Source organism: Leucopleurus acutus, assembly GCF_964270905.1.
Source record: "Leucopleurus acutus genome assembly, chromosome: 10".
Classification (NCBI taxonomy): domain Eukaryota; kingdom Metazoa; phylum Chordata; class Mammalia; order Artiodactyla; family Delphinidae; genus Leucopleurus; species Leucopleurus acutus.
In genome coordinates, this window is record NC_139153.1 from 2,532,179 (window position 1) to 2,601,546 (window position 69,368).

A 69,368-nucleotide genomic window follows, 5' to 3' on the forward strand; every position below is an offset into this window, starting at 1 on the left:
TTGTATGTGCCCTTTATTCAGCCATAAAATCTTCCATGTCAGACCTGTGCCTGAGGTGGGTGTGGAGGTGGACATAGAAAACAAAGAGAGGATTACAGTAAGGGCAGGCCTGTCGATCTTAAACATAGTGATTTAAAGGCTAAGAGAGCTTTTTTTTTTTTTTTTTTTTTTTTTTTGCAGTAAGAGGACATCTCACTGTTGGGGCCTCTCCCGTTGCGGAGCACAGGCTCCCGATGCGCAGGCTCAGCGGCCACAGCTCACGGGCCCAGCTGCTCCGCGGCATGTGGGATCTTCCCGGACCGGGGCACGAACCCGTGTCCCCTGCGTCGGCAGGCAGACTCTCAACCACTGCGCCACCAGGGAAGCCCCTAAGAGAGCTTTTACAAAGCCCTGCAAGCCCCTGAGCCTGGCCAGCTGACGGTACATGGGAGTTAGGTGACCCCACACACTAGATCTGACTGCAGTGCATGGGGCTTTTGTATTTGAAATAGTTGAGAACTTTACATAGATCTGTTTTGAGCAGTTTTTGTGTGTAGTGTCTCCTTTAAAACCACAGCTCCTTAAGGCAAATATCCCAGTTTCGTGGATGAGGTAAGATGAGAACAGGAAGGTAAATACTCAGGCCAATTTCACAGCAGAGTAAAAATTAAACAGAGAGGTTGAGTATGTCATCTGAGGCCACAGAGCTAAGAAGCGTTGGAATCAGGTTATGAATCCAGGCTGTCTGAACTGCCTTAAATGATAGGCAGGCATGAACAAGGGATTAGATGGCTGGATGGAGGAGAAGGGTTCTGCAGGCAACAGGGACAGTTGATGTGGACAAAGACAGGATCAGTGTGAGCCTAGAAAGGAAGGACACTTAGCAGACTGTGGCAAGGTAAGTGGATCAGGAAGGATACTCTCGAGTTTAAAGTACCAGAAAGTCTGACTCTTGGCTGCAACACTAAAGGGAATTTATTGGTTCATACAACTGAAGATTGAGTAGTGGGCTCCAGGCAAAGACTCAACAACTCAGTGATGTCACCAAATACTAAGGATTATCTGCCTTTGGAGTCTGAAAGTGGCTGTCAGCCTGGAAGGGAACCCCCCAATTCTCAAAATACTTCATTTCTTCCTTCACGGTGGCTGCTCCCATAGTCACCAGTCAGCAGAGAGGGGAAAAGGGAAAGGCACGTCCATACTTTTCAGGGCACCGCCTAAGTGGCACACATTCCTTTCATTCAATTACCATTGGCCATTATTTACTGGCAAACCCACACCTAGCCGTCAGGGAGGTGGGACAATGGAGTCTAGAAGAACGGCCTAAACTTTTAAGGAGAAAACTTGTCATGGTTCAGGCACGAGCTCCTGGTGTCTATCCCAAATACATGTCTGTCCTGACTGATCCTGAACCACACACGTCAGCTGCTTCTCCCGCTGGCCTGTGCTTCCCGCCCGCAGCCGGAGTTCCCGGCATCGGTTAGGCCCCGTGGCGGAGCAAGTCGCCACAGCGAAGCACCATGCTTGCAAAGGGGGAGCCGCTGGAAATGGCTGAAGTGGCCACTGGCCCCCGCCTTAATGTCACACCACAGCTCGCTCCATCGCTGACACCCTGAGGGAGGAGCCACCAGAACCTCCCTACCGGTGGCCTCTCCCCTGCCTCCCTGGTCCTGATCTGTGGCCCTTCTGATCCCCGCAATGTGCCCAGCAGACACCGACTGACTGTCCCTCTCTCATCTCCCCTGGACCTTACATTTCTTATTTTAAAAGGGTGACCTCAAGCCCTGGTCCAGCTCCGACAGACCCCTCGATTCCAGGAGAAAAAAATCTCAGAAAAAGCACAGGTCGCAAGTAAACGCCTGGGAGGCGAGTGGGGGTTGGCGAGGCCGAGCCAGCTCCTGCCCCTGGAGAGCACGCAGACGGGGGGGAGGGCCCAGTCCAGCGGCCCCGTCCACTCAGAGGGATGAGGACGAGTAACTTCCACAGGGCGTGTCTGCTCTCGCAGAACCAGACAGGGCAGGAGGGATGCGCACCTATAGTTGCACACACATCTCGGGTAGCCTCACACACAACTGCGGGACCGCGTGTGCAGTACCAACAGTTGCCGCGGGACGTCTCGCCGTTGTTATCGCGAGAGCAAAACCAGCGCCCCGCGCCCAGTTAGAGGCACGTCGGTTCCACTGCGCAAGCGCGGTTCTGCCAGCGCCCCTATTTTCCGTAAGGGCGTGTCGGTGCGAGGTCCAGACGCCGAGGGAGGGCCGCCTACGGGAGCTCGCCTGCGTTTTCTCCCTCTCCCCGGGTCAATTCTCCATTTCGCTTCCGGTCCCTCACTTCTGGTCCTTCCCAGTTATCCTTCCGACTCAGAAGCCGGTGGTGCGGTCACCTAGAACCTTCAGTTCCCGTCCGGGTCGGCTGCGCCTGGGGCGGCGAAGCTCCCTGGGCTAGGCCCGCGCGGCCTGAGGGCGGCGCCCTCCCTCGCACCATGGTGAGTGGGGCGGGGAGTGAGGGAGGCAAGTGGCGGGCCGGGTCCGGGGCGCCCAGGGGACCCCTGCGGGTTACAGGATCCGCGGCTGGGACGCGGGGGTATTCGCGCCGCGTGAGCCCAGAGGCCGGAGGAGGCTGAGCCTCGGCGCCGCCGCGCCGTCCGAGGCTGTGCTTAGTCCGGACGGCGCGCTGTAGTTCCCCACCGGGAAGCCGAGGCTCCGGGAGGCGCAGGGGCGGCGCCGCGTCCCGTGGGGGGCCCAGCAGCGGTTCCTGCGCTATTTGCCTTGTGTCTGCTCTCCGGCTCCCCAACGGGGAGCTTCCCGAGGGCAGGGTATTCCCACCTCTGCCTCCTTAACGCCTGACGCGGTGTCTGGCGCGTTGTCGGGGTCCAGGGATGGACGAGTGGCCGGCGTCGTGTGACCGCAGGAGGGTGTGATCGCTGTGGTCGGGCGCCGGTGGTCGGCTGCTTCATTTGTTCTAGAAGCGCTCACGACGGAGCACGCAGAGTGCCGGCACAAGGGAGATACTCTTACATGTTGGTTACCATGATGGTCTCATTAAGCGAAGCACACGACGCCGTAATAAATGGTAGAAGGTGTATTGGATGCCACTGTAGACTGATGAGCCCAAGATCCGGAGGACGAGAGAAACCGGTGGACAAAAAGCAGCCCTTTCTATTCTGCAGCCCTCGGAGGATATGCCCCGTATTACTGCTTCATAGTAGCCGGCTCAGCCTCTTAATTCTGCCTCTTGTTTCTGAACTCTGACAAACATAGGGAATCGTCGGTCTCCGTTCCTTAGCAGGACAGAAGGATCCCTGGGCCTGGATGTTTCTGGCAAACTGTCACCAACACACATTCGTATTTGTGGGTTTCCATCACCCCTGGTACATGCCCTTATCACAAGATTTATGGGTTTTGGGGGGAAATTCCTATGAGTTCCCTCAAAAGGAAGAACCGTGACCAAATTCCTAGTACCCAGCGTGGTGTTTCAGGCATGGAGTAAGCATTGAGAAATATTAAATTAAATACTTAAAATCTGTAGGCTTTAATGAAATAGGTAGGACACAGCCTCAGCCCTCAAGATGATGGCTTCTCCTGGGAGAACCTCTGTTTTATTCCTTAGTAGGTATTGTGTTCATTTATCTACCAAACAAACTTGACAAGTTTGTTTCTGTGTCCATTGAAAGGGAGAGTCAAAAAGATTTAAATTGAGCTCGCTTTTGCTGAACATCTGATGACTTCATGTATTTATCTCATTAAATCATCGTGACATCTTTATGAGATAAAAGGTATGATCCCTGCTGTAAAGGTGGGGGAACTGAGGCTTAGAGAGACAACTTCTCAGGGGTGGTACGTTGGAGAGCTGGGAGTGAAACTCAAGTCCTTGACTCAGCAAGTACTCTTTCTACTTACACTACAACCCAGAAAATGTGTTCGTGCCTAGCACTGTGTTTCAGGGATAATTGACTTGACATTAGTGCAACAGTATTTATATAAAACTCACTTTGTAAAAGTCAGTCTTTCCTCCCCCTCAAATTTCACTGGCAGGGAACAGACAGTTGTGATGCTGGGTGGAAATTGTGTGGTAGGTATAAACCCAGACAAAGGGGGGCAGCCTGGCTGGGATGAAGGGGCCACAGAAGAATTGTCTGGGACGGTGATAACACAGGTAAATTCTGAAGGATGAGTGGCCAGATCCACGGGGTTTGGGGGAGTGGAGAAGTAAAGAATTTAGGTAGAGAGAGCAGCATAAGTAAGGTCACAGGATGTGGGCATCTTGTGATCGATGTTGCGATTGTTACTGTGTTCATGTACTAGTGTAGGCATTCCGCTTGTGCCTGTGTCCTTGTGAAACTTTTCTCTACAAAGTAAATGAAACGTTTTTCTAGAAAGTAAAAGAAAAAGCTCTTTAAACATGGATGTTTTTCTTCCCTTCTCTCTCCTTTTAGGCCCGAAATGCGGAAAAGGCCATGTACGTATCAACTCGATTTCGTCTGTAAATTTCTGTTTGGTCTTTTGATATAGCTTTCTTTCTCTACCTGTGTTGAAATAGTATTCGTATAGTAGTTGCCGATACATTTGTTTTCCCCATAGTGTTTTCTGACAGCTCCCAGAACTTATTCTGGATGAACATTGGCTCACCTGGGGTGGTGCAGGGGCTGTTAGAGTGACAGCCCATAATATTAGTCTTTTTAACATCTGGATGTGTTGCTCACCACAGTGGCCTGATGAGTAGAGTTTCCCACGGTCCAGTCCTTACACGCCGTATGGGTGAAAGGAACACAAATCCTTATAAGCCCTACTTTTGGGAACATGGAAGCCCATAACTTCTCTGTGGTTTCTTGATTGCAGTATGTATATATGTTTATGAGTGATGGTTGACATTCAATATGGTCATGAGCAGATTTACCCATCCAGGAACTTGGATGATAAGAGATCTTCGAGCAGGATCTAACGGAGTCTTCTCTGTTCCCGGTAGGACGGCCTTAGCAAGATTTCGCCAAGCTCAGCTGGAAGAGGGAAAAGTAAAGGTTGGTTTAAATCTTCCTCATGAATTTTTAAATTATTGAGAAGAAGTGCAGTACAACTCCCTCCTGAACAGACTTCAGACTCCAGATCTTCCTCTTTCTCGTCCATGCTTTCCTGTGTCTTATGAGTCTTGAATCCCAGGTAGCTGGGGCAGTGTGATGATCTGACTACTTGTGCTTCTGTCTGCTCTGTAATATGATGATTGGGTTTCCATGTTATCCCAGCACTGTCTAATACTGAATAGTACAAAGTGGGGTGTGCTGTGAGGAGCAGCTCTAACCTGAAACCAGTAATGACCTTAGCTCATGGAGACTCAGCCAGGTTAGGGGTGATATGTACTGTTGTTTGGATATTTTTGTTTTTTTTTTAATTATACACACACCCGCACACACACCTGTATACACACAGACATGCATGTATGTTTATGTTTGTTCTAAACACTGAGAGCTGTCATTTCCTAAGGTAGTATAAGTATGCCATGAAATGGGTATAACCGGTGTACTTCGCCATCTCTCTGTAACAACTGACCCTGAACAACACGGGTTTGAACTGCATTGGGTCACTTATACACGGATTTTTTCAACGGTAAATACTACAGAACTACACGGTTTGTGCTTGGTTGAATCTGTGGATGCGGAGGAAACACGGATGCTGAAGCCCGACTGTAAGTTATACTTAGGTTAACCCCCATGTTGCTCAAGGGTCAAGTGTACTGGACTTTTACGTTGTTTCCAGTGGCTGCCTGTACCAGGTGCAATGCAGTGAATGTTTTTGCCTGTGTAGTTCTTTCCTAAGAAGAGGCTGCAGCGTGAGCCATAAGGCTTGAAGAAGAGCACCTGCAACTGAAGCTGCAGATGTCTTTAGCCTGTTAGACATTTCAGGCTTCAGGCCTGAGTCAGTCATGAATGTTGCACAAAGCTTGTAATTTCATACAGTACAGCGGCAGCATGTGTTTTGCTTTTCCTTAGGAACGAAGACCCTTCCTTGCCTCGGAGTGTACTGAGCTGCCCAAAGCCGAGAAGTGGAGACGACAGGTACGTGCTGGGTGAATCTGATCTTACAGGAGAACAGGTCTCTGATGGCTTTTGTACCTACGTGACTCTTCAACCAGAATTCTAAGAATTTTTAATTACTCATTTTGAATTATATATTTCTTATGCTTTCGGACTTACTCAAAAGTCATAAAAATATATTGCCTTTTATTTTTTTCACAGATCATTGGAGAGATCTCAAAAAAAGTGGCTCAAATTCAGAATGGTAAGCTAGCTTGTCTGTTTAAAGTGCTCGATTCTCAAATCCACAGTTAGCCTTGGGGACGTCAGTCTCCTCTCTCAATAATCAATAGGACAAGTAGGTACAAAATGAGTAAGAATGTAGAAGAACTGAACAATAATGTCGATCAGTTTGACCTAGTTGACCTTTATGGAACACTCCACCTCACAGAAAAGAGTACCTTTTCTTTTTCTAAGAGCAAATGGAATATTCACCAAAATAAAGCATATTTTAGGTTATAATATGAATGTTAGCAAACTTAAAATAATTAAAATTTTGCAAAGTATGTTCACTGATTTTAACACAGTTAACATAGAAATGGATAACAAAAAGACATCTGGAAAATTCCTAACTATTTAGAAATTAAACATACTTCTAAACAACCCATATATCTAAGAGGAAACCTCAAGGAGATTAGAAAATATTTTGAATTGAATGAGAATGAAAACATAATGTCAGAATTCAGGGGACGAAAAAATTTATGGCATGCATGTAAAGCAGTGTTTAGGTGAAAATTTATAGCATTAAAATAAAAGAAAATAAGAAAGGTCTCAAGTCAGTGATCTAAGCTTCTACCCTAAGAAACTAAAAAGGAAGAGCAAATTAATTCCAAAGTAAGCAGAAGGAAGGAAATAATAAAGAGAAGAAGTCAATGAAATTGAAAACAAGATGAATAGAGAAAATAGAACAAAAGCGGGTTCTTTAAAAAGATCAGGACTTACCTGGTGGCACAATGGTTAAGAATCCACCGGCCAATGCAGGGGCCCACGTGCCGCACGCAGCAGCAACGGAGACCCAGCGCAGCCAAAAATAAATAAATAAAATTTAAAAAATAAAAAGATCAGTAAAATCGATAAACTTCCAGTCAGACAGACTGATCAAGAAAAAACGAAGACACGTGGGACTTCCCTGGTGGTCCAGCGGTATAGAGTCCGCCTTCCAGTGCAGGGGACACAGGTTCAATCCCTGGTCGGGGAACTAAAATCCCGCATGCCGCAGGGCAACTAAGCCCGTTTGCCACAACTAGAGAGCCTGTGTGCCACAAACTACAGAACCCATGCTCCCTGGAGCCTGCACTGCACAACTAGAGAGAGAAAGCCCACACGCTGCAACAAGAGAGAACTCCGCACACCGCAAAGAAGAGCACACACGCCGCAACAAGCCCCGCAACGAAAGCCCGCGTGCAGCAACAAAGACCCAATGCAGGCAAAAATAAAAACAAAAACCAAAAAAAAACCCTCAGCTAACTGGGAATTGAAGGGAACATTTTTTTTTTCCCTGATAAGGCACTTCTACCAAAAAACCTATAGCCAGCTATAGGTTTGAATGCTTTCCTCCTAAGATCAGGAACAAGGTGGAGATATCGATTCTCACCGCTTCTATTCAGTATTGTATTGGAATTCCTTTCCAGTACAATAAAGCAAGAAAAGGAAATAAAAAACTTCCCCAAAGATTGGAAGGGAAGAAAAATGCTCTATTCTGAGGTGACATAATTTTCTATGTAGAAAATCCCAAGGAATCTACAGGAAGATTTCTAAAATGAATAAATGAGTTTAGCAAGATCACAGAATAGAAAGTCAATACACAAAAATCAATTCTGTTTCTGTGTACTAGCAGTGAACATTTGGAACTAGAACTTTCATTAAAGTGTTATTTACGGAAGCATCAAAACACAAGAAATACTTAGGTATAAATCTAACAAAATATATATATGATCTGTATGCTGAAAACTATAAAACAGTGATGAAAGAGTCAAAGAACCAATCAAATGGAGACATAGACAGTGTTTGTGGATGGGAAGACTCAATATAGGAAAGGTGTCGATTCTTTTTCTTTTCAAAATCTATCACAGTCAAAATCCCAGCAGTGGTTTTTGGTTTATGTTGACGAACTGTTTCTAAAATTTAAATGGAAAGGCAAAGGAACTAGAATAGCCAAAACAGTTTTGAAAAAGAAAAAAATTGGAGTATTCATAACACCTAATTTCATGATTTAATGTAAAGCTAAAGGTATTCAAGACAATTGGGTATTGTTGAAAGATAGACACACAGACCAGTTGAACAGAGTAAGAAGTCCAGAAATAGGGGCACACGTATGTGGTCAGTTGACTTGACAAAGTACAAAAGCAATTCAGTGGAGAAAGGGAGGGTTTCTCCCTTGGAATAGCCCCAACTGCTCCCGGCTCCCATCCGCCAACGACAACACCTCAGCAAACTCCCTGTCGTCATCCCTTTAAATCCGTCCCTTAGGGACTTCCCTGGCGGCCCAGTGGTTAAGAACCCGCGCTTCCACTGCAGGGGGCATGGGTTCGATCCCTGGTCGGGGAAGTAAGATACAGCGTGCTGCGCAGTGCGGCCAAAAAATAAGGAAAAAATAAAGACTATAAATCTGTTCCTTAGGCTCAGTTCTCAGGCCCTAGTCTTTGTCAAAGATGTTCCCACTTAACAAGGTGGGAACAAGCCCTTTCCTGAAAGGACTAGACTAACACAGACTGCCGCCAACCCTGATGCTGACGCTGCCTCACTGCATCTTGGCTGACGTTGATTGGACGCTGTGTCCCCACCTCTAAGAGTTTACTGTTTCAGTGGTGGTATAAATGGAGCTGCAGGATTGCTTCAGTTTGTATTTCTGTGGTTGCTAACGAGGATGAAGTCCCCCCCCCCCCGCAGCGCTGCTGAAACTGTGCATGATTGTTGCCCTTCCATGATTTCGGTGTGGGTGTGTTTTCTTACAAATTGAAATAGTATCTTTGTGTTATGCACCTTTTTAGGTGTTGACATTCATTCTTAAGGCTACAACATCGACTGGTATTTTCAAGAAACGATAGGATGTTTTTGTTTTCTAGCTGGTCTAGGTGAATTCCGAATTCGTGACCTGAATGATGAAATTAACAAGCTGCTAAGAGAGAAGGGACACTGGGAGGCCCGGATCAAGGAGCTCGGTGGTCCTGACTATGGGGTAAGCAAGCCGCAGCCCTGGGGGCTGAGCTCGGGTGCTGTCTGCCTGCAGGGTGGCTCCTGCTGCCCCCGCAGCCCTGCCACAGAGTAGGCACTGGAGAGATGAAAGGAGGCTTGAAAGTGCCTGTTGCGCGTGGACAGGAAACGTGAAAGCACGGGCCAGTGGTGCTTAAAGGTCCACAGCGCAGGCCTCAGTACATGTACTGGCCAGGTGTTCCAGAGTGAGCCGCTCAGGCTCCCTGGGCCTCTTGTTTGAAATGACCTTGGCCCCTCACAGCCTTCTCTGAACTCCTTGAGAATTGGGACAACCATTCCATGGTCGGCTTCTGTACTCAAGGGGGCCCTGGGGACATGGCTGTGTTTCCTTTCTCTGGATTCTTTAAATGCAGTATTCTAGAACAGTGACTTTCAAGCTTTTATGCCCATGACCCACTATAAAATAAACACACACACACACACTCACTCACTCACTCACTATATCACAACACAGTACTGAAAAAATACTTGGTATATGTTGCTGCACTTTGATATTTTCTATTCTATCTTTTTTATTTTTCTGTTCTATCTTGATTTTTTAAAAATTGATGATTATGACCCATGTAATGGATTTCATGACCCGCCAGTGGGTGTCAACTTTGAAAAATGCTGCCCCAGGCCCTGCCCCATTTTCCCAGGTCATTTGAACCCGTAGTATGTAGTCAGTGGACTGTAGTATGTTATGGAAAAAATATGTGCAGTTTTTCTATGTATTTAATGCAAAACCACAGTTCTCACGTTAGTACCTGGCCTAAAAATGAGGCATTTATTCTTGTTGCAGAAGGAAAGGCACTTCCACTCCTGGAGTACCTGTGCTAGGAACGTTCTCACTGCATCTTCAGTAGTTCTGTGATGGTGATTTTGCTCCCTGTCAGACTGCTTTAGTGCAGGGGTTTATTACCCTTCCTGGAAGTGTTACAAAATTAATATGTACAATATTCTTAAGTTCCACCACCCAGAGTCAACAGTAATGTTTTTATGTATTTCCTTGTAGAGTCTTTTTTTTTTTATTAATTTTTTTTATTTGTTGGCTGCGGTGGGTCTTCGTTGCTGTGCGTGGGCTTTCTCTAGTTGCGGTGAGCGGGGGCTACTCTTCATTGCGGTGCGCGGGCTTCTCCTTGCCGTGGCTTCTCTTGTTGCGGAGCATGGGCTCTAGGCGCGTGGGCTTCAGTAGTTGTGGTTCGCAGGCTCCAGAACACAGGCTCAGTAGTTGTGGCGCATGGGCTTAGTTGCTCCGTGGCATGTGGGATCTTCCCGGACCGGGGCTCGAACCCGTGTCCCCTGCATTGGCAGGCGGATTCTTAACCACTGCGCCACCAGGGAAGCCCTAGCGTCTTTTTAATGCTAAAGAATTTTATTTTCATTTTCTATGTACAAAAGTAACATTTAGGGAATTCCCTGGTGGTCCAGTGGTTAGGACTCAGCACTTTAACTGCCGTGGCCCAGGTTCTGTCCCTCGTCGGGGGACTAAGAGCCTGCAAGCCGCTCAGTGCAGCTGAAAAAAAAAAAAGTGACACGTTTAGAGTTTGTTTTACAAGATGGTGGTGATGGTTGCATGACGCTATGAATGTACTAATACCACTGACCTGGACACTTAAAAATGGTTAAGACGGCAAATTTTATGTTACGTGTATTTTAGTACAATAATAAGAAAAAAGTAATATATTGTTATTAAGTTCAGAAAAGTATAGAGCAGAACACCATGCAGTCATGATCCTTTTAACTAGGAGCAACTTCTGGAATATTTCTGTCCATTGTTTTTCCATGAGTCCTGTAACTGAGGTCATACTCATGTATGTACAATTTTGGTTCTAGGTTTTATACTTCTTTTCAAAATGGTAACTTTGATTGTATAAAGAGTACCTACTTTTATGTAAAAAAAAAAAAAAGAATATATAACAAAAAATATAAAAATTCTAAAGTATAAAAAAATTTTATATATTCTATGTGTGGTACAGATTACATTATATATTTTCCTACCACTGAGAAATGACTGCTATTAACATTTTCTACTTATCTTTCTAGAATTTTTTCTATATACATATATATTTATTTTTACAGATAATGGTTCATTATTCTAACTATATGCTTTGTTCACTTAACAGTTTATCAGACACGTATGTTCATGTCAGTGAATAATCATTTGTATAATCGTTTCAAAAAGCATTTCTGAGCTCATAGAAAGTTCCACAAATTGTGTAGAGAAATCCTATGTACCCTTTATACAGATTTACCAGTTTTTAACATTTTTCTCTATTTGCTTTATCATTTTCTGTGTGTACCTTGAGATTTATTTTCTCTGAACCGTTTGAGGCTTAAATACATCATGTTCCTTTACTCCTTAATACTTAAGGGGTATTTCCTAAGAAATACTTTTGTGTGTATTTCCTAAGAATAAGAATGTTCTCTTATATAACCATGGTAGAGTTTAAGACATTTAACTTTGATACAATCATTTGGCTGTTTTATTGATTTTCATCCTTTATGGCCTTTCCCCTTATAGTACAGAGCCTTGTCCAGGGTCACATACTGTATGCAGTTGTCAACATCATCATTTTTAGTGGAGAGAATTCCATCTTCTGGATATTTCATTTGTCTTCTACTGCTTGTCATTTAGGTTTTTTGCAATTTTTTTAAAGCTTTTATTCACTTAACGTTACATTGTGTTTTTCTAAGTCAATAAAAGAGTTCCCATACGAACCATCATTTTTAAGCTATAGGATATATTCCATCCTGAATATGCTATAATTTACTTAAATCATCCTCTTACTGTTAGGTAGTTAGGTTGATTTTTAAGGGATTAAAAAAAGTACCTAAATATATTTCTGTTGTACATGAATATTTTCTCCCTTTAGCATTATTATCTTAAATCTGTTTGCAAACATGGAAATACTGGGTTTAAGGATCAGATCCATTTTCTCTTCTTCCTTCCCAATAAGAAAGTTGGCCCTAAAATGCTGGATCATGAAGGGAAAGAAGTCCCAGGAAATCGAGGTTACAAGTACTTCGGAGCAGCAAAAGACTTGCCTGGCGTCAGAGAACTGTTTGAGAGAGAACGTAAGTAACTGGTGTTCGCCGGGGTGTTAGCCTGGAATTCTTGGTCGTGCTTGCAACAGTAGACATGCCGTCTGCAGGGCACTCTTCCTATGCCATTTCTTAGCCGCACAGCAGCCCCGTGTCCTCAGAGGATCATCGTTCTCAGGTGGGCACACAGTTGGGGTGAGAACGGGAACCCAGAATTGACAGGTGTCAGATTGTAGGCTCTGCCCATACCCGTCTGAGTGTGAACGAGGAATCTCCCTGTTTGCAGTTCAGTCAGCTTCATTTTCAGTTACGTGTTTAGTTGAAAAAACTCTTAACTGAAGGACACATGACACCTTGGGCCAAACCCCGAAATGCACACGTGGAAGAGAATGAATCCAAGCCGGGTACCCTCTCCACTCCTGCCCTTCCCTCCACAGCCCTGGGAGCCTCCAAAATGCAGTTGGAAACCGCCGGTCTGGAATTTCTGTGTATCTTAATTTTGACTTTTCAAGAAGCAGTCCAAGCATTTTATAGAAAGCAGTGTGGAAAGTAGAGAAGGATGAGACCAGGATTCCTCCCACTGCTGGCGTTCTGCTGTTTCCTTCCAGTCGGTTTTCCTATTTGTTTAAAAATACAATTCTGCTCATTCTTAAATTCATTACGCACACACTGGTTTTGCATGCATGATTGACATCACTTAAAATAATTCAGAGTTTAAATATCATGCCGTTTATTATGAATGCAGTATAATTTTATTATAGATAAGTTGTAAAATACAGAAAATCAGAAAAAACACCCACGTTTTCACAACTTATAAATGATGGTTGTTGACATGTTGGGGTGTATCCCCTTCCAGAGTTTTAAGGCTCCTAAAATGAGAGTGTGCTGTGTATGTTACTTTTTTTTTTTTTTGCTTTTACATTGCTTCTAAATTTATTTTTATTTATTCCAGTCATACAGTGTTTTTTGTTTTTTTTAACCAAGAAAGTGCGCAACTTAGTCTTAATGCGTATAATGGAAATAGTAGCACAGGGACTTCCCTGGTGGTCCAGTGGTTAAGACTCTGTGCCTCCACTACAGGGGGCACGGATTTAAACCCTGGTTGGGAAACTAATATCCCGGATGCCGCACGGCAAAAAAACAATAAAAATAGTAGCACAGTCCCCTTGACCCCCATCCCAGTGCCCTGCTAGAGATGACCCGTCACTGTTATTATCTGTTTCGAATGTTCCCTTCCAGCCTTTTCCATGCACTTCCATGCTTATTTTATCAACTAAATTACATCAGCATAAGTGACAGGTGACTCAACCCCAGTTACTTTAGGCAGAAAAGTCTATAAATTTATTGGCTCACATAACTGACAGGTTTGCCTTCAGGAATGGCCGGTTCCAGGTCACATTGCTCCATTTTGCAGTTTTGGCTTCCATCCTGTGAGCTTTTTTCTCTGTCTCACTCTCCTCTTGTGGTGGCTGGTTGTCCGTCATCGACTTAAATTTTGTTCTCTCTCAGCAACAGATTTCCCCCCACCCCCCCACCAACAGTTGAAGCAGAATTCCCAGAATTGAGTCTGGTTGGCTTTGGTTGGATCACAGCTCCATCCTGTGGCCGGAATGCACGCAGTGCTCTGAGCCTGCTAGGTTTCAGCCCCGTCCTGGATGCAGCCCACGCGGTGGAGGGGTGGGCAGGGCTGTGTGTGCAGTCCGTCCATGTCCTCTCATGGTTCTCCTTAGAATGCCAAGTGATGTGACGGATTAGAGAGTCTCAGGGATTAACCGTACTTGGTGTGACCATCCCTCCTTTGGTATTTAGTTATTTCTAGATGTTTATAATTATAACATTTTTGCTGATCTGGTGCTTGAAACAATGTATTATTTTTATTTTTTTGTTTCCTCCCCATTACTAATGAAATTGACAATCGAATTCAGTTACTAAATGAAATTTTCATACGTAAGAGTTTTTTTCCTTCAATTATCAGCTTTCATTCTTTGACTAATCTGTTGGATTGTCATTTCCCTTTTGATTTTCAAGTATTACTAAATATTCTGAATAGTAATTATTAGTCTGAAAGTATTTTCTTCAGGAATTTCTCATTTATCTTTTGTGTTTGTAGTTTCTTTTGTTTTATCTGTATTCTTAGTTTTTTCATTAAATATTATGGCATTTTCTGTGTTGTTAAAGCACCTGTGAAGCAGCATTACTGGGGCTGCAGAATCGCCTCCCCTCCGCCATGCTTGAATTGCAGATCACAGTCCTTGGCTGTCCAAGTTTTCATTGTTGTATGAATAACACTGTGATGCACACCTCTGTCCGTAAAGCTTTGCCAGCTTTTGTTTCTGTTTTTAAATTAGGATAGATTCCTTCTAAATGGACTAATTGGGTCAAAGATTTCAACACTTATTTAATTTTACTTATTTATTTATTTTAAATTTATTTATTTATTTACTTTTGGCTGCATTGGGTCTCTGTTGCTGTGTGCAGGCTTTCTCTAGATGCAGCGAGCAGGGGCCACTCTCTTGTTGCAGTGCACAGGCTTCTCATCGTGGTAGCTTCTCTTGTGGAGCACAGGCTCTAGGCGTGCGGGCTTTTAGTAGTTGTGGCTCGTGAGCTCAGTAGTTGTGGCTCAGTAGCTGTGGCGCAAGGGCTTAGTTGCTATCCGCAGCATGTGGGATCTTCCGGAACCAGGGCCTGAACCCGTGTCCCCTGCATTGGCAGGTGGATTCTTAACCACTGCGCCACCAGGGAAGCCCTTAACACTGATTTTAAAAAGGGTGGTACCACGTATATAATCCCATTACTAGTGTAGAGAAGTGCCTATTTCATGATATTTTGATGAACACACCTACTATATGCCTGCGTAACATTGTATGAGGAGGAGGCTTGAGTGAGATTATGACGGGGAATTCAGCTAAGCTGGTGAATTCTTTCTTTTAGCTCTTCCTCCTCCAAGAAAGACACGCGCTGAGCTCATGAAGGCGATCGATTTTGAATACTACGGTTACCTAGATGAAGACGATGGTGTTATTGTGCCTTTGGAACAGGAATATGAAAAGAAACGTAGGTCTGCGGGCATTTCATTTCATTGCTGCTGGCATCTGGTTTCTTTTCTCTCCCTTGGAAATGGGGTTTTATTTTTATAAGGAACATTGTTTTTTTAGGGCTTTTTAAAAAATTGAAGTAGTTGATGTACAATATTATGTAAGTTACAGGTGTACAGTATAGAGAGTCACAATTTTTAAAGGTATATTCCATTAGCAGTTATTATAAAATACTGGCTGTATTCCCCATGTTGTATAATATATCCTTGTATAGCTTATTTTATCTTTTTTTAATCCAATTTTTTAAAAATTTAATTAATTAATTAATTTATTTATTTATTTTTGGCTGTGTTGGGTCTTCGTTTCTGTGCATGGGCTTTCTCTAGTTGTGGTGAGCCGGGGCCACTCTTCATCGCGGTGCGCGGGCCTCTCACTGTCGCGGCCTCTCATTGCGGAGCACAAGCTCTTGTCGCGCAGGCTCAGTAGTTGTGGCTCACGAGCCTAGTTGCTCCGCGGCATGTGGGATCTTCCCAGACCAGGGCTCGAACCCGTGTCCCCTGCATTGGCAGGCAGATTCTCAACCACTGCGCCACCAGGGAAGCCCCAGCTTATTTTATCTTAATAGTTTGTACCTCTTAATCCCCTACCGCTAAATTGCCTCTTCCCCCTTCCGTCTCTCCACTGGTAACCACTAGTTTTTTCTCTATATCTGTGAGTCTGCTTCTTTTTTGTTATATTCACTAGTTTGTTGTATTTTTTAGATTCCACATATAAGTGATATCACACAGTATTTGTCTTTCTCCATCTGACTTACTTCACTTAGTATGATAATCCGTAGGTCCATCCATGTTGCTGCAAATGGCATTATTTCATTCTTTTTTATGGCTGAGTAGGATCCCATTGTGTATATGCATGTGTGTGTGTGTGTGTCTGTGTGTGTGTGTCTGTGTGTTTACATACACCACATCTTATTTACCCATCCATCTGTTGATGGGCACTTAGTTTACTTCCATATCTTGGCAACTGTAAATAGTACTGCTATGAACATTGGGGTGCATGTATCTTTTCGAATTAGTGTTTTTGTTGTTTTCAGATATATACCCAGGAATGGAATTGCTGGATCACATGGTAGTTCTAGTTTTAGTTTTTTGAGAACCTCAGGGTGCTGAACTGGGGAGGATCTGGGTGTGTCCGCTAAAAGCTGCCCTCCCATCTGATTCCTGTCTGATTCCTGCCCGCCGGGGCAGGATGAAGGTGACTCTTTCCAGCAGGGAGGCCTTGGCCTCGCCCTGCATGGGGTTTGACGCTTTCTTAGAGGCCAGAGTGAGTAACGCCTGCTCTCCCTTGTGTGCAGTCAGAGCCGAGTTAGTGGACAAGTGGAAAGCAGAGAGAGAGGCCCGGCTGGCAAGAGGGGAGGAGGAGGAAGAGGAGGAGGAGGAGGCCGACATCTACGCCGTTGCTGACCAGGAGGTACTGGGGGGCGGCGCGGGACCCCCTGGTGCTCACCGCCTTCTCTGTGCCGCGGAGGATGGGGGCACGGTAGCAGGAAGTGCAGACGTGGGGCCAGGGTCGAGGCCCGGCTCTTGCCCCTGCCGCCGTCTGAGGCTTCGGCCTTCTCTCCTAGACAGTGGGGATGAAGGGCACCTTCCGGGTTCACAGGGAGGGTTCCAGAGAAGAATGGCTGTGAGGGCACTTGTTAAACTGCTTTACACCGGGGATGACTTACGTGCATCTCAGAGATGGGCCCTCCTGCACATGCTGGAATCGGATTTATAAACACATTTGAAGCCAGTGTGTTTTAGCCCATGACCTCATTGTTTCTGCTTAAATGGCAGTGTCGGTAACTCTTCTGTAGTCTTAACCACCGTCTGTTACAGCTGGAAACCAGCCCAGAGCAGAGAAGGGACTTCCTCAGGGGGTCCCGGTTGGGGATGGAGCTGTAATCCCTCAGGCAGAGCCCCCTTGCTCCCAGCACCCCTGCAGGCCTTACTCCCTGGGCAGGTCCAGGATGGAACTGATTTGCTCGACTGAGCAAGGGGAAGGGAAGCACCCATGCCTGGACTATGGGTCAGGCCCTGTGTGACGTCACATGGCTTGCCATGATGTCAGTGGCAAGGAAGCAGGCTCAGAGAGGCTTAGTGACTTAGTCACCGTCACACAGGATCTAGCAGACCTGAGGTTCGTGCCCTCAGGCAGGCATTTGAAACAGGATGGCAGCGTGTCCTAGGAAGATTTTCTCTAGGTGCAAATAATCCATTTGCTCTTTCAAGGGATGTTTGTTTAATGAGTGGCTACTGTGAGGCCCACTCGAGGGGCAGGACAGCAAACACGCTTCGCTTGTAGCTTGAAGCCCTGGGGGACAGTCCGGTCAGCAGAGGCCATGGGAAATGGCAGCTGTGATAGGAGCTCTGGGTAGCGACATGGTGAAGGCAGGGCCAGTGAAGGCTTTGCTGGGGACGTGACCCTTCAGCTGAGATCCGGAAACAAGGGGGAAGTAACCAAGCGAAGAGGCAGCAGGGAACAGCGTGAGCGGACGAGCCCATGGGAGCGCGGGGGACAGAGGACGGGCCGGTGGCTGGAGGGCAGAGTGGAGGCTGCGGGAGGGGAGGTGGGCCAAGCAAGGGCCCCGGCTCCCCTGGGGAAGCATTTTCCTTTACCATGAGAGTGATGGAAAGCCATCAGAGGATGTAAAAATTGTTTATCCTGAAATGCTTAAGATTTATGGGAAGTTGCACAGCTGCTGCCGAGGGTCCTGTGTCGTCCTTCACCCAGTGTCCCCAGTGGCTTGCACAGTGACAGTGCAGTGTGCACCGAGGGACCTGACGTGGGCAGTGCTGTGTCTTTCATCACATGGTGGATTCTTTGGGGCTACAACAGCCTTCCTTGTTGGAGTCTGCCCTGAGGAGTGGAACTTCCACCCTGGGCTCGCCTCGGTGGATGCAGCCCGACTTTCCCAGAGCCCTGGGACCAGTTTCTCCTACCAGCGGCGTCTGAGAGCTTCCGCCGCGGCTTTCCTGGCAGCTGATGACCTGCGGCGGGGGGTGGGGTCAGGGTCCGGCCCAGAGACCTGCGGGCAGTGGACCTGCCTCCACACAGGCCTCCTCTCTTCTCATGCCTCCAGGGCTACGTCATTCCTTAGGTTATGAGCGATCTCTGCTGACTCACAGGCAGCCTCTGAGTGATGCTTTCTTCTACATATGCTTTTTTCAAGTTTAATTAAAAAAATAGATAATGTACTCTCAAAACACAAAAAGTATACAGAGATTTAACACAGCTTACCTTTCGCAGCCCTGTCCTCTGTCCGCTGGCTCTCACTGAGATCACTGGCTTCTCTTTTCTTCCTCGTACAAGAGGTCGCGCAAAACACAGTGTTCTGTTGCTTCTTGTACTTAACGCTGTGTCTTGGGTGTCTCTGTGTCTGAGAACAGAGCTTCCTTGTCGCTGTTTTTCCTCTTCAGTGGCTGCAGGCTGGTGCACGTTATGGCGATGCCAGCACTTACTAACGGTCTCCTCTGCGCGGCCTCTGGTTGTGCTCTTTTGCAGTCTGATGAGGAGGGCGGCCAGGAGAAAGGAGGGGAGGACGGGCAGCAGAAGTTCATCGCTCACGTCCCGGTGCCGTCGCAGCAAGAGGTAGGACAGGCTGGGGGCCGCCTGGCCTCCGAGGGGCCCCACGGGGCGCTGTGTGGTTTTCTTGGTCCTTCCTGTCCCTTTGGGCGGCTCTCACTCCCTTCCACAGGGCGTTGGTCCCTGGGCTCAGGTTAGGGCGAGGCGTCCAGATGAGGCAGCGTTCCGTCTACCTTGGAGGCAGCAGTCCAGCACTCTGTCGCTCACCTGCTCCCCCGGCGGAGATTGGGGCCCTCGGACGCAGGGTGCTGGGCTCCCGGCCGGGCCCAGGCGGCGTGTTGGCCTTGTGGGGCCTGCGAACTGAGCCCTCCGCTCTCCCGCCTGCAGATCGAGGAGGCGCTCGTGCGGAGGAAGAAGATGGAGCTCCTGCAGAAGTACACCAGCGAGACGCTGCAGGCCCAGAGCGAGGAGGCCAGGCGGCTCCTGGGCTACTAGGGCCGAGCTGGGGCCTCCACCCAGCGCCGTGGTGGGTGAGCAGCCCGGGCTGCCTGCCGCTTCTCCTCCTCCCTCCCTCCCCTGCTCTCGCCTGTGTGCTGACCGAGGGCCGTTGGCCTGCCGGGATGCCCCGGTGTCACCTCGTACCGGCGTTTTGCTGACGTGTGAACCCACTTACTTCTGTCTTGAGTGTGTAGGACACGCTGCTCCCTGTCAGCCTTTGAGTGTCTCACGTAGCCTCTTCCTGTCATTTGGCGGGGAGGGTGACCAGTTAGTGACACTCCTAAAAAACGCAGACGTGTTTATAACTCCTCTGGAAGAATGAGAAGGTGTGTGGGCCCCGAGCCCACATCTCACACGTCGCAGCCCGCGGAGCTCCACCTTTGGGGCAGCCCTGCCCTCAGTTCAGACCCCTCAGCTGGCCTTGCTCCTTCCTGCCCAGGTGGCAGGAGTTTGAGTTTGCTACTGCTGTCTAGGACTGGTTCTGCAGAGAGCTATTTTTATTAAAGATTTTTGTGTGAAAGGCAACCTCCGGGTTTGGGCTGCCTGTCTTGAGGCCGTGTCTGCACTGGGACCTAAGTGAGGTTCACAGTCACCGCAGGGGACGGGGTTCCGAAACACGCAGCCCTGGTGTGGGAGGGCTGGGACCAGCGGCGGCCCGTCTGGGAGCTGAGGAGGTGGTGGGGCCGTCCTCCCATGGCCTCCGCACCCACGGCTGTGGATCAGGGCTGAAGCGGCAGGGCCCGTGGCGCCGGCCTTTGGGGAGCACACAGAGGATGCCCGGGAGTCGGTCCAAACCCATCGCCGAGTCTTTCCCTCCCGGTGGGGAGAAACCACAGCAGAGGCCACAGCTCCAGGCAGAGTGGGGGGGCTCCCCACCCTCGGGAGGGGTCCTGGGCGTGTCCGGCGGGCCTCCTGAAGGAGACTGGGGGCAGCGGAGCAGTGCCAGCCTGAGCGAGGGGCTGACCGTCAGTGTGTGACCTGCCTTAGGATGTTCCCGAGCCAGGGTGGAGGGGGTCAGGCGGAGGCCGGGCAGGGTGGGGAGTGGCCGTGGGGAAGGCGACCTGGGGCTTCAGAGCTGGGAGGGGAGGGGACGGCCCACGACTGGGCCGGGGGCGGGGGTGGGGGGCTTCACTTCCCTGGAGGCAGGGCTGGAGGCGCCCCTCGGCCGAGCCCCTGGGCGAGTGTGTGCCGGGAGCAGAGAGGGTCAGGGCTGGAGCGCTGGGAGCCCCGGGGCTGGGCAGGGTCAGACTCAGCCCTGGGACCCACACCCAGCCCGGGGCTGGCCCCAGGCAGGGGCTCAGGAGCGAACTTAGTGGGGACTTGGAGCAGGTCCCTCTGGACACCGGCCTCAGGTGCCCTGTGTTAAAGGCCAGGACTGGACCTGGTGCCGTCCGAGTTCCCCCCGGGGGTGGGCAGTCCCATGGGGTGGGCAGAGGCGAGGGGGGGCCTTGGGACAGCCAGCCCCTGGGGAGCGTTTGGAGGGCCCAGCTCAGATGGCCCAGTTACAGGGTTTTCGTCCAAGGGTCACTCAGGTGGGGCTCCTCGCATTCAGTGAGAGCAGGAGGTTCAAACGACAGGTGTTTCTTGTCCCTGGAAAGATGGTTGGCAGGTGCGTGGAGCTCGGCCCACCTGGACAGTCCCCCGAGTCTCCTCCCGACGACCCCCCAGGGTCTCGCGGTGGCTTCCCCGGATGGGATGTGGGCAGCACAGGGATCCGTGTCTGGCATCTGAGGAAACTGGGACTCTGCTCATGATGCACAGGTGTCCCTGGCAGAAATGGGCCAAACCCCAGGCTTCTTCCTGTACTGCAGGTCCCGGTTATTTGTCTGCCAGGGGCTGGAGAGGAGGCCTCTGCAGGGCTCCCCCCAGGCCTGGAACAGCAGGGGAGTGTGGCCACTGGTGGGGGTGTGGTCTCCATGGCCCAGCTCCACGGAAACTTTGACAAAATCTGTTTCATGGTTTATATCAGCTTTGGCTCTGCTCACAGTTTCCCAAACATAGATACACATGTCCATGGACTTCGCTCCCCTTTCCTCTCCCCTCTGCCCCACCGGCCCGGTTAGTGAGTCTGAAACACCAGTCTCCACCTGTCATGCCTTAAGACTCCTACACCAGCCCCACCCGGGCCCCGCAGCGCCCTTCTCCCCTGCACCCCAGCCCTCTGCACTCTGCCCCGAGCCCACGTGCTCTGGCTCGGGCAATTTGTAAACCTGGACGAGATTAAAACCTACCAGGGCGAGGGGGCCCATTTCGTTTCCTCCCAGACCACCCCATGCCCACCCCATCCTCTGCTACCACCAGCATCTCACTGCTTCCTCCCAAAGACCCTGCTCATACTAATGGAAGCAGTGACAGCAGAATCCAGCCGGGGGACATCAGGTCCACTAAAGAGCAGACAGGTCCACGGTGGGGGTGGCGGATTTTCACATCTGCTCCCCTCCTGCCTCACCCTCTCGCACTCTCCCCCGCAGAAGAAGGCAGACTGTAGAGGAAGGGTCTCCTGTAGGGCTGCCCCTGGCGCTTTTCTGCGTCACCAAGCCTGCGTTTCGCCCCAGGGAGATGAGCTGTGCCCCAAGTCCCTCTGGTGGGGCCGGGTAGGACTGTATGAAAACTAGCAAGTGTGAGGGGCTGTGAACTAGGGGAGGAGCCTCAGGGCAGGGGAGCAGAGGCAGTGGGAGTGGTGAGAGGGGCTTCCTGACGGGCTGGGGCTTGTCCCTGGCGTCTGTCTAGCAGGCCCACTTGGTGCGGGCAGGGGTGGCTGGGGGCCAGCAGGAATCTGCGAGGGGAGGAAGCCAGGGCACCCCTCCAGGGCGGGCACAGCGCCTGGGGTGGGAGGGCACCGCGGGGCTGGTGGAGGTTGGGGCAGATGTGCTGAGCCCGGTGACCCTGTGTTTCCAGTCAGAGCCTCCTGTGTGCGACTGGTACCTTGGAATGAAGCAGGGCTCCTTTGGCCTCCGTTAGGAGGTTTGGGGGCACTGGGAGGGGAGGGCGGACGTCTGATGTTTCTCTGGCCACCAGGCGGCTGCCCCGAGGAGTCCTCCCAGCCCTCAGGCAGCACCGGCCCAGGGCACCTAAGTCCACAGCTGCTGTGGCATATTTTTGCATTCTTGCTGCTTTCAGTTTTTTAACATTTTGCAGCAAGCACTCTTCTGTATTAAGAACACAGGGCGTCATGGCTGGTGTCTGGTCTTCCTGGTGTTTTCCACCTTTGTTTCTGACCAGGGGCACGTTTTCATCCGTAGCCTGGGCTCTTTCAAAGAAAGAAAACTCGGATGATATCGTTAGAGGCTATATATTTTCATAATGGTGACTGTAGAAGGAAAGGAAAAGATGAGAAAAGAAGGAAGGAAGGGGGAGAAAGTCTCTCACCACTTGGAGGAGTTCTGATCCACGCAACGCTGGGGTCACAGCAGGTGCTTCCGTATATCAGCTAGGATGGTGCCACCGTGTGGCAATAGCACAAACAGTGAAAATTCGTTCAGCTCACCCACCTTTAGCTTTAAGAATGTTAAATTCTTGACACATTGAAAAGATTTTGGGATGTGCATTACTTAAAATTTGGGGCCTTGGACTTCCCTGGCTGTCCAGTGGTTAAGACTCCGCGCTTCCAATGCAGGGTGTGCAGATTTGATCCCTGGTCGGTCGACGAACTAGGATCCCACATGCCATGTGGTGCAACCACAAAAAAAAAAAAAAAGCTGGGGGCATTAAGTGAGACATCATAAACATTTTTTAATTACTCCATTTCAAAGGCGCATAATTCATTTTCAGATAAAATTCCACTGTGCTATCCAAGAATTTACCACCAAAGAGAGGAAATGCAGATATTTTTTAACAGCATTCCTGAGATATACGTGACATACCATAAAAACCTACTGTGAGTGTACAACTTAATGACTTTAATAAATCTCCTGGGTCATGCAGCCCTCACGACAGTCCAGTTTTAGAACGATTCCATCACCCCACAAATGCAAATGGTGGCTGTGTTTTCTGGCAAAGTCCACACCCGGGCCAACACTCCCCACCGCAAACCAGTTCCAGGCAAGGCCAGTGGAGAGGCCAGTTCAGCTGGCCATCCACTTGCCCAGCACGCCCACAGCTGCCCAAGCCTCCTCCCTCTCCCCGTGCCTGTGGTTGGTGGGATGTTGGCCCCTCCTGGAGCCACCTTTCCCCTCCTCCTCTCCACCTGGTGCTGTGGGTAGCCACTGGGGCAGACGTTGTTTTCTGGGGTCCTGGGCTTTGACGTGTCCCCGCTTCCCAGAGCCAGCCCAGCAGGGGGAAGCCTTCCATCCCATGTCCTTCAGCTTACTTCTGCCTTGGATGGAGGCTATGTCCTTGGCTCCAACGTGATGTAACAAAGCTGGGCTCCCACACCTGCTTTCCCTGGCACTTGGGGAGCTCCTGTCTGGCGCTGTTGGGTATTTCTCATGGGAGTGGAGATCAGTAACTCTTCCCCCATCCCCGTGGGTCTGCGTTTGCCTACTGGTCCAGTGTCTTCCCCACTTGGCCAGTAAAGCTGGTCAGGGTCCTTGGGGGTCCTAGTCCTGGTGAACTTGCTTTCTGTGGTCTCCTTAAGCTACAGGAAGGCCGTCTTCCCTTTTTTACTGGAGAGGGTATGGGTTTTTCTCTGCTTTGTTCACTGATGGATTCCAAGGCCTCAGAACAGTACCTGACCCATAGCAGGCGTTAATCGAACTTTAAAATTACATGGAACTGAAGTTCTGCGGCCCCTTTGTAAGGGTACTGTCTGAAGAGGGCAGGGGTGTCCTCAATTCCCTTCCATTTGGGTAACTGGGGAGACTTTGGGGAATAGGTCCTATGTGATCTATTTTAAGCTCCTGAGAGACATTTGGGTCTCACTTCTCCGAGGAGCCCTGGTTCACCAGGCCATGTGGGGAACGGGTCTGCCCTAACACAGAACTCTCCATGAACCACCCTTGTTCCTCAGCTCAGGTCAGTCTTATCAAGTGGGTCAGTTCCCCCAACTGGACCCAAATCCCCAACTAAGCCAGCCCATCCTGGGACAGTTGGGCAGCTGCTTCCACCACTGCTAGGCTGCCTTTTGGGCTTTGGAATCCCCCAAACCTGGCCTCCCACCAAACGGGGCTCCCTAATTCCACTCTCCCAGAATCCTGGGGGGGGTCACCTTGAGCACGCAGCCCCACAAGGATTCTGGCCTCCTCCCCAGTTCTGTAGCCAGCTTAGTTTTTGGCCTCATGGAAGCCTTCTCTTTTCCTCCTTGTAGTGTGCGCCAGGCCTTTCCCTTCTTCAGTACAGGAAAAATGCTACCGCCTCTCCCATCCTCTGTTAGAGGGATTCTGCAGCCCCTTTGGTGTGCACCGAGGTGACCCAGTGGTCTCCCTTTCCCAGAGATCCATTCTAAAGGAGGCCATTCTGGGCCCAACGGCTGGGTTAACAGGCTACCCTTCCCTCGAGCCCACCCCTTTCTGTGGGTCTGGGAGAGACCAGGTAGGAGAACCCAGGTTGGTAGGAGAGGCCAGGCAGCTGGCTAGTCCTAGGTGAGCGGGAGGGGCGGGGGCGGGGGGAGGAGGCGGAGGCAGAGGATAAATTGGCGGTGGGGGGCGTGGCGGGTACGGGGGTCGGTGCTGTGGGCGGGCTTAAGGGCGGAGCCGAGGAGTGTTAACGGGCTGAGGGCAGCCCTGAGGGCGCAGTCAGGATGGGGACGGGGTCGGAAGCAGAACTGGGGGCGGAGTCTGGCCGGGGCGGGTCTGAAGGTGGATTCTGATTGGGTCAAGTCTGAGGGCGGAGTCTCATTGGAGGCGGGCCAGAGGCAGTGCCGAGGGCCCAGTAGGCCTGGGGGCGGGACCGAGAACAGCGCTGGAAGAGTACGGGCGGGGGCGGGCCAGGGGCGGTGCCCAGCGCTGCCCTGAGGGCCGGACTGGCCTGGCACGGCGCGGAGGGCCGGGCCAGGCGAGTTCGGGGCGGGGCCGCGGCCGCGGGGTCTGGCCGGCCGGGCTGGCCGGGGCGGGCCGGGGCGGGGCGGCCGGCGGGCGGTGGCGCCCCTTCCCCAGGTGTTGCGGCGCTTCCACGTCGCCAGGCGGCCCGCGGCTTGCGCGAGCCCAGGCCGCCCCAGCGTCCGGAGTGCCGGCCCTTGGGCTCCCGCGGCCATGGCGGGGCCGGGCCCGGGGGACCCGGACGAGCAGTACGATTTCCTGTTCAAGCTGGTGCTGGTGGGCGACGCGAGCGTGGGGAAGACGTGCGTGGTGCAGCGCTTCAAGACAGGCGTCTTCTCCGAGCGCCAGGGCAGCACCATCGGCGTGGACTTCACCATGAAGACGCTGGAGATCCAGGGCCAGCGGGTCAAGGTGGGAGGCCCGGCTCGGGGCCGCCGTGAAGCCGGGCCCCATGGCGCTAGGGGTCGGCCAGGGCCCTGGAGGGTCTCCCCGGAGGGGTCGGGGTCGGGGACCGCGGCGAGCACCCGACTGGTCCTTGGGGGCTGGGGTCCCCTCTGGCCCCCTGTCCGAGCAGGCCTGGGCCTGGGTGTTGGGGCCGGCCTCTGGGCGCAGAGCGCGGGCCTCGGGGCGCTGGGGTGCGCGTGCTGGGGGGAGTGCGGAGGAGAGGCCCTGCCCTCCGAGCTACACGCCGGGGGACTTTGCTCCAGAATAGCGTCTCCGGTGCCTGGCGGCAGAGCGCCTCGGGTGCGGGCACGGGGGGCGCCTGGCAGGCCTACCCCCGCCCCACCGCGGTCGAAGGTCCCAGCTCGGCCCTCGGGGGGGGACCCCAGGCAGAAAGGGACACCCCCACGACTAGGAGGGACCAGGAAGTAGTTGCTTCTAGGACCGGAGGGCCAAAACTTTTTGTCAGAATTTCCGGCCTGGCCACGCCTCCCTGCAGTCTCTTTGTGGACCTGGTGGTGGAACTTTACTCGGCCGGGGCGGCCCGGGTCCCCTCCCCCAGCTGCAGCCCGATAGGAACTGAAAACTTCACGGGCCCCGGAAGGTGGGGGAGAGGACCGAGGTTTGGCAGTGGCTCCGCACTAAACCGGCAGGATGTGGCTGCCACAGAGTCCTGGCAGTGGTCAGATAACTAATATTTGTGATTAGTGAATCAGTTTCTTAACCTGGGTGTCAGCTCTCCCGAACGGAGTGAGAGACCATTGTTCTTGCTCGGGAACTTGACTGAACTGCGCCGGACGGAAATCCTTTGCCCTCTTTGGTGGATCTGAGTTCCCACCGACTCCGGGACGGCTCCTAAGAGCCCTGGGCGGGGCAGCACAGGGCCAGGGCATCTCCTGGTATCTCCGTGTTTTCAGGTGGAGCCGGGTGATTGAGTCCCGTGAGCCCCGATACTGTGGCACCGGGCCTCCCTGGGCTGCTGTGGGCCTGCTACCGGTTGGCTTTTGGCAGGATGCTTAGCTCTTTATTTCTGCAAAATTGGGATAATTTCTCCCTTCCGACCCAGCATGGAGAAAACGTCAGCCAAAAGCCTTTCCATGCACACGGTGCCTTTGGAGTTGATGTGACAGGGGAAGCGGAAACTCCCTGCCAGAAGGGTTGCTTTTTTTTTCTTTTCTTTTTTTAACAGTCTTTTGGGTTTCTGTGTGTTTTGAGTCTCCTTAGGATAGGAAAAAAGAACAAGGTGTGGCAGGCAGCTTTGAGTCATTATTCGGGACCACCCTTTGGAGCAGGTGGCGAGGGAAGGCTGTGGGATGGGGTCCACGGATAAGTCTGTGCCCTGAGACGCTGCCAACAGCCACGGGGAAGTGGCGAGTTGAAGGATAGGCGTAAACAATCGGGCTGCCTGCTCCCGCTCCCCTCCCTTCCCCCTTCCCCTCCCCTCCCCTTTCCCCTCCCCTTTCCCCTTCCCCCTCCTCTCCCCTTCCCCCTCCTCTCCGCTTCCCCATCCTCTCCCCTTTTCCCTCCTCTCCCCTTTCCCTCCCCTTTCCCTCCCTCCTCTTCCCCTCCCCTTTCCCCTTTCCCCTCTCCTCCCCCTTTCCCTCCTCCCCTCCCCCTTTCCCTTTCCCTCCCCTTTCCCCTTCCCCCTCCTCTCCCCTTCCCCCTCCTCTCCCCTTCCCCTCCTCTCCCCTTTCCCCTCCCCTCCCCTCCCCTCCCCTCCCCTCCCCTCCCCTCCCCTCCCCTCCCCTCCCCCTCCCCTCCCCTCCCCTCCCCTCCCCTCCCCTCCCCTCCCCCTTCCCCCTCCCCTCCCTTCCCCCTCCCGTCCCTTCCCCCTCCCCTCCCTTCCCCTCCCCCTCCCCTCCCTTTTCCCTTCCCCTCCCCTCCCCTTCCCCCTCCCCTCCCCTTTCCCCACTCGGGGTGCTGACGGTGGTCAAGGAGGGGCTGGGTGTTCCTGTTTACCTGGCGAGATAACCTGTGCAGGAGCCCTGGGTGCACTGTGTACCGAGCACAGGTTATGCAATGCAGGGCAGGCACTTCGAGATTTCTTTTCCTGCTAGTCACCTTCAGATTGTTCTACTTGGGAGGCAGCCGGGTGGTTCTGGGATCAGGAGAGCAGTGTAGGCATGGTAACCCCCCTAAGAGTTAACAGCGGCCACCCCTCTCAAGAGTCTGATGTGTGCCAGCTGTTTTACAGATGTGTTCTTGTGATTAACCCCACCTCACACGGGGCAGGCTTCCCCAGGCACACAGCTGGGAAGTGACAGACGTGCAAGTTTTCTTCCAGCTTTTCGGACTCCAGGGCGTTGGGGTCTTTCCCTACACCAGACTGCTGCTTCTGATTGCGTGGAGTGGGAAAGCCTGTGCAAGTATTTACTTCTTGATCTTGCAGCCAGAGAATCCTGAGGCCCAGGCACTGAAGAGGCTGTGAATTGCAGTTGGGTGGGTGGGTGAGAGGACAGCCTCCCTGGCCCTGGGTGCTGGGCTCTCGGGACTCAGCGGGGGCAGGTCATTTTTCCTCACCCATAAACTATCTCTGGGGTGTCTTCCAGCAATGTGATTTTAAAGAAATCAAGTTTATTGAAGTTCAGCTTACACACAGCAAATGTGCCTCATTTCAGGTGTCGAGTTCTGTGAATCTTGACAGACCTATGCAGTCCTGTCACCACCACCACATTCAGAGTATAGATTCCTTCCATCAACCCGGAAAGTTCTCCTGTGTCCCTTTGTGTCAGCGTCCTCCCTTCACCCCAGGCCCTGGCAACCACTGATCTCTTTTCTGTCCCTATAGTTTCAACATTGTGGTTTTTAACTGGAACCTTTGAGGAACCAGAGTTTGTCGTCGTTGTTTCTGCAGAAAGCATGTTCACATCAGGGATTTAGTTTAAAACCTTCCCAGGCCTGTCGGGTCCAGCAAAGCATCCAGCAGGATCTCAAAGCCGCCTGTCCCGTGCTTGCTGGCTCTTGTTAGCTCTTGAGGAACCTCAGAGAGAGATCACCTAGCGCTTTTCCAGCTGCTCTGTGCTTGGGGAGCTGCGGACTGAAGCGGGGAGGCCGAGAGACCGCAGGGTCAGAAGGGCCTTAACTAGCTTACTTTTATCCAGTTTTATATTGAGGTTCCGCATCTCCTTGACTGAAGAGTTCTGCTGCTAAAAAAATTAAAAGTGGGGAACATCACAGATTGAATTAAATCCCTTTATTTCTATAGTCACTTTCTCTTGCGACCAGAATGACATCCCAACAGCTGACCTGGAGAGCTGGGCCCCTGTTTGCCTCGGCCACTTCATCTCCCTGCCCCTGCCCGACACTCAGTCCCCAGCCTCACTGGCCCTTTCTGTCCTTCCAACATGCCTGCCTCAGGCCCTTTGCATCTGCTGCCCTGCCTGCCACATTCCACCCCCAGATCCCCATGTAACAGCTGCTTCATCATTCAGCTGTCACTGCACAGGCCACCTCTTCAGAGAGGCCTTCCCTGACCTCCCAGCCCCTCCGTCCCATTACGGGGTAGGTTCATAGCATTTACCAGGACTTGACATTCCCTTGTTTGTGGTTCTCTCCCGTACAGTTTCCGCTCCTTGAAAGTGGACACCGCCTTGCGTACCTGTGAATCCCCACTCCTACAATAGTGTCAGACACACGGTGCTCACTACCTGTGTGTTCATTGATTTTTATTTATAGGGAGGAAGCTGAGGCCACAATAAAGGAAGTGACCGACACGCCCAAGGCCCCACACAAGTCAGTGGCAAAACCAGGCTTTGAACCCAGGGTCTCCCTGGCTCCTAGTTGCAGTGCCTATTTTTACACTTGACTACCCTTCTGAGTCCCTCTCAGTTCGTAACGATGACCCTGAGATCTGCACGTTAATGACTCTAGCGAAAAGACAACTGTGGTCACCGCACTTGGAGAGAAGCATATGGAGTTGGGCATTTTCTAGATTTTCAGGAATGAGGGTGGAAACCCCAAGGAGTTTCAGGGTGCTGTCAGCTAACAGAGCAACAGGCAGCCCTGGGCAGCTCTCGTAGCAGCCCTGCTGGTGGGAAGGCTCTGGCGGTGGCGTGGGCCCCCGGGCGGCCCTGTGTGAGTTCACTGGGCTCTAGCTGTGCAGGCTGAAGCTGGGGGCAAGTCTGGGAGCTGCTGGTGTCTCAGCGGTGATGTCTCTGCAGGAGAACCCTGGACTAGGTGTCCAAAGGTCTGTTGCAACCTCATCCTAGCCCTGGCCAGTTCCTTGTCCCTTCTTGGAGCCGCGGGCTTCGTCCTTTTTGAAATGGAACGAATGATCTTTGCTCTGCCTACTTCTCAGGGTTGTTGGACGGCTATGGACATGCTCAAAATAGTTAAAAATTCCCCTTGTATGTTTTTGGATAATTCATCCACATGGTTCAGAATTTCAAAATTTCAAAGACATAAAAGGGCGTACCGTAAAAAAAAACAACCACCCTCCTTTCCATTTCTGACGCCCTGTAAGAGAAGGCAGACAATACTACCCATCTCTTGTCTATCTTGAAAGTGCTATTGTGAATAAAACCAAAGAATTACAAACATAAGAGATTATTTGATTGTTGCTGTTGTTAGCATTTTCCTCCCTAGGGATTATTATTAGGATTATTTCTTAACCTGCCCCTCCCCACCTCCCTATCCCCCGGGAAATCTCAGCCGTTTCTAAATCCTGAACACATCCGAGTTCTGCTCACCCACCCTTATCTGGGACGACACAAAGGCCTGTTATGTAAACTGGTCTGTGCACCTCACAGGGGACGTGCACACGGGTCGGCCCTGAACAGCTGCGCCCCTTTATTCGGCCTTCTGTCGGGGTCACTGTCCCCATGCTGGGAAGGCAGCCAGGGTCCTCCCACACAGAGCTCAGTCTCTGCCCTGGGGCCCGGGCTCCACGTTGCGGGACCTTGCGCTCCATCGCTCTCCTGGTCCGAAAGTGCTTCTTTTTTTTGTTGTTGTTGCGGAGCACAGGCTCCGGACGCGCAGGCTCAGCAGCCATGGGCCAAGGGCCCAGCCTCTCCGCGGCACGTGGGATCTTCCCAGACCGTGGCACAAATCCGTGTCCCCTGCATCGGCAGGCGGACTCTCAACCACTGCGCCACCAGGGAAGCCCAAGAAATCTGTTCTTGATGCCGGTGACAATCATCCTCATGGCAAAACGAACCTGCCTCCTGAGGTTTCTGCCAGTTCCGAGGGAGCAAGTGCTGTGGGATATGGTGGAAAGGGGGCCAGTGGTAGAGCCTTGGGCCCCAGGTCACAATCTTGGCTTTGCCGCCTGGGGCACGTCGCATCACCGTTCCTGATCTGTTCACCTGTCAACCCCGAGCTTAAGGACCTGACGCACAGCAGAGCATCAGCAGGTGGGAGCTGACACGGGCGTGGGTCCCCAGAGAGAGATGGTGGCCTGGGGCTCGGGAGGCTCAGCTTCTCAGCCTGGCTGCCCAGCTGCCCTCGTGCACTGATCTGCTTCCCCAGCTATGAAATGAAGGCAGAATCCCCACGTCCGTGCCGTGGAGGGCCGCTGTGTATGAAAAGGCGAGCCCACTGGGGTCACAGGGGGGTGGCATCGCCCAGACCGGGCCTTCTCACAGCTCAGGGCCTCCACCTGCCTCCTTTCTTTGCTTCCATCCCTTTGGTGTTTCGGCCTGTTTGCGTTTTCCTTCCTTCTGTCAGCCCTGTGTGGCCCTTGCAGAGAGGCTTTGGGCGCGAGGGATCGTGAAGCTTAGTAGTAAGGGGGCAGCCCTCCCTCCCTGAGTCTCCCATCTCCTGAGTTTTCACCACTGTTCTCGTGCTCTGTTCTGCCTGGTCCTTGCAGCCACCCGGTGAGACCCCATTTCACAGACGGGGAGATGAAGGCCATGTGCGGCAGGTCTGAACCAGAACCTTGCCTGCCAGCTCCTCGTGTGGCGCCTTTTCCTCATTGCTGTTCACGCCCTCTACCACTACCAGCCGCCACACGCACGTGTGTGAGCTCATGCGCGCGCACGCGCACACAGACACATGTGCATGAACACACGCATGGAAAGGTTTGGGACCAATGTGAAGTCTGGGCCGTCGTGTATCACTTGCATTTTACATTTTCTTACATTTTGATTAGCGGGGTCACATCAACATACTGATGCCATCTGCTTGTTAAACAAATCCTTATTAATTCAGATTAGTTGGCAGAAGTGGTGCTTATGGCCAGTGTGAACAAAAGAAAGCGCCTGCCTTCTAGAATGGCCTACGTAATGTGGGTTTTTTTTTTTTAAATAAATTTATTTATTTATTTTGGGCTGCGTTGGGTCTTCGTTGCTGCACGCGGGCTTTCTCTAGTTGCGGTGAGCAGGGGCTACTCTTTGTTGCGGTGCGCGGGCTTCTCATTGCGGTGGCTTCTCTTGTTGTGGAGCACGGGCTCCAGGCGCGCGGGCTTCAGTAGTTGTGGCTTGCGGGCTCTGGAGTAGGCTCAGTAGTTGTGGCACACTGGCTTAGTTGCCTCGCAGCATGTGAGATCTTCCCGGACCAGGGCTCGAACCCATGTCTCCTGCATTGGCAGGTGGATTCTTAACCACTGCGCCACCAGGGAAGCCCCGTAATGCTGTTTTATTGAACGTACAGCCAGTGCTGGTAGGTAGAGGCGTCTGCAACCTGCTCTGGGGATGTAGTGAGTCAGGACCGTTAGTCACTAGCAGCGCCCTTCTCCGTGGGTTACATACGCATCCCCTCCCTTCTTACCTGTCCTGCTTGGCCTTGCAGGCCTCCCTCTCCTACCCCAGGAAGAGGTCAGAGTAGCCCTAGACCAGGTATGTGACTTTCCACACAGGTTGTTTAAAAGGCAACAACCTGGAGCTTAGATGTGTCGCTAGGCCCTGTCCCTCTCAAAGTGGTCTCCTTGGGAAATTGCATAAGTATTTCCGGATGTTGGAGCACAGGGTGGGTCTGATGACTCAGAAGGGTCAGAGGCCACTGGAGCAGAGCCTGCCACGCTGTCAGGAGGCCTTTGGTCCCAGATGAGATCTGACTGTGAAAGCAGAGTCCAGGCTCACATCAGGCCGGGCCTTGCCCGAGGGCAGTCGCCATGTGTGGGTGACAAGGCTCACCCTGATCCCAGAGGCCTGCAGCGGTGACCTCCACCTCACGGCGGACAGTCGGCGGGTCATTTCCCTTCCGCATGTCAGCTTCCTTGGGCGCCATGTGAGGAGGCTGGACCACATCACTGAGGGATTCCATTTTCCTTGAGGAAAGTTCCTTGTAGTTTCAAGCCAGGTAGTCCCCACCTCTGCCTTTTTTTATGTCTGAGAAGTGTAAAAATCAGATTTTTTTTTAATTAAAAATACTCTGTTTATATTTTTCAGTGAAGCACTTTTATTGTTTTGGTTTAACTTGTTTTTTACTCTCGGGTTTTAAATCTGTAGTGGGGACACGAACAGTGGATGATTTCATGATGAAAAAAGTGGATCACAGGATAAACTTCAGTTTGCCAGCTATGAATTGTATCTGCCATGTTTGCATTACAGATGAAATACATGGGAAAAATCAACCTTAATATTGAAATCACAAGGTAAATACCTCAATGTAAACTCCAGCTCTGTGGTCTGCATCAGGTTATTTTCCCCAGAATAAGCTCTTGACCAGTATTGGCTGAATGAAGGAGCGAGTGAGGGAGAGGGCGGGGCGGGGGGCGGGGAGAGGCGGAGGGGGCATGTCTACGCCGGAGGTGGGTCCGGAAGCTCAGCTTGCAGAGTGGGGTCCGTGCAAGAGCCGGGGAGATGGAAGGCCCCCGTGTGCTAGGATGCCTGGGGCCGTTTGCTCTGTGTGTGTGTACGTGTGTATGTACATCAACACGTTATTGTTTTGCTTTCCGTAAGTCAGCCTTACCTGACCATCCTGTCCAAAGTAGTACTCCACCAAGTTCCTTTTTAAAAAAATCTTTATTGAGATATAATTCATATACTGTGAATTCCCCCATTTAAAGTGTGCAATTCAGTGTTTTTTCCTGTTGTTTTGAATACTCACCAGGGTCAACTTTAGGATATTTTCATCACCCAGACAGGAGCCTGGTAGCTATCAGCAGTCATGCCTGTTCCATTCTCCCCCAGCCCATCTCTGTGGAGCTGCCCCTTCTGGACACACGTGTACATGGAAACACACACTGTCGCGGGGTCCTTGGGTCATGTTTTTGAGGTCTGAGTTACTTTTCATCCCTTCCTCGCCCTGCTTAGTTTCTCTTCCTAGCACTCCATCCACCCCCCAAGTCACACTCACCGTGTCGTTCTGTGCGTCTGCACCTGACACTGTGCCTTCCCCGTGTGTCCTGGCAGGTGAGTAAAGCACTCTCTCCAGGTGATGGGATATTCCCATTCATCCTCTGTGAACTCAGTAGGTGTAATCAATATGAAAAGTCCCGTGTTCCTGAAGCTCTGTGCGATTTGCTTGTGTTGCTTCGATTCATTCCTTCTTGTCCTTCTCCCTGTTCTCTGAAGGTTGCGGAGGGCGGGAGCTGGGCTTAGGGTCTGGCCTCTGTAGTGACAGCGTGTTCTGCTGTGCTGTGTTCTGGCAGCCTGTGCCCCACCTTCCAGATCCCTGATTTACTTTTCAGCTGCCTCTATTCCGATGTTCATTTCATCTTTTAGTTTCTGTATTCTGACAATTACGTTTTTCATTTCCAAGATCTCCAGTTGGTACTTTTTCCCATCAGTAAGATTTTCATTCTCAGGATATTATTAACACTTCTGTTCTTCCCAATTTTTCACTATGAAAAAGTTAAAAAATATAGGAAAGTTGGAAGGGTAACATAGTGAGCCCCATATATGCTCTACATAGATTTAACAATTGCTTGTGTTTTGCTGAATTTGCCTTATCTTTTTGTATGTGTAATATAAATTTTTTTATTTGAAAGTAAGTTGCAGATAGCATGATACTCCACCCCTGGATACCTCGACATACAGCTTTTGAGAATAAGCACAGTGTGTTATCATACCTAAGCAAATCATTGTTTCTATAAGCATCTATTTAGTCCATTTTTAAGTTTCCCCAACTTCCTCCAAAATGTCTTTTATAGAGTTTTCCCCCTTGAGCTGGAGTCCAGTGTGGGTTTAGTCCAGAGCGATGCCTCACTTCTGTTTTGATGACTGTTGTTTTTTAAGAGTCGCTTTCTGGATTTGTCTCCCATTTCCCTCGTGGTGTCTTTTCCCTTGTTTTTTGTATTTTCCTTTGTATTTTCTGTAAGCTGGAGGTTGAGTTTAGAGGTTCAGAGACACTCGGGTGGAAGGGTTTTGGCGAGAATGACTCACGGGTAATGTTTGCACCCACACTGCCCCACGGCAGGCGGGACGTGATGAAGGTCCCCCGCTGGAGGTGAGGCCAAGCTTGATCTCCACTCACATTTATTGTTAAAGATTCCTTTTTGCTCCATTTTCCTTTGTTTCTTGGGTTATAATTTAAGAGCCAGGGCCTTGAGCTGGCCTCTTCTCTCTGGAGCAACAGACAAGTTAAGTGAGATGAAAAGGGAAAAACACCTGAAACTTAGAAGGTGCTCTGTCGAGCTTAACTGTGGTTGTTGGCTGGAAGTTTCCATGTGACACCCAGGACAGAAACTGCACGTCAGTGGGTTCAGGGTTTGTTCTGTGAGTACCTCCTCTCTCCCAGGTGCTGTTCTGAGTACCTACAAAAGGAAGACACATGAGATGTGTCCCTGTGCCTCGGAGCTCATGTCTGGCTTGGGCGACAGACGTGCAAGCACCTAAGTAGCATGAGTGCCGTCTATACTGCTGCTGCAGGGACTGAACTGCCAAACCAGGAACCGAATCATGCGGCCTTACAAGCACACGTGTGTTTACTGTGGCCATAGCAGGACCAGATATCTGAAATTCGGACTGTTCCTGCTCGGGTGCCGTGCTGTCACGGGGCTGCTTGCCTGGTGCCCAGGACTCAGACGATGCGCAGTCCTCTTCCCGGGCTTGGAGCTGGGCGTTGAAGGAGGACAGTTCCCAGTGAGGAAAGACAAGGGCTGTGCTCCAGGGCCGTGTTCGTGTGCAGCCCCGGAAGCAGGAGAGGGCCTGGTGTTCATCCAGTCAGGGGAAGTGGGGCCCCGTGGGGCGTGGGAGCCGCCTTCCGGTCATGCTGGAAGGTATGCTCTGGGCCAACGAGCGAATGGGTTGGCTTTGTCTGATGCTGGGTGGCGGCCCAGCCGCAAGTCCTGGTCCGGGTGCTACGGCCCCTGCTCTTGACCTCCCTGGGGGGCACAGACTGCTGCCTGGTGTCCTGCCTGGGTCCCCATGTACCCCATTGTGCCTGAAGGGGCTACAAGCAGGTAAGAGACCACCTGTGAGTCCCACCTTGGTCGCCAGCACAGGGCCACCAGCTCCCCAGGCCCTTCTCGCTGCACCAGGAGCTCGGGCTGCCCACATCCCCCATGGGCGGAGGCTGGGCCTTTCTTCCCGCCAGGACTTAAGGACAGGCTGACTGATTCCTGCAGGAGGAGGGGGTTTCATGAAAAAAGCACAGGACATGGTCTGTGGAGGAGCCGTGCACACAGCGAAGGGCACAGGTTTCGGAGTCAGACTGAGCTCTCCTTTCCTGTGCCCTGGGACCCGGCTTGTAAAAGGCTCTGAGATGCACCTGCAGGGCTGCCTGAGGATGGAATGTACCGAGACAGGGAGCTCCGGCACAGTCAGCCTGGAGGGGCTCACAGCGCGTCTGTCACCTTCATCACCTGGGTTCCCACCACTGTTCCCAAGATGCTGGAGGTGAAACACAGATGCCAGGAAGCCATCTGATCACCCTTGGTCCCCCGGCTGGTGGAGCAGGGCGGGGAACCAGGGGTCCCGCCTCCCTTCTTCCAGTGGTGGTAGCTCCACAGGGAGAGCTGCATGGTGACAAGGGACACAGAAAGTTGCCTCTGACGCTGGGATCCTGAGCAGTCGGGGCGGGAGGAACCTGGGCCCAGGAGTCCGTCCGCAGCCCTTGTCAGCCGCTGGGAGGCGCGTCTGTGTCAGGTCCGCGCGGCCCCCCGTCCAGTGTTGCTGCCCCGGTTCTCCTCACTTAGGCTCCATCCCCTCCTGCCTGTCTCACCCGCTAACACATTGGAGGTTTTGCAGGGTCTTACCGTCGCTTCTGGCAGTGCCCCTGCCTCTCGGCCGAGGCTTGCTTTCAAGCCAGGGGCTGAGCTCTTCCCTGAGCACTGAGGCAGAAGTGACAGCGGCCGGCCGGGGAGTAGCGTGCAGACCGCCTCCTGGTTCAGACTCCCCACATTCCGAGACACGATGAACAGCAGCATGGGGGCTCGTATTTGGGTCTCTCCAACCAGTTTTTGGAGTTTTGTCTTGAGAACTAATTTTTCCAAAGTCCCTTTCTGCTATGAAGAAGCAAGGAACTTCCCACTGCCGGCCTCATCCTGTGGGAGAAAGGCTGTTCAGATAAAATCCTCTTCTGTTTCCATCGGGAGGGATGGTGCTGGACAAAGGTTCTGGGACCTGAATCGCCAATGGTGCAGTTGATTTTATTTATTAGGTTTATTTAACCTACTAAGCAGAATTGACTTCCCACCGGGGCACATGGGAACCCTCTCTGGAGAGCAGCCCTTGCCCCGCCAGCCTCATCTCGCTCCCACTGGCCTGACCGCAGGACCTGCCCTCAGAGGGCTTCCTTCGTGGTCAGGCGCCTGCTCTGCGCCAGGTTGCAAAGGAGTGAGATGGGGTCTGTCCCCACCAGAGCCCGTTTTTTGTTTTATTTGTTTTTTAATTTTTGGCTGCGTTGGGTCTTCGTTTTTGCTCGCGGGGCTTTCTCTAGTTGCGGCGAGCGGGGGCTAGTCTTCGTTGCGGTGCGTGGGGTTCTCATTGTGGTGGCTTCTCTTTTTGCGGAGCACAGGCTCTAGGCGCGTGGGCTTCAGTAGTTGTGGCGCACGGGCTTCAGTAGTTGTGGCTTGCGGGCTCTACAGTACAGGCTCAGTAGTTGTGGCTCACAGGCTTAGTTGCTCCGCAGCATGTGGGATCTTCCCAGACCAGGGACTGAATCCGTGTCCCGTGCATTGGCAGGTGGGTTCTTAACCACTGCGCCACCAGGGAAGCCCCCAGAGCCCGTTCTTGATGGCGAGAGGCAGAGTTACAAACCAGGAGCCCCGCGCATACAGCCCTGGGCCAGTTCCCACCGCGAACCGTCTCGTTTGGCCTGCTCAGTGGTGATTTGCTGGTTTGTTTTTTATTGAATTTGCTTTAGGCAGGATGTCCTTTTCTGTCACCTTGCTGCATTTTATGTTCCCTTCCTGGCCCCCAAAGGCACCCAAGTTTGGGACAGGTGACATCCTCTGTAGTGTATGCTGTCATAGAGGCAAGAGTAAAGGTCTGTGGACCACGAAGAAAAGAAAGCTGAGTCCGCTTGGTGTGGGGCCCAGGCCTGTGCATCGGGGAAGCTCCACTGACCAGGTGACCTTGAACTGGGGCCCTGACGGTTAGGTAGGAGTTCACCAAAAGGTCAAGAGGAATGCAGTCTATCCTAGAAAAGGAGCTAATGGCAAAATGGTAACACCCTTCATGGGTGTGGGGACCCAGAGGGACAGTGTTAACTGGGAGTTGTTAGGTGTGGAGCTTAGAAGGGAAAATAGCCTCGTCCCTCACCTCGATACTGTACTTCCCCTTGAAATCCCCACCCCACATGTCTGAAACTCACCTGACTGACCCCTGCAGAGCTGGAGGGGGGCAGCTGCCCTCTCGCGAGCATCCGTGCTCTGGAAGCCCTTTTCCATCCTGGCCGGGCCTCAGTCCTACCCTCTGTGCCCCAAAGATGCTTCCGGACTTCACTCTGGGTATCAGCAGCCCAGAGAATTTCCCCCAAAGTCAGATGAGACAGCCTGGCTGGGAAGGTCGGAGAAACTGGCGATGTGCCCGGTGGGAGGTGGGTGGCAGGTGGGCGTCGGGGAGGGGGCAGGGGTGTGATCCGTGAACGAGGCCCCCGTCTGTCTGTCCAGTGAGTGCAGGTGGAGAACTTCCAGGTGGGGAAGGAGGTGCGCAGGGGTGGTGGCTTCAATTTGGCAGGCAGGTGCTCGTCCAGCCGATGGACCGTGTACTCATCGAGCACCTTCTACCTGGCTTATGCAGAAAGCCAGCCAGACACAGCCCCTGCCCTCAAGAGTCCCACGTGAGGTAGGGACAGTAAACATTTAAGAAGTGTGCGTGCACGCCTGTGTCCAGCCAGGCGGTGCAGAGGCTGAGGCCGGGCCGTGGGGTGCGGGGCTGGGATGGCGAGGGTCTGGGACGAGCGTTTCAGGCAGGGGCCTTGACGCGACCTCCCGGGAGCTGGGCACGCGGGGTGGGCGATGGCAGGAAGTTGGGGCCTGTGGGGCCTGCAGGCGATGCGGAGGGCTCGGACGACACACTTGAGGGTGGAGGCCGGAGAGCGGAGGGGCTGCAGGATCTCAGCCGGGTTCTGGTGGCTCCACAGTGGCTGCTGTGCGGGGCGTGGGCCGGGCGCTGGGCGGGTGGAGGCCGTCCGCAGGGAGCCTGGCGCCGGCTTGGCTGTGATGCATGTGAAGGAGCGGGAAACGCAGAGCAGAGGGGCCTCCACACCCGTGATTTCCTGGGCGCTGGGATCCTGCCGAGGTCTGTGCCGGGGAGCAGGCCGGCAGGTGGGCTCGGACCCAGCACGATGTCGAGATGCCTTCCTCGGCCAATCACTGCACCTCCAGAGCCGGCTTTCTCCTCTGTGATGTGGGGCTCACGGTCTCTGCCCACAGCCCCGTGAGACCCCGGGCGAGGCCGGCACCCGCCGCGGGTCCCCGCACTACCCCTGCACAGGTCCCCACTGCGTCCACGCGGCACTTCTGCTCTGGTTTCTAATTTTCCTTTTTTTTTTTTTAAGTGTTTGGCTGAGTAGTTGTGGTGCACGGGCCTAGTTGCTCCACGGCATGTGGGATCTTCCCGGACCAGGGATCGAACCCGTGTCCCCCGCAATGGCAGGCGGACTCCTAACCACTGCGCCACCAGGGAAGTCCCTGCTCTGGTTTCTAAGGCAGAGCCCGGGCCTGTGCTGCCCAGGAGATGGCTCAGGACGATGCTGCTCTGCTCGTCTGGGTCTCCGGTAGCTCAGGTGTCTGATAAGCCTCATTAACCTTCTCACCAGCCTCCCTGGGGCCCTGCCTGGTGGAGGAGCCGTGCTTAGCTGCCCGGAAAGCGGGGCTGCTCCAAGCCTGGCTTCACCCAGCTCTTGGAACACAGGGGGCATTCGGGCCAAGCCATAGGGCCGCCTCTGTAGGACCGTCCTCCACCCAGCAGCCGGCAGCTTTACAGACATAAGTCGGGGCACGTCCCGGCTTTGCCTGGGCTCCCTGAGGACAGCCGTAGGCAAGAGCGTGCGCGGAGCTCATCTGTTTCTAGAACAGAGAAGGGAGGAAAGGCTGTGGAGGCTGCATTCTCATGTTGGTCCCTCTGTGGGCAAGTGGGGCTTGATCGGGCCCGGCATCCCCTGCCCTGCACTGGCTGAGTGTCAGTCCATAGGCTGGCGGGTCCCTCTCATCTGGGTCACGAGTCCCGAGTGCTCGGTGGTTTCCAGCAGGCCTCCCGGGCTAGGATCAGGGAGACTCGAAGGCTGTTTCTGTGCGAGGCTGGTTGCTGTGACAATGGCTGGAGCACAGGGTGCTGCTGAGACACGTGAAGCGGAATGAGAGGCGTCTGATACACATCCCCTGCTTCGGACGATCTGCCCCCGTCTCCCACCACGGTGAAGTAACACCCACCTCAGGCCGTGGCTCCGGCACCGCCGACGGCCTCGCCTTCCGGGGTGCTGCTTTGCTGCCATCTGGCCACGCCGCCCTTGCTGTGTTTTCAGCGTGGCAGGCAGGCTCTGTTCTGCCTCTGGGCCTTTGTCCCCTGCGCCTGACCACTGTCCCCACGACTGGCAGGAGCCTCAGCCCAGGGGCCACCTTCTGTGACCACCCTGGGAGGTGCTGTCCGGGGAGGCCCTCCCGTTACCTTTGCTTTCTTCAGGGTGCTCGTCCCCCCTCTCTGCAAGTGTCCCACTGGCCTTCTTCTCCTCTGCCTCCTTTTAACTGGAAAGGGAACTCTGTTCCTGTTTCACCCCCTGCAGCGTTGCCAGTCCTTCCAACAGGGGCTGGGACATGGCTGATGTTCAGTTCGTACTGAATGAACAAATGTGTGGTCGTGCACACAGCCCGGTGTGCCTTTCTTTGAGCCCTTTACGTGTTCCACTTTGCATTAAAGCTCTTTGGCGTGTATTAAAAACGCCAGCCCCAAATGATGCCAGCTCAGTAATACCGTAAGGGGACGCGTTTATCCAGCCCCTTCTCTGCGCTCGGCTCTGAGCACACTTGAGTCTATCATTCACCCTTACGGCACCTTTTTTGACAGATGAAAAGTGAATTAGGTTTAGCCTGCAGACACCAAGGTGGGAAGTGACGGGACTGGTTCAGGATCTCAGGCTGCCGGGCCCGAGCACTGACCCTGCTTTTCTCTTCCCCTGACTCTGATGTGGGGAAGTAGGATGAGAGTATTACCAGTCATGAGAAGGACCTACTTTCCAAAAATATTTCCTCCATTACTGTCCAGATTTCACGAGTTGGTTGACCCAGATACCGTAATCTGTAGCTATTGTGTTGGGTTTTTATTTTTAATTGTTATCGGTTACACTTGTGTATGATGGTTCAACAAGGCTTGGTCTCCGGATACTCCCCTCTGCCCCCAGCCTCTAGGGTCAACCACTTGCGGCTCTTCTCTGTTTCTCCTTCTCTTGCTTGTGTTGCTACCCCTCCTCCCCCAGGTACACGCATCATCTATTGACTTCCTGCTTTGGAAAATGAGGGTTTAACTCTCAGCACTACCCTAGCCCCCATCACACACACGCACGCGTGCGTGCGCACGCACACGCACACACACACACACACACACACACACACACAGACACTTTGCATCCTCCCAGTAGAGGTGTGTGGTGATGTTGATTAGATCAGCATTAAGTTCCTTTCAGGTCTATTCGCAAAACATAGCCCCAATTTGATCACTTCTCCCTAACTTCACTGCTACGACTGTGGTCTTTTACCTGGATTATGGCTACAGCCGTCCAACTGAGCTCCCCGTTTCTGTCCTTCCTCTTTTTTTTTGGCTGCGCGGCTTGCGAGATCCTAGCTCCATGACCAGGGATTGAACCCGCGCCCTCAACAGTGAACCATGGAATCCTAACTACTGGATCACCAGGGAATTCCCTGTCCTTGCTCTCTTTTGATCTGTTGTCCATACAGTAGTCAGAGTGATCCTGTTTAAAAATAAATTTGATTGGCTCAAAACTCCCAGGCTTCCCCTTCACTCACAGTGAAGGACAAAGTTCTTGCTGTGGCCTCCAGGGCACTGCATGATCTGGCCCAATTCCTCGGTCATCCCTCATTTCTCTCTCCCTTTTCACTCTGCTCCCAACACACTGATCTTCGTGCACCAGTCATGTCTCTGCCTCAGGGCCTTTGCACTTGCTCTCTCTCTCCCTGGAATGCTTGTCTCGCAGGCATCTGCACAGCTAGCTAACTTTCTTCAGATCTTTACCCAACTGTTATCTCAATGAGGCCTTCCTATCTAAAACGTCATTCCTCACCATACTTGATAACTCCTTCCCCTGCTTGTTTTTTCCATCTTATCACTATCTAGCATACTGATTATTGTATTACTTATTTTATGATATTTTATTTATATTCTGTATTTCCATATAAACAAATATATATATCCGTATTATTATTATCTTACTTAGCATCTGTCTCCTGCCCTAGACTGTAAGCTTGAGCCCAGGAATTTGCATCTGCTTCCTCTGCTCTCTCTGGTACCTAGAACGTAGAGCAGGTGTCCAGTAAGCGCTGTTGAAATGGCTGAATGAACACATTTTGGTTAGTGAGAGCTGTTCACGGCTGAGCCATGTAGCACTATCTTTCATTCCCCGTGCTCCCTAGTTTTTCCTGGTGGTCGTGATCATCTTGTTTCTGTGTGGGGTCTATGTATTTACCATTAACTCAGCTCCAAATCTTCCCCTAATTGGCACACTCACCCTCTCCATCTACCCCACATACTGTGTAATTGTCCCCGCAACGTCTTGCTGCCTCTCAGTTCCATCTTCTTGAAGAAGTCTCTCCCAGAGCGTTCTTAATTTCTGTTTTAGATTTTCTGTGGCTAGAGGAATATCCTGTGGCTAGAGAATATTCTTCTTACAGAAGAATACAATCTTTTGAGATTCATTGAGGCTTATCTTAAGATCTTATTTAATCAAAGATTAAATACTTGGTATATTGATTTTTCTGCAAGTTCACTGATTCTTTTTTTCTGTCTCCATTCTGCCGTTAAGCTCATCAAATGAATTTCCCACTTCACTTACTGTACTTTTCAGTTCTAGAATTTTGACCCTCTTAAAATATGTTTTTAGAAATAATTTCCATTTCTCTAACTGAAATTCCCGGTTTGCCCACTTAGACTGATATTTTGTTCCAGTTCTTCGAACATATTTTCCTTTAATTCTCTGATTATATTTAAAATAACTGCTTTAAAGTCTTTGTCTACTAACTCCAATACTTGGGCCATTTTGGCCTCATTTTCTATTGACTGCTTTTCTCTCTTGGGGTCAAATTGTCTTTTTTTTTTTTTTTTTTTTTTTTGCATGTTTAGCAGGTTTTTAATTGTATACTGGAAATACTGGTTGATACTGGCTAGTGACTCTGCATCGTGTTGGAAGGGCACTGATTCATGTCCTAGTAGTCAATTCAGTGACTGACTGATCACCTTGAACCTGTGTGGCTGTCCTGTTAGGGCAGAGAGATGCAAGTCTGACAGTGTTTCTCTAGCCTTTCACCTTGACAGAACGCGGCCTCCAAACCTGAGAGCTTGGTTTAGGGTTTCTTGGGCAGGTGTCGGGAGGCCTGCCTCTTGCCGTGGTCCTCACTCGTAGGGCACAGCCTTCCTGATGTCTCAGCTCCATATCTGGGTCCTTCGCAAGGTCCTAAGGAGGCCTCTTCCCCGTGGCTGGGTTGGAAGATCCCCCAGCACTGTTCAGCCTCCACCTCTGGTGTGTTCTCACCCCCGGAGGAGCCGCTCTCTGGTTAGAACCTGGGAGCCTCACCCTGTGCGCGGAGCCCGCGGGCTAGGACCCACCAGGGACCACACACACACCCCCACCCCCCGTCGCTCCTCATTCCAGTCCCACCAGCTGCTCCAGGCTCCATGCCCTGCTTGGAGTCTAGCCCCCTGTCCTGTGGTCAGAAAACCGTCCCCAGTAGAGTGCTGGCAATCGTGAGGCGCCTTCCATGAGTTTTGCTTCTTTCAAGGATTAGGGTCTCGTGCTGTGTTGTTTACATCCTGAAAACAGTAGCCTCCCGTGTTTTTCTCAGTCTCCCGGTTGTTTAAGGAGGGAGGTCTCGACGGCCACTAGATACTGTTCCAGAACTGGAGGCTCCCGACCGGCCCGCATCCTGGCTTGCGGCTTGGCTGCTGTCTTGGGATCTCTCTACCACCCCGGGGTTTCCCTTCGCCTCTCTTTTGAGTTGAATTCTCTTTCTGGATCCCCCATTTTCTTCGTGTTGGTTGATTTCAGCAGCTTCCTTAGAAAGGGTGGCAGGAAGGTAAATTTTTTGAGGCCCCTATGTCTGAAAATGCCTTTGTTAAACCATCGCACTTGACTCAGTGATTAGGTGGAGAATTCTAGGCTGGAAATTATTTTCCCTTGTAATTTTAGGCATCGTTTCATTGAATGTCTAATGCAGTATGGATCTTTTCTGTGAAGCCTTCAAACCCGTTTTTCCTTTCTCTCTTTTGTTTTCCCTGCAACTTTTTAGGGTCCTTTCTTCTTCCTCACTGTTCTTGAGCTCCCAAGGCCAAGTGTCTTGTGTGGGTCTGTTTTCCTCCATTGTGTACTTAGTGGGCCTTTTCAATCAGTTCTGGGGAATTTTCTTGAAGCATTTCTTTGATTTTACTATTCTTTTTTTCCAAAACTCTTACTATCCCGATGGTGGGCCTTCTAGGCTGGTTCCACAATTCCTTTTCTCTCTTTTCCATCTCTTTGCATTTTTTTCCCCTACTTGGAAATTCTTCAAGTTTATCTTCCAACGCTTATGTTGCATTTTTCATTTATGTTATATTTTTAATTTTCAAGAGCTCGTTTTTCCTTTCCGAATGTTCCCTCTACTTAAAATAAGAGTGTTCTTTTATCATTTCATGGACCTTTTCTTATCTCTGAAAACACTGATGATTATTTTGGAGATTGTTTTGAGAAACTCTGCCTAGTTTCTATTTCCGCCAACTTGCCTTTTCCCGTGTCTGCTTGGCCTCTGTGTTTGATGCTCCCCTCTGGGGTGTGGAGGGGAGTCCTAGGTCGTCTGGATCCCAGGCTGGTGTGGTGCCGAGGTCCCGCCTTTCACGTCACCCCTGCGTGAGCTGTGCCCCGGGGCCTGCTTCCTGGAGCCTCTCACCCTGCGGAGCAAATGGGACGTCTCAGGCGGGGAGTTTGGTTTGGCGAGTCGTGGCTCAGAGTGCATCAACCGGTGGAGCCCTCTTGTGAGGCCCAGGAAGAGGTGGTCACCTCCACAGTGCCAGGGCCAGAAGCCCTGCCCGCCGGAACTGTCTGAGGCCTCTGGGTCTGTCCCCACCCTGGACGCCCCTTGAGAACGGGATAGAGAGGCACCCAGAGTGCTTGTGCCAGTGGAGGAGGGTGGATGGCCTGCGGCTCAGGATGTCATCTTCAGGGCCCCGAGGACCTGTGGTCTGTGGAGCAGAGAAGGCAGGCCCTGAGCCGCTGAGAGCCCTGGACCCGCCCATTCTGGTGCCCTCCGCGGCGCAGCCTCCTGGCCCGGGCACAGTGACCATCCAGGTTGGCCCCTGGCCCAGCTTCCGCCGCCCTACCTGGGGTCTCTGCCGCCATCCTGCTGCTGCTGCTGGAAGCCAGGGATGCTCCCGCCCCGCCGGGCGCCCATCCAGGCAGGCCCGGCAGCGGCCCTGATGGGTGCTGGTGCAGTGAGGACCTGGGCAGGAGGAGGGTTGGGACCGGGGTTAGGGTTAGCAGGCTGCGCCAGCTGATGGCAGAGGCCGCCTGAGAGGAGCCTCCCCGGGCCGTCCCTGCCCAGCGTGAGCATCTTCCCTGGCGCCGCTGAGGCAGAACAGACAGCCCGAGTGCTGGGGGCCTCCCGACGGTGGGGGCAGCGGGCACTCACGGCCCACAGGGGCAGGCAGTAGACATGGCGCCAGCAGCGAGCCTGGTGTCCAGGACAGAGAGGATTCGGGGTCCAGTGTGCTTCCCGCCACGGTGCAGAACCCACCCCCTTGTCCTGGGACTCTGGAGGTGGAAACGGGGCTGCCTGCCTCCACGTTGCTCCCCCCGTCCTGCTCAGGCCGCTGAGTTGCCTTCCAAGGGCTCAGAGGCCTCTCCGCTCTGTCCACCTTCTGGCCCGTCCTACGTGGGGCCTGCTGAGCTGTGGCCGGTGGCCTGCCCCCGGAAGCAGCACTTTGGGGGTGGGTCTGGGGGCTCGGCCTCCCCGTCCCCTGCGCTCGGCTGCACCCCCGGGTTCACGGGACCCCTGTTCCTTTAGCTGCAGATCTGGGACACGGCTGGCCAGGAGCGCTTCCGCACCATCACCCAGAGCTACTACCGCAGCGCCAACGGGGCCATCCTGGCATACGACATCACCAAGAGGAGCTCCTTCCTGTCGGTGCCTCACTGGATCGAGGACGTGAGGAAGTACGCGGGCTCCAACATCGTGCAGCTGCTCATCGGTGAGCGGGGGCCCCTGCGGTCCACCCGTCTGTCTGTCTGTCTCAGTCTCTCTCTCCTTTCTAAACAAAGGGCAAACAAAGCACATAGAGGGCTGAGCTTGGCCAGGTAGGAGCGGAGCCAGGACCATGAACTAGAAAATTCGGGGACTTCCCTGTTGGTCCGGTGGTTAAGACTCTGAGCTTCCACTGCAGGGGGCACGGGTTCGATCCCTGCTCAGGGGACTAAGATCCCACGTGCCATGAGGCGCGGCCAAAAAAAGAAACTTCGGATCCTGCTAATCACTCGTAAAGTTACAGTCAAAGTGGAGATGAGACGACGCAGGCCAGGAAGTGGTCGCCACGTGGCCGCACCTTGGTCCAGGCTAGTTCGGTCTTCATCATGTGTGTTCTCATAACCCTGCCTGCTCCTCATGTGTCAGGGACGGGGCCGAGGGTCAGAAAAGTGAAGTCATTTATCCCGTCCACATAGCCCGTGAGCATGTAAACGTGGCCAATCGTGATTCAGTGGCCTGCTCTGTCGGCCACCCTGCAGGGGGTGCTTCTCAGGTGTCCACGCCCCTCCCAGCCACTCTGAAGTCTTGGTGGAGGGCAGACGCCGGCACCACCCGCAGAGCATCTCACTCGGGAGCACTGGGTGGGCCCACGCGTGTGCATTTCTAACAAGTTCCCGGGTGACACAGTGATCCCACTTTGAGAACCGATGCTGCAGGGGGCGCCGTGACCTCCATTTTACCTTTCCCTCCTGCATAAACTTCTCGGGCCTGGATTCAAGAAGCTTTGGACCATGTGTGTGGTCCCTGGGGTGCTCGTCCCAACAGTCAGGCTGATTCCTCTAAGGTGAACAAGTGCAGATGGGCCTGGACTGGGGTGTGGGTGTTCTAGGCGGACTGGACTCCCCGGGCAGGAAGGGAGTCCTCCCTACGTGGCCTGATGCTCCCCTTTCATCCAGGACTTTTTTATTTGTTTTTTAGTTTTTAATTTTTTTGGCCATGCCGCTCGGCTTGCAGGATCTTAGTTCCCTGACCAGGGATCGAACCGGGGTCCCCTGCAGTGGAAGCGCAAAGTCCTAACCACTGGACTGCCAGGGAATTCCCAATCCAGGACTTTTAAAAGAAAAATTCTATCATAGAGCACTCTATACAAGGACATAAAAGGAATAGCGTAACAAACCCCAGACTCAGCAGAGCCGGCAAGTCCTGTCCACGGTCATTTCAGCCCTCGGCCCCTCCCCCGACCTCATATTATTTTGAGGCAAATCCCAACACCAAATGATTTCATTTGCAAATGTTCCAGCATGAATCTATAAAAGATACAAACACTTAAAAATATATAATAACAGAACGCTTTTCACATTTAAAACATACTGACATCTCCTAATACAATCAACTTAGCTGATCTGTGGTCAGATTTATAATTGCTCATGAATATCACATGTGGTTTTCTTTTCAGTTTGTTGAAATCAGGATCCAAATAAGTTCCTAACATTGAAATTGGTTGCTGCATTGTTTAAGGTTACCAAAGAAATTGTAGATTTTTTTTTTTCTTTTTTTTGGCCATTCTGCATGGCTTGTGGGATCTTAGATCCCCGACGCGGGATTGAACCTGGGCCCTGGCAGTGAAAGCAACAAGCCATAACCACTAGACTGCCAGGGAAGTCCCTAGATCTTCATAGATGCTTATCTATTTTTTTGTCCCTATAATCAGATTATAAGAGTCAATCACTTAGAGACTAAAAAAAAATTCTTGTAGAAATTGGACCAAGGAGCAATTGACCAGATTATTTAAAACATAATGAAACATCTCACACCTCATGGGAGAAGGAAAGGTGTGCTCTCAGGGGCAGCTGTAGTCTGTGCTCTCATTATCAGAAAAGCAAAATAATCAAAACCCACAATCTTACAGAGAATTAAAAAATTCCGAAGGAAAATATGAGAGCATAAATAATCAGAAAAATGACAAAATTTTAGCCAAAAAAAATAGCAAGGCCAGATTTCTTTAACTTCAGCATTGGTGGAGTGCCCGCTAGGTGCTAGCTTGTGTCCACTGTGTCATTTAATGTCTGCTCTGCAGAAGGTGGCGTCGTAGATGAGGGGTTGAGACTCAGAGATGGAGTGAGTTACCCGAGCGTCACACAGCAGGTGACAGGAAGCTGGAGTCTCTACCCAGGTCTTCTTCCAGCTCTAAGCACCGTGTTCTTTTCACCAAACCTTCCCGCTTCTATTTCTTAGGAAAAAGCAGTAAAATGCACAGGCCCCTGGCAAAGATAAGGAAGAGATGAGATGAGGGACTAAAGGATGGGATAAGAGCATTAAAGATAGACTCTCCCAGCTCCGCTGCCTTTAGCTGTAGCCGCGCCCACCTGGGCCCTGGGCCTCACCACTGCCCCACCTCCCCGCAGGGAACAAGTCGGACCTCAGGGAGCTGAGGGAGGTGCCGCTGGCCGAGGCGCAGAGCCTGGCAGAGCACCACGACATCCTGTGCGCCATCGAGACGTCGGCCAAGGACTCGAGCAACGTGGAGGAGGCCTTCGTGAGGGTGGCCACGGAGCTGGTCATGCGGCACGGGGGCCCTCTGCTCAGCGAGAAGGGCACTGACCACATCCAGCTGGACAGCAAGGACGTCGGAGAGAGCTGGGGCTGCGGGTGCTGACCGGGGTGCAGGGCAGGCAGGCGGGGCTGCCCCACCTCCTCCCGCCCTGTGGCCTCCTCGCCCAGCCCTCCAGAGCTGGCCTCCAGGGTGCCAGCCAGATAAAGGCCTGGAATTACCCCGCCTGTGGCCTGGATGCTTGATGGGAGCACTGCCCTCCAGGAAGGAAGAAGCAGGATTCCTCCCACGGGAGGCCCTGTTGGCACAGGGTAGGGTGTGGGGCCCTTCCTGCCAGCCAGCTGCTGTCCCCGCCACACGCGGCACGTCCCAGGACTGGCGCGAGCCCAGCGGTGTGGACCTTGGCCCAGGGGCTGGGAGTGGGCCTCCCGGGCTACACGCTGCCTGGTTAGGACCGTTTCACACGAGGCCGCAGCAGGGTGTTGCTTTCCAGGGATGTGGCCGGAGCTCCGGGTCCTCCCAGGGCATTCCAGGGCCTCCTGTGCAGGAGCAACGGCCCAGCAGACTCAGTCCTGAGCTTCGTCCCGGGGTTTCCCTACCTCCCTCCTTCCTTCAAGGCCAGCTCCTGCCTCAGCCGGGCCTCCCTCTCCCATTTCCATGGAGCTTCTCCTTTTCACCCGGACAACGGTGGGTCACGGCCCACAGCGCTCGTCTGCTGGCTTGGGGCCCAAAGTTTTGCCACTCAGGTTGCAAAAGCAGTGAATCCTTTAGCTCTGGCTCTCGGAAGCTGGGGGTTAGTGGGAATGAGATAGGAGTGCGGACATTTAAGGGAAAAGTAAACGCTCGCACCCCTGAGCCCAGCCTGTCCCACCTGACTTGCAGAGATCCTTCGTGCCACGTTCAGAGTGCCAGCTCCCCCGCCGCTCCCAGACCAGCTTAGAGAGTTTCCCGCACAGAAAAGGCAAGGCCCCGGCAGGCCTGGGTCTGGGCCCACCCACTCTAATGGTCTCTGCATACGCTGGACACTGAGGTTAGACAGCAGGGGACCAGGGTCACTGGGGCCCTTGGAAGCAGCACCATTCTCTGGGTGCAGCTCAGAGGAGCACAGGGACTGGACTGGGGGAGCAGGTGGTCTTCCCAGGCCAATCCCAGTCGCTCCCATCAGCCCAGTTCAGCCCTGCAGGCCCCCCGCCCCAGTGTGGGGCCCCAGGAAATCAGCTGCTCTCAGAGACATGGGCGAGGCCACATCAGGGAGACACAGCCCAGGGCCCCTGAGAGCCCAGAGGTGCCGCACAGCTGCAGTCGGGCTCCCTGCCTTCCATCACAGCACCTGGTCTGCGTCACACCCTCCCAGGCAGGCCTGGACACAGAGCAGGAAGTCAGACCTTGCCAGGCAGCCCCAGGAGGCGGGTCAGGCAGGGCTGCTGGCCCTTCCAGCCGCGGAGGCTGAGCCTGGTCCTGGAGGGGAAGGACGCTGGCCTGGACGGGCCAGGAGCTGCTGAGCAGGGGTCAGCCCGCTGTCGGCCGAGTGGGCTGGGAAGTGGGAGCAAGAAGGCTGCCTGGCTTCCCTCCCCTGTCCCTGCTAATGGGATGGGGCCCAGCCCCTCCACCTGCACTGAGGGGTTCCCCAGAGAGGGGCCCCCTTCAGGCCAAGGGCAGAGGTCCTCCAGCCCCATGACCTCTCTGCAGGGGACTGATGTTTGGGCAGAGCTGGGTGTTCAGTCCAGGCCCAGCTGGGAGAGAAGTCTCACGAAGACCGCCTTGCACAGACCTGCTGCTCTGGGGGGTGGGGTGCATGCAAGGAGCAGCGGCCGGGACTGCGCCCCAGTTCCAGCGAGCACAGGTACTGACCCCGGGCCCAGGGCTGCCTCACAGGGCTTAGGGAAGGAGGGAGGCCCCCAGCTCACCTCCTCCAGAAGGAGCCCTGCCGGGCTGCCGGCAGCATCCGGCAGTCCGCATCCAGGGTGCACAGGTACAGGAAACACCGGTGACAGGGGCTCACCTGCCACCTTGGGCTGTGAGCCATCCCCCTACTCCTGTGCCCGGAACCCTGCACAGGGGAGGTGGCCTCACGGTGGCCCTTCCTCACCCAGAACCAAGGAAGCAGCACTTCACTCTCTCCTTTCACAATCCCAAGGCCCAGTGGGTCTCCTGCCACCCATCCTCCGCACGGAGCAGCCTCGCTCCAGGGCTGTAGCCTAGAACTCAGGGGTCATTTCGGGCTCCCCACTTTCTCCCCCACCCTACAACCGTGCCCCTGGCCCCTCTGCCCAGATGGGCCCCATCCCCTCCCCTGGATGCCTCCTGACCTCCTTGGCCTGGGCTTCCACCAGCCCAGGCACCATCCTGCTGCTGTGAGGGGGGCAGCTATGAAAGGTTCCCCCCCCCCCCATCCTGACACCTTCCAGTCGCCCCCGGGCCCTCAGGATGTCCATCCTCACGCGGGTGTCCAAGGCCTCACACAGCTCCGTTCCTTCTCCCTTGCACCGTCTTGCCCACAGGAGCAGCTTCTGTCCAGGCAGACCCCTTCCTGCCCTGCCCCCCTTACCGACCCTGCCCTTGAATACGTGCCATTTAGAATCCCACAGATGACCAGCTGGTCCTTTGCTCATCGTACCCCCTGGCAAGAATGCGTTCCTTCCCTACCCACCCTTGGCCTGCGAGGTTCCCGTCCTGGGCTGAAGCCATTTCCTACTGAGGCTTCCCGTCCTCCGTCTCAGAGCCAAATGCTAGCGCTCAGGGCCTCCCTGGGCGCGCTGCTGGCTGCCTGCTCTGGGGTGCCCTGGCAGGTAGGGGCCTCACTACCTCTCTGGGCCTAAGTCCTCTGTCAGATGGGCCCGGACGGATGGACTTGGCCAAGGGACAACGGGGAAGTGTGTAAGACAGCACGGCCCCGCCTCTTCCCTCTCCCAGGGCCTCTTCCTTTGTTTAGAAGTTACCCAAGAACAGGAGCAGGTGAGGTCAGGGGTCAGGGGCCAGGAGAGGAAGCCCGGCAGGAGGGCCAGGAAGTGTCCCAGCCATCGGGCGGAGTAGGGCGGTCTGTGGCCTGGGCTGAAGGACCAGAGGAAGGCTGGTGTTTTATACTCCCGGGAGGGGGACAAGCAAGGGACAGGGATGCTGACTCCTGAGCCAGAGAGGTGGGCCCGGTCCAGAGGGCGGGTGGGTGTTGGGGGTGGAGCTCAAGGACACAGGCCCCAGCAGGCGTGAAGCTGGAGGAAATTCCTAATTCACATTGAATGCAGTTACTTCTCCCCGGAGGGCTGCCGAGGCTGGGGCCTCAGAGACCTCTGAGCCTGCACCTGGGCTGGGGTGGGGAGGGCCTCAGCCCAAGGATGCCATTGCATTTGGGGATTTTTCACATTGCCTATTTATGAATATATAAATCTTTATAGCGAATCTATTTTTTAAAACATGGAAAAGTTGCCTTTATGGAGACTTAGCAGAGCCAGAGTGTACGCATTCCTAAACTATTAAACGTTTCTGTAACGAGCCGGCAGCGCCCAGACTGGTTCTCTTGGCTTGGAGCTCAGAGCTGGCTCCAGTGCCCACGGATCCACAGATGTCCCACCTGCCTGGCCGGCTCCCCCGACTGGCCTCCAGGCCCACACACTGCCCCCTGCCCGTCTGTTGCCCAGAGCCCTGTTAAGACCATCGGGACCCCTGGACGGAGGAGCAGACAGTGCCTCAGGGGCAGGGAGGAGCTGGGGTTGGGTCCCATCTCTGCCAGGGATACCTTGGGCGAGACTGCACCTCTCTGGGCCCCAGGATCCCTCATCTGGTTTCGTGTTGGGGAGGCAGGTTGGGAGGTGCTACTTGGTGAACGCCAGGGGCACCAGCCCAGCAACACTGCGAGGCACACACGTGTTACCATCCCTCCACCCTTGATTTATTCAATGAGCCGACATGCTCGGAGTAGGGAGTTCCCTGCCTGAGTCCTGCAGCCATGAGGAAGTACAGCTGTTATTGCAAGTCAGGGTCTGCGAGGTCCCGCAGGGCAGGATGGGTCTTGCTCATCACTGTTCTCCAGCGCCGAGCCCGGACCCATGCGCACGGTAGGCGCTCAGAGAGCTGCTGAGCACCTGGACCAGAGCCTTGACCCCAGGGACCCCATGAGTCCACAGCCCCCCCGAGATCAGTGGAGCCCGTCCCTGGTCCCTCACAGAGGGGGCCCCTGCTGATGGGAGGGCACAGCCGCTCAGGGCACCAGGTGTGCTGTGCCCACCTGCCCAGCCTCCCCCAAGACAGGCTGACAGGCTGGGGGTCACACCAGCCTCCACTCAAACCCCAGGTCGACCCAGGCTGGTTTGTGACCTTGGACGAGGCATTCCTCCACCAGAGCCTGGTTTCTTCGGGACACTGATCCCTGCACTGCCTGCATCCCATCCCAGGAAGCCATTGCGAGGCCTGGGGAGCCGGGTGTGGGATGGGTGGGTGGGAAGGAGAGGGATGGTCCAGGTGGGCCACACTCCAGGCACCTGCCATCCATCTTTCCAGGGACAAGAAACACCTGTCGTTTGAACCTCCTGCTCTCACTGAATGCGAGGAGCCCCACCTGAGTGACCCTTGGACGAAAACCCTGTAACTGGGCCATCTGAGCTGGGCCCTCCAAACGCTCCCCAGGGGCTGGCTGTCCCAAGGCCCCCCCTCGCCTCTGCCCACCCCATGGGACTGCCCAGACCCGGGGGGAACTCGGACGGCACCAGGTCCAGTCCTGGCCTTTAACACAGGGCACCTGAGGCCGGTGTCCAGAGGGACCTGCTCCAAGTCCCCACTAAATTCGCTCCTGAGCCCCTGCCTGGGGCCAGCCCCGGGCTGGGTGTGGGTCCCAGGGCTGAGTCTGACCCTGCCCGGCCCCCGGGGCTCCCAGTGCTCCAGCCCTGCCTGACCCTCTCTGCTCCCGGCACACACTTGCCCAGGGGCTCGGCCAAGGGGCGCCTCCAGCCCTGCCTCCAGGGAAGTGAAGCCCCCCCACCCCCACCCCGGGGCCCAGTCCTGTGCCCTGCCCTCCCCTCCCAGCTCTGAAGCCCCAGGTCGCCTTCCCCACGGCCACGCCCCACCCTCGCCTGACCAGGCAGCTACACTGTTCTGCTGACACGCCCAGGACCCCTCCCGAGGGTGGGGAGCCCCCCCACTCTGCCTGGAGCTGCGGCCTCTGCTGTGGGTTCTCCTCACCTGGAGGAAAAGACTCGGCGGCGGGTTTGGACCAACTCCCGGGCGTCCTCTCTGTGCTCCCCACAGGCCGGCGCCATGGGCCCTGCCGCTTCAGCCCTGATCCGCAGCCGTGGGTGAGGGGGCCACGGGGGTCACGGGAGGACGGCCCCCCAGAAAGGAGCAGGGCAGAATTTAGGGGCACCCCACTTGGGGACTTGAGGCTGAAGGGGCTCAGTTCTGAGGGCCCAGGGCCAGGAAGCTTCCAAGGGAGCGCTTCTCAGGTCTGATGGGGGATGTGTCTGGCCTGTGCCTGTGAAGTGACCACGGGCCTGGGCCTGAGTCCACCTCCATGCGGGGCAGGAGGACAGCACCTCCTCACAGGGTTCACAGGGTACAGGAGAAAGGCCCGTGTGGGGGGGCTTTATGCAGGCTTTCCCACATATTAAGTGCCCAGCGAGTGGATGCCAGCTGATTCCTAATGCAGAAACCAAACTCTCAGCCTCCGGACTATTCATGTTGATTAATATGTTTTATTTGTCCCGTTGATGTATATTTAAAAAAAATTTAAATTTAGTCGCCAATGCTTGAATAATTCAGTTTAACATAAACTTCTTCCAACCTCTCTGTAAGAACGGGCACCTGGCCACCTTTCCACGTGGCAACATTCCACTGGGCCTCTGGATGGAGCGTGGGATCCCTGGTTTACCACAGTCCCCACCACTCCCTATTGTCCACCAGCCCCAAGTTTGGGGCTCCTGGTCCAGCCTCACCTCTGTGGGTCACTGCCCTCCGGTGGCGCCTGGTGCCCACTTGGCCTCCCTCGTGGCACCCTCTGACCCACAGCCCCACTATGTGGACCTCCTTGCTGGGGGGATCTTTGGTATAATTATATTGGATTTGGGTTGGCCAGTGATGGATCTGAAATTATTATCTCATATGGTGGAAAAAAGTTTAAGCTTTTAACTGCTGGCACCAGAAACCCACTGAGGGAGAGAAGCATCTTGTTTGAAGACTTTGGTGACTGTTGCTTAGGGTAGAGGTGGGAGCCCAGAGTTTGCAGGTGTCTGATGCCAGCATCCGGAGGGGAGTTGCTTCCATGAGAAAGGGGGGAATTGGTTGTTTTGTTTCTGAAGAAGAGGCATAGAGTGGAGGAAAAGGAGAGAGAGTGAGAGAGAGATGATGACAAAGGACGGGGCGGGGTGAGGCCAGGTGGCCTCATGGCCAGGTCAGGGTGGCCAAAGCCCATTTTGGGAACAGTGATGTGCCTTCCAAGGTCTGTCACAGGTATGTCTCCTCTCCTCCCACCTGGGGTCTGTTCGCTGCTGCGTTGTTAGGACAAGGTTTTTTGTGGAACTTAGAACATTGATGTGCCAGCAGCCAGGAGGGTGTTAGAACGGGACTCCCGGGACCTGGGGAAGTGCCCGGGGTGTCCAGAGATGGTGGCATTGGGGGTGGCTGGAGGAGATGTGGAAGTGGGATACACCATTTTGCTAGGAACTTGGTGGATAGAGAAGCCCCAGTCAATATCTGTCAAAACAAACATGGTCGCAGGTTTCCAGGATGAGACAGACTCGGGTGCTAAGAGGGAAACATCTCCGAGCCTGGGTAACGGCTGAGCCGCTGGTTTATTTTGAGCTACCGGTGGTTGGAATGCCCAGGGCCGGGGCCGCGATGACCCGGGGGGCCCCGGCTCAGGCTCGGGGCACGGAGACGGTGCACAGCAGGCCCGCCAGGAGAGCCAGGCCCAGCGCGGCCACGACGGCCAGCGCCGCGTCCCACCAGGGCCCCGTGTCGGCCCAGGTCGCCCGCAGGATCCAGCCGCAGCTGCCCAGCTCGGAGCCGCTGAGCTGTCCGAGCGCGCGGCCGGAGGCGGGGCCGGGGCCGGCACAGCGCACGCGCAGCAGCTCCGCGGGCGCGCGGTCCTCCAGCCAAAGGCGCAGGTACGTGACGCCGCAGTCGCAGCGCCAGGGGTTGTGCGCCACGTCGAGGCTCTGCAGCTGCGGCAGGTGGTCGAAGGCTCCCCGGGGCACTGAGCGCAGGCTGTTGTTGGCCAGCAGGAGGTGGCGCGTATGTGCCGGGAGGGCGGGCATCACCGCAAGTCCCCGGCCCCTGCAGTCCACCAGCAGACCCATGGTGTCCAGGGCGCGGCAGGCGCACGCGGCGGGGCAGTCCTCGGAGGCCTCGGCGGCCGCCCAGATCAAGAGCAGGGCAGCCCAGATGGACATCGGTCAGGACGGGCTGCGGGGACAGTGGCCGTGAGGTCCTGGCGGCCTGCACCCGACCCAAGGGCTGGTGGGACCCGACCGGACAAGGGACCACTCACCTCCCTCTCCGGCCGGGCTGTCTCCTCCGTGAAATGGGTGCTGGGATCAAGGAAGTGAAGCGTGCGGGGTCCAGGCCGGTTGACCCTCCCCGGATGGTCAGCAGGCAGGACCGTGACGGCCGCTGCGGTGGGAGCACGGAGCGGGCTTAGTCCTTCCTTGGGAAGAGGAAGGACCCTCCCGTCCTCTGGCAGAGACCCAGCCTGTACTCCGCGGTGGGGGGAGCAGATGCCTGCTAAAGAATACCAGGCCTGGCCCCGCCCCCGCCCCGAGGCCGGGGAGGGCCTCCCAGGCTGCTCCCAACACCCACCCTCAAGCCTTGGTCTGGCAGATGGTGTGTGCACGCCACAGACCACACCTCGGCCCACGGATTCCAAGTAGCTTGGTCCCAGCGGAGTGAACTCTCACAAGTGGTCTCTGGTGTGGAAGGCAGCTGGCTGAGGATGCTGACGGGGGAATAGGGAAGGGGACCCAGAAGGGGCTGAGCCTGGAAAGCTGTTGATCGAGGCTCATGCTTGGAGTTGGGAAATTGAGGCCCAGAGACGGAGAGTGACTTGTGCAGGGCTGCCCAGCGCTCCACGTCAGAGACCACACTGGCACTCAAGTCTGCTTTCTGCCTGGTTCAGTGCCCCTCCAGGACTCAGTGCGGGCTGTTTCCCCTCGTGAAGACAAGCTTCCGATGAACGTTTGTTGAATAAACCGATGAATCTTGACTCAGCCAAGGACCTGGTGTCTCAGGGCGAACGCCTGCCCGTGCCCCCGCCCCAAGGAGGGACAGGAGCTGGACTTGCCTGCTGGCCTCCCCTCTCCCTGCCCGGCCTGGTCCCACCGCCTCCCCTGCCAGGGGCCCACACAGTGGGAGGTGGTCCTGGGGTGATGAGGGCCGCTTACCTTTCAGGCCTGCTGGCGGGGCGCCCCTTTCCCGGCCTGAGCTGTCCTGGCTGAGGCCACAGTGATCGCTCTGTGTGGGGCAGCCGATGGCAGCCCCTGCCCGAGCAGGAGGAAGGAAATGGTGAAAACGGCCTGGCTTATCCCTGTGTGCAGCCCCCAGAGGGCCTATCTCCAGAAGTGGGGGCCCTCGGGGTCCCAGGGACTTGCGCACAGAACCGCAGGTCAAGCCCAGTTTATGGAAGGGTACAGTGCCTCTCGCTGCACCGCCAGTGCCCCATGATCCTCAGCGTGCGGGAGAACCAAGGGGGGCCCCGGTCCCAGAAGGTGTGCAAGGCTTCCAGGAGGAGGGTGCCGTTGCACCTTCAGCGCCTTTCAACACTTTCTGATCCTTCCTTTTGACAAAGAGCTGCATCAGTCTCAGGCTAGAAGTCAAGACCAGAGTCGTCTGTGCATTGTGTTTATTTCTATAGCGACATTCTACTCGGGGGAGTGACATCAGCCTCCCATCTATGCTAGTGATAGAAAGTTCTCTATAAAAGACAAATGTATCTTCAATTATATTTTAACGTTATAAAATATGAATTAAAATCAAGCTGAACAGTGAAATATTACAAAGAATTATATTGGGAAATTAAAACATTAATGTATGCTTTTTATTAGAAGTTATAAAAATGTCAGCAACATGAAATATTAACTTAGTCAATAAGGGATTTGCAGGGATGGCAAAACCTGCACCCGTGGCGGGGTGGGAACCCCTGGGGTCTAGCAATGCTTTGGGAACAGGGAGAAGGGGTTCTAGCAACCAGAGGGGCCCAGGAGAGGAGCCCAGAGTGGGGGGCTGCTGAGGAGAGGGACCCCTGGCCATCCCCCATGGCTGTGGCCAGCGTCAGCCAAGGACGTGTCTCGGGCCCCCGGTCCGGACGGTTGTAAACCCTCTAAAACTCAGAGGGTTCGGGCTGGAGAGCGAAACTGAGGCCCAGAGCTGCCATGCTGCCAGCCGAGGGGACACTGGACCGTGAACAGGACCAGGTGTCACCCCAGCAGGAGGGAGGGAGCCCGCACCCTCTCCAGCTGATCCTTGTTCTTAAAACAGGGTCGTTGCACCGGAGGTCACGGCGCTGGGCAGGAGAAATCAAAGTCAGGGGGCTGAGGGCGCTTTACCCCCGGCACCCCAGACCCACAGGAATGTTCCTCACGTTCAGGACAGGCAGCAGGTGTTGGCCCTGCGACTCCCAGGCTGTTCCTGACCTGACCTCATCTGGTCGGGCCCACGCTGTCTCCTCCTCTGGGGCCTCTGGGGTTTCCTTCTTATTTTCAACACGTACAACTTAAAACCACAAAAAGCGACACAAATAAGAAATCGTTTTCATTGTGGAAAACCTGACCTCTGCAGATGAGCAGAAGAAGATGATAAAAATTGTCCTCGCCACAACAGTGAGAGGCCCGCGTACCACAAAAAAAAAAAAAAAAAAAAAAAAATTGTCCTCAACCCCAATATCCAGCAAGACTACCTTTTATTTCTGTCCTGTGAGTATTGTTTTCTTACCCAAACAGGGCCACACAGGGTCCACGGCCTTGGGGAACCTGCTTTCGCGCCTGTGGACACAGCCTCAGGTCACCAGCATTCACGTGGCTCCACTCTGCATGCATCTTCTATGTGGGGATCCTGGGCATGCAGGGCTCGCCTGCTCTCCTTATCTCCCCGCAACAGGCGTTTGTGGGGACGGGGCGGGGGGCAGCCTCTGCGCTTCCGGAGGGGACACCCGCTTCCAGGGCTGCCTGAGCTGGCCGGCCTGGCTGACCACACGGTTCCCCCGAGGGGAGGCTGAGGCATTCCTGCTCCGGCTTCTCGGGCTCCTTGCTAGGTCCCTCCCTCCCTCCCTCCCTCCCTGCCTGTGGAGGCCCCTCTCTCTGGCTCCTTCTGTCTGTAAACGTGCTCAGGCCTCCTTTATTCTGGAAAAATCCTACGTGCGTGTGCGTGTGTGTGTGTGTGTGCGTGCGCACACAGGCCTCCACGTCCTGCCTTCCCACCTGCTCCAGCGCAAGGGGTTCCTGCTCCTGTAGGAATCCCCAGGAACGGCCCCCACCATCCCACAGCCTGATCCCTGGATCCAGAGAATCTGGTGCAACCTCAGGGCTGTGTTTCATGGGACGGCTGACCCCGAAAGAGGGAGGTTTTCCAGGAAGCCTGAGCTGAACGTGGGAGCCCTTAGACGCAGACAGCCTTCTGCGGCTGGTGCAGAAGAGGAAGCGAGAGATGCAGCACAAGGGGACTTTGTTGCGGTCTCCTCTTCGTCGGCGGGGCTTGGTTACAGCAGCAAGAGAAGATCAACACAAAGGCCGACTCTGCTCTTGAGCTCTGAACTCTGCCCCCTTCACCGGTTCAAGGTCATGGCTGCTGCAGTGAGCCCACTCCCACCGCCCTTCCTGCTTCACTGGACCCTTCCCATCAGATTACAGATGCCTAGAACACGGCGCTTCTGGAAAGCCCACCCCCTAAGTCCACATCTTCCTCCAAATGCCTCTGCTTTCTCTGCCTCTTCCACAGCATTTTGCAGGACCTAAAATTATCTTCTGTTTACATTTTGCGTGCAGTTATGAAATGTCTCCTCCCACTGGATGCGAACTTCAGAAGGGTAACCGCTGTTTAGGACACACCAGTGCCTGGCACAGAGCAGGTGTAACAAGCATCTGTCAGCCTTGGGGACCATGTCTCCGCTGGTTCCAGCCAATCCGCTTCTCTCTAGGACGGCTGTCTCCTGGGTGCTGGGCTCCGCCTCTGCTGACAGAGGTTTGACCTCATCTTCAGTGTCCTCAGGTTAAAATCAGCTCCTCAGCGGGGTCCTCCCTGGCCTCCTCTCCAGCCTGCCCTGTCATTGCCTTGTAACCGGAAGCTTCATAGTAGGCCATCCTCGTCCCCTCTCCCCACCACAGGCCGTTCTCTTTCTGGAGCCCACCCCCAAACTCCACCTGGCACTCTCCATCCTTTCAGATCCACCTAGGGCATGACCTCTTCCAGGAAGCTCTCCTGGACCGCTCCCCCAGTAGAGTAAGTGGTGCTGCTGTTTGCTGTGTGTCTGCCCACGAGCCCAACAGCTCCGGGGGGGGACCATGGTGGCCACACGGGAAGTGTCCTGGGCGCTGTTCACAGAGCAGGTGCGACTGAAAGTTGGGCAGGGCTCTTAGGCGGTTTCAGGCGGTAAGTGCCTAAGAAATAATGAGAAACACAAGGGGCAGAGCCCCCTTTCCCCTGCCCTGACCTGGAATTGCAGCCTTAGTCCGTTCACTGTGTTATAAGAGAGGACGCTGAGGAGGACCTTTATCCTGCGGGCCCAGGACCCTTCACTATCCCCCCGAAGCAATTCTTCCTTCTCGCAGAAGCAGAAACCCTGCTTGTGAGCCTGAGGGCGATCATCACCTAGACACATCACACCTGTAACCTGCCCCCACGGGTTCGCTGGAACCCTTGCACCTCCTCCAGGCCGCCTGGAGCCTAAAAAAGACGTTTCCCTGAGTTGTTTCGCAGGAACTTGGAGTCATCTGTGTCCAGTTTGAGCTCGAGCCAGTTAAGACTGGTTAGGACCACCGACCCTCCAACTGGGCCTGCGCGAGTGTCCGCTCCCTGACCTTTGACATCAGAGGCCCCGAACTCCACCCTCCGAAGATGTTAATGAGGCCTTTTTCTGAGCCTGCGTCCCATGAAGAAGCCTGGAGCGGAAGGATCGCCCCGCACCTTTTTCTTCTGTCCAATCACCGTTCCCTCCTCCGCAGCCTCAGCTTTATCCCATAGATACCCCAGCCCCTCGCCTTCCGGGAGGGGGATCCGAGGTTTGCTCTCCCGTCTTCTCCCTTGGCGGCTCGTGAATAAGCCCTCTCTCTGCTGCAAACCTGGCGTCTCAGCGCACGTGGGCGACTGTCACTTACTAAGTCTTTGCAGACACGCGCCTCCATCAACAGGGCTGTGTGGGGCTGGGCTGCGGGGCTACGCCTGGCTCCCGAGCCCGGTGTGCTTCGCGCCAGCTCTGTGGTCTGGGAGAGTCTCAGCCTGCCTCTGCCTCAGTTTGCTCGTCTGTAAAGTGGGGAGAATGAAGCGTGAGGCTTGAGCGCGGCCGGCGTTGATCGAGGGCTGCTGGGAGCCGGCTTCCTCAGGCGCAGGGGTGGCCTGAAGCCCCTGCGCTGCCCCCGGAGTCGGAGGGCTTCCGTGTCGGGACGCGGCCTGCAGCCCTGACACGGGCCTCCCCGCGCTGGTCTCCTCAGGCTCAGCAAACACACCTGGTCGGAAGCGAACAACGTCGCCGCATCTTCCGTGAACTTACGTCGTGCTTCCGCCTCTGCAGGGCAGGTAAGGCTGCTGTCTCCGCTAACGTAGAACACACACTTTCCTTCTTAAGGTCATTTACGTAACTTTAAAAAGTGAGCCGATTCTAGGGAAATTGTAGAGTTGGTAGGAGCACAGGTGGTGGGGGGACATGGCTCATCCCCAAGGAGGGGACTGAAGCGAGTCAAAACCTCCCCCACAACGCCCCAACCTGCTTTGAGCGTTTGGACCCTCTCACCTTCACTCCGAGCCGTCGCCACCTGGTGGTGAGAGTGTGAAACTACAAGATGTTTTCATGGCCGGGGTCGGGGAGGATGGAGGGGGGGAGGCAATTCCAGGCCAACAGAACGATTTTGTTGCCAGAAGGTGAGAGAGGACAGTAGTTAGAATTTCCTAGAAAACACGTTTAATGAGTTGCAGACCATTTGAACAACCCCAAAGAAGCCTCTCTAGAAAAAGGCAAAAGGAGAGTGGTGGACGGGGAGGCTGTTCACAAATATCCCGTTCTCCTCCTCTTCCAGAAACACGGCAGGGTTCGTGCCCCGCCCCTGCCCCTACCCTCCTCTGCCCACCCAGGGCCAGCTGCAGGCCCTGCCACCAGTGCAGCTGCCTAGGGCCCTCTCGGAAAGGCCCTGGACTTGGGGTTTGGTGCTCTGCGGCCACTGTCCCGAAATTCATAATCATTGTACCTTTGCGTTGTCCTGTCGGTGAAGTCCAGTGGGACAGTGGCGCATGCACCGGGCGCTTGGAGCCTCGGCTGCACAGTCTCCGCTTCCTGTCACCTCCCCGACTCCTGGCTGCCGGCTCCCCTGGCCCCGCAGGCCCCCAGGATGCCCTTGGCCAGGGTGTGTTGCGTCAGTCTGCGGTTGGTGGCAGGGGGATCCATCAGGCCTGCGTCTTCCCCCAGTATCTCCGTGCCCTTGAGAGCTCCTTCAGCCGGCTCTGTGTCTGGGGTGCGGGGAGCAGGGTTGGTCCTCCTTCTAACCTGCTGGTTATTACTGTCAGGCCTCCGAAGGTTACTAATATACCTAAACACCTGCCGGAACACTCCCAAATCACCCTGTGTGCTGAGGGAGCATGGTTTTTCACTAGGAAATGTATTTGTTATCTCTTGCTGCTGCATAACACATCATTCCCCAAACTAGCAGCTTAAAACAGTAACACGCATTCATTTATGAGCTCAGTTCCTGTGGGTCAAGCCCTAGGGAGTGGCTTAGCTGGGCAGGTCTGGTTCTGGATACTGCAGTCAGGACCTCAGCTGGGGCTACGCTCATCTAAAGACCTGACCTGGGCTGGAGGACACGCTTCTGAGATGTGAGCTGGGCCGTTGGCTGGAGGCCTTGGTTCCTTGCTGGCTATTGACAGAGGACGCTGATGTCCTGTCACATGGTCTTTTCCACAGGGCGCCTGGGTATCTTCTTGACATGGGGAGCGAGGAGGCTGCCCAGGCTTTTCAGGCCCTGGTGTCCGAGAGCACCCCAGCAATTCCGCCGTTCTCTGTTAGAAGTGAGTCACGGGACTTCCCTGGTGGCGCAGTGGTAAAGAATCCGCCTGCCAATGCAGGGGCCACGGGTTCGAGCCCTGGTCCGGGAAGATCCCACGTGCCGCGGAGCAACTAAGCTTGTGCGTCACAACTACTGAGCCTGCGCTCTAGAGCCCGCGAGCCATAAATACTGAGCCTGTGTGCCACAACTACTGAAGCCCGTGTGCCTAGAGCCTGTGCTCTGCAACAAGAGAAGCCACCACAGTGAGAAACCCGTGCAATGCAACAAAGAGTAGCCCCCGCTCGCCACAACTAGAGAAAGCCCATGCACAGCAACGAAGACCCAACGCAGCCAAAAATAAATAAAATAAATTAAAAAAAAAAAAAAGAAGTGAGTCGCTAAGTCTAGCTCACACTCAAAGGGAAGAGAATTTGGCTTTATATCTCAAAGGAGACTTTGTAGACAGTTTAACAGGAAATTTTCAAATTCAGATATCAATCGTTGCAAGGCCTCTGTCAGGAAGACTCTACAGCTTTATTGAGAGGCCCTGTGAAGGGATAATTGGTTAATGGAGCTCCCAGGAGCCTCAAGTGACAGGAAACTTCCAGGTCCAGGTTGTGACTGATTTTCAGGCCCTGTTTTTGGTGAGAGTTTCTCAGGAATTGTGCACTTTGCTGCTTCTGACGGAAGGAAGCCCTGTTTCCCATGATGTCAGCTCCCCGGGCTCCACATTTCTCCCCTGGAGACATCACCCCAGTCTTCAGCTCAGCAAAGGTGGGCCCCGCCTTTCTGGGAAACTGTACCCTTTGACTCCCTTTCCTGTCAGTGACCTCAGACCTCGGTGCCCAGTGAAGGCCCTGCCTGTTTATCGTGGTGACAGGGTGGTTAAGTGGTCATGAGTGTGGGCTTGGGTCGGCCAGCCCGGGGCCTGAATCCTGGCTCGATGGCTGGGCTGCATGGCCATGGGCATGGCCCCAAATCAGCATCCTCGTCAGTCAGGGTGGAGGTGGGAGGAAACCCCACACCTGGCTTCTGTCGGTCACAGACCCAGGCCTTTCTCCAGACAAGTCCGTGGTCTTCTCAGGATCTGTCGCCCTGAGGCCTTGGGCCAGGCTTCGCTGGGCTGGGAGCAGCAACCTGACCTTGGGCCAGGGCAGAGCATTAGACAGGTGCTTAGGTCACGTCCAAGTTCAAGGTCTGGGATTGAGGGGGTCCCAGCCTCTCCCCGCTGGGTAAAAGGGAAGGTCACCAGGCTGCAGGTCGGCAAGGCTAAGGGTCCAGGAGGCACCTGACGCCAGGGCTGACTCTGCCCAAAGGTGGCTGAGGGACCTCCTGTGGCCATTCTCCCTTTCTCCTTTTTTTCATAGACAGTACTTTTTAGATCAGTTTTAGGTTCACAGCAAAACTGAGTGGAAAGTACAGAGTTCCCCTTTATCCCCACAGACTCCCCCACTAATGTGCATTTGTTACACCTGATGAACTTACAGCGTCACCCAGAATCCAGAGTTTACATGAGGGTTCATGCTTGGGGTTGTACCTTCTATGGACTTTGACCAATGTATATCTGGCATTATTGTATCATAGAGCATATTTTTGCTGCCCTAAATTCCTCTGTGCCTCACCTGTTTACCCCTCCCTCCTCACCCAGCCCTTGGCAACCACTGATCTTTTCACTGTCTCCATAGTTTTTCCATTTCCAGAATGTTATATAGTTGGAATCCTACAGTTTGTAGCCTTTTTACATGGGCTTCTTTCACATAATAATATGCACTTAAGGTTCCTCTGTGTCCTTTCACGGCTTGATAGTTCATTTCTTTCCAGCACTGAATAATATTCCATTGTCTGAATGGACCACAGTTTATTTATCCATCACCTACTGAAGGACATCTTGGTCACTTCCAAGATTTGGCAACTCTGAATAAAGCTGCTGTAGACATCTGTGTGCAGGTTTTCGTGTGGGCATCGCTTTTCAGCTGATTTGGGTAAATGCTAAGGAGCACAATTGCTGGATCATGTGGTAAGAATATGTTTAGTTTTTAAGAATTTGCCAAACTGTCTTCCAAAGTGGTTCTACGGCTTGTGGCTTTTCTACCAGCAAACTGGCATTCCATCAGCAACGAGGGCATGAGAGTTCCTGTTGCTCCACATCCTTGTCAGCACCTGGTGCTGTCAATGTTTTGGATTTTGGCCATCCTAACAGGCGTGCAGTGGTAGCTCATTGTTTTAATTTGCATTTCCCTGGTGACATATGTTGAACATCTCTTCGTTTGCATATTTGCCATCTCTGTATCTTCTTTGGTGGTTTGTCTGTTCAGGGTCTTTGCCCATTAAAAAAAAACTCAGGTTGTTTTCTTATTATTGAGTTTAAGAGTTCTTTGTATATTTTGGATAATAGTCCTTTATCACATGTGTCTTTTGCGAATATTTTCCCCCAGTCTGTGGCTTGTCTTGTGGCGTATTCTCTTGACAGTGTCTTTCTCAGAGCAGAAGTTTTTAATTTTAACAAAGTCCAGCTTATCAACCATTTTTGATGGATCATGTCTTTGTTGTATTTAAAAAATCATAGCCATACTCGCGGTCATCTAGATTTTCTCCTGTGTTGTATTCTAGGGGTTTTAAAGTTTTGCATTTTACATTTAGATCTATGATCCACTTTGAGTTAATTTTTATGAAGGGTGTAAGGTCTGTGTCTAATTTTTTAAAAATTATTGGAGTATAGTGGATTTACAGTGTTGTGTTAGTTTCAGGTGCACAGCAAAGTGAATCTGTTATACATACATATATATCCACTCTTTTTTAGAGTCTTTTCCCATATAGGCCATTACAGAGTATTGAGTAGAGTTCTCTGTGCTATACAGTAGGTTCTTATTAGATACCTATTTTATATATAGTAGTGTGTATATTGTCAGTCCCAATCTCCCATTTTATCCCTACCCCGCCTTACCCTCTGGTAAGCATAATTGACATCTGTAACTCTATTTCTGTTATGTAGATAAGTTCATTTGTACCATTTTTTTTTAGATTCCACATATAAGGGGTATCACATGATATTTGTCTTTCTCTGTCTGACTTACTTAACTCAGTATGACAGTCTCTAGGTCCATCCGTGTTGCTGCAAGTGGCATTATTTCGGTCTTTTTTATGGCTGAGTAATATTCCATGGTATACATGTACCACATCTTCTTTATCCATTCCTCTGTTGACGGACACTTAGGTTGTTTCCATGTCTTGGATACTGCAAATAGTACGGTAGTGAACATTGGGGTGCATGTATCTTTCCGAATTATGGTTTTCTCTGTATATATGCCCAGGAGTGGGATTACTGGATCATATGGTAGTTCTGTTTTTAGTTTTCTGAGGAACCTCCATACTGGTTTCCATAGTGGCTGCACCAATTTACATTCCCACCAACAGTGTAGGAGGGTTCCCTTTTCTCCACACCCTCTCCAGCAGTTGTTATTTGTAGACTTTTCTTTTAAAATTTATTTTTATTTTTGGCTGTGTTGGGTCTTCATTTCTGTGCGAGCGCTTTCTCTAGTTGTGGCAACCGGGGGCCACTCTTCATCGTGGTGCGCGGGCCTCTCACTATCTTGCCCTCTCTTGTTGTGGAGCACAGGCTCCAGACGCGCAGGCTCAGTAGTTGTGCCTCACGGGCCTAGTTGCTCCACGGCATGTGGGATCTTCCCAGACCGGAGCTCGAACCTGTGTCCCCTGCATTAGCAGGCAGACCCTCAACCACTGTGCCACCAGGGAAGCCCCCTATTTGTAGACTTTTTAATGATGGCCATTCTGACCAGTGTGAGGCAGTACAATTCCACACTGTCTTGATGACTGTAGTTTTGTAGTAAGTCTTGAAGTCTGATACTGCCAGTCTTTCAAGTTTGTTCTTCTCTTTCAATATTGAGTTGGCAACTCTGGGTCTTTGGCCTCTCCATATAAACTTTAGAATCAGATGGTCAATACCCACAAAATAACTTGCGGGAATTTTGATCAGAAATGCATTGAATGGAGAGATCAACTTGAAGAACTGACATCTTGATAATATTGAGTCTTCCTGTCCATGAACATGGAATATACCTCCATTTATTTCATTAAAAAAATAAATTTATTTATTTTATTATTTTATTTTTTGTTTAGTTTTGGCTGCGTTGGGTCTTCGTTGCTGCATGGGGGCTACTCTTCGTTGCGGTGCACGGGCTCCAGGTGCGTGGGCTTCTGTAGTTGTGGCACGTGGGCTCAGTAGTTGTGTCTCACGGGGTCTAGAGCACAGGCTCAGTAGTTGTGGCGCACAGGCTTAGTTGCTTCGCAGCATGTGGGATCCTCCCAGACCAGGGATCGAACCTGTGTCCCCTGCATTGGCAGGTGGATTCTTAACCACTGTGCCACCAGGGAAGCCCTCCATTTATTTCTTTAATTTATTTTATTGGAGTTTTCTAATTTTTCTCATATAGATCTTGTACACATTTGTTAGATTCATATCTAAGTATTTCATTTTTGAGGGTGCTAATGTAAATGGCATTGTGTTTTGATTTCAAATTTCACTTGTTTGTTGCTGGTATTAGAAAAACAGTTGACTTTTGTATATTAACCTTGTATCCTGCAATCTTACTATAGTTGCTTTTTAATTCCCTTTTTCATTGATTTTTTTGGATTTCTATGTAGATGATCATGTCATCTGCAAATGAAGGCAGTTTTGTTTCTTCCTTCCTAATCTTTATTGCCTTTTGCCTTAGTCACAAGATACTATACACTGGGGGGCTTAAACAACAAGTATATTTATTTCTCACAGTTCTGGAGGATGGGAGTCTGACATCAGGGTGCCAGCATGGTCAGGCTTTTGGCTGGGCCCTCCTCCTGGTTTACAGATGGCCCCTTTTCTCATCGTAGCCTCACATGATGAAGACACAGAGAGAGGAAGCGTGTTCCATGTCCGTTCTCATAAGGGCACTAATCATCCTGAGGGCTGCACCCTTGTGACCTAATCATCTCCCAAAGGTCTCATCTTCCAACACCATCACTTTGGAGATGAGGGTTTCAACATGTGTTGGGATACAGATATTCAGTCCATAGCACCTTTTATTTCCTTTTCTTGTCTTTTGCATTAGCTAGGACTTCCAGTAAGATGTGGAAGATGAATGCTGAGAGGGACATCTTGCCTTGTTCCTGGTCTTAGTGGGAGTGTCTAGTTTCTCACCATTAAATGTGATGTTCACTGTAGGTTTTCTGTAGATGTTCTTTATCAAATTGAGGAAGTTCTCCTCTATTCCTAGTTTGCTGACAGTTGTTTTTTTAAAATCATTAATGGATGTTGGATTTTTTTTCAAATGCCTTTTCTGCATCTATGGATATGATCATGTGATTTTTCTTCATCCTGTTGATGTGATGGATTACATTAGTTGATTATTGGATGTTGAAACAGCCTTGCATACCTGGGATAAATCCCACTTGTTCGTGGTGTATAATTCTTTTTATACAGTGTTGGATTCAACTTGCTAATATTTTGTTGACGATTTTTCTGTCTGTGTTCATGAGACATACCGTCTTCAGTTTTCTTTTTTTTTGGCTGCACCGTGTGGCTTGCGGGATCTTAGTTCCCCGACCAAGGATTGAACCCGCACCACAAAAGTGAAAGCGCTGAGTCCTAACCACTGGCCCTCCAGGGAATTCCCCAGTTTTCTTTTCTTATAATGTCTTTGTACAGTTTTGGTATTAGGGTAATGCTGGCCTCATAGAGTGAGTGAGGAAGTATTCCCTCTGCTTCTATCTTCTGCGAGAGATTGTAAAGCATTTGGAAAATTTCTTCCTTAAATGTTTGGTAGAATTTACCAGTGAACCCACCTGGGCCTGTACTTTGTCTTTTGGAAGGTTATGAGGTATTAATTCAATTATTTAATAGATATAAGTCTATTCAGATTTCTTCTTGTGTGAGTTTTGGCAGGTAGTGTCTTTCACAGAATTGGTTCATTTCATTTAGGTTCAGATTTGTGGGCTTAGAGTTCATAGTTTTCCTTTGTTATCCTTTCAATGTCAATGGAATCTATAGTAAGATCGCCTCTTTTATTCCTGATATTAGTAATTTGTGTCTTCTCTCTTTTTCTTTTTTTTCTTTTTGGCTGCGTTGGGTCTTCGTTGCTGCACACGGGCGAGCGGGAGCTAGTCTTCCTTGTGATGCACGGGCTTCTCATTGCAGGTGGCTTCTCTTCAGGCTTTAGGCA

General features: G+C 53.1%; 3 protein-coding genes across 3 annotated transcripts; 2 read left to right on the forward strand and 1 right to left on the reverse strand.

The window, feature by feature from the left end:
* Positions 1–2,243: 2,243 nt before the first annotated feature.
* On the forward strand, positions 2,244–19,899 carry LOC309967952 (pre-mRNA-splicing factor ISY1 homolog). The gene is made up of 11 exons (XM_082848937.1): positions 2,244–2,464; positions 4,415–4,437; positions 4,945–4,996; positions 5,963–6,028; positions 6,209–6,251; positions 9,112–9,224; positions 12,199–12,316; positions 15,215–15,337; positions 16,673–16,788; positions 18,862–18,948; positions 19,270–19,899. The coding sequence occupies exons 1-11, from the start codon at positions 2,462–2,464 to the stop codon at positions 19,375–19,377; spliced, it is 852 nt and encodes a 283-aa protein (XP_082705063.1). The 5' UTR covers positions 2,244–2,461; the 3' UTR covers positions 19,378–19,899.
* A 5,524-nt stretch (positions 19,900–25,423) lies between these two features.
* Positions 25,424–49,209, forward strand: RAB43 (RAB43, member RAS oncogene family). Its single transcript, XM_082848938.1, has 3 exons — positions 25,424–25,706; positions 46,261–46,444; positions 48,843–49,209. The coding sequence occupies exons 1-3, from the start codon at positions 25,509–25,511 to the stop codon at positions 49,091–49,093; spliced, it is 633 nt and encodes a 210-aa protein (XP_082705064.1). The 5' UTR covers positions 25,424–25,508; the 3' UTR covers positions 49,094–49,209.
* A 6,621-nt stretch (positions 49,210–55,830) lies between these two features.
* On the reverse strand, positions 55,831–56,364 carry GP9 (glycoprotein IX platelet; the record flags this gene model as incomplete). Its single annotated transcript, XM_082848048.1, has 1 exon — positions 55,831–56,364. One exon carries the CDS (start codon positions 56,362–56,364, stop codon positions 55,831–55,833), a length of 534 nt encoding a protein of 177 aa, XP_082704174.1.
* Positions 56,365–69,368: the final 13,004 nt, after the last annotated feature.

What these genes read in the sequence shown, in the direction of transcription:
- LOC309967952 (XM_082848937.1), top strand. An exon ending in ACAGGAATATGAAAAGAAAC is followed by an intron (nt 15,338 to 16,672) that starts GTAGGTCTGCGG and finishes CCTTGTGTGCAG; the next exon opens with TCAGAGCCGAGTTAGTGGAC. An exon ending in CGGTGCCGTCGCAGCAAGAG is followed by an intron (nt 18,949 to 19,269) that starts GTAGGACAGGCT and finishes TCCCGCCTGCAG; the next exon opens with ATCGAGGAGGCGCTCGTGCG.
- RAB43 (XM_082848938.1), top strand. Translation starts at nt 25,509, where the DNA reads ATGGCGGGGCCGGGCCCGGGGGACCCGGACGAGCAGTACGATTTCCTG. An exon ending in TCCAGGGCCAGCGGGTCAAG is followed by an intron (nt 25,707 to 46,260) that starts GTGGGAGGCCCG and finishes CTGTTCCTTTAG; the next exon opens with CTGCAGATCTGGGACACGGC. An exon ending in CATCGTGCAGCTGCTCATCG is followed by an intron (nt 46,445 to 48,842) that starts GTGAGCGGGGGC and finishes ACCTCCCCGCAG; the next exon opens with GGAACAAGTCGGACCTCAGG.